The sequence below is a fragment of the Malania oleifera genome, chromosome 6, assembly GCF_029873635.1.
Source record: "Malania oleifera isolate guangnan ecotype guangnan chromosome 6, ASM2987363v1, whole genome shotgun sequence".
Classification (NCBI taxonomy): Eukaryota; Viridiplantae; Streptophyta; class Magnoliopsida; order Santalales; family Ximeniaceae; genus Malania; species Malania oleifera.
Genome location: NC_080422.1, coordinates 52,723,760 through 52,795,848, shown reverse-complemented (window position 1 = coordinate 52,795,848; position 72,089 = coordinate 52,723,760). Strand labels below are relative to the sequence as shown.

Sequence of the window (72,089 nt, the reverse complement as noted above, 5' to 3'; positions counted from 1 at the left end):
AAGATTATGATAAACATGGATGTCAAAGAGGACTTACTAAAAGCTTAAAGTATATTAAAGCTTGAAGACAAGATGGAGCCAAAGGAAGACAAAGCAAAAGAGCTCAAAGAAAGACAAGCTTGAAGACTTAAGTCATAAGAAGTCTTTATGTAAGTACTTTGTATTTAAATATCTTATGGAAATATGACTGAAGCTCTTCTAGGGTTAATTATGGACTTAGAGACCTTATTTAAAACCCTGGAAAAAGTTTTATAAGAAATCAAAGCAAGAGAGGAACAAGGATTTTTGAAAACAAAAATGAAAATTCAGAAGTTGGTCTCCCCAGATGACTGAGGTGTACCCTCAGAAGTCCGAAGATGCACCCTCAGACGACTGAAGTTTTACTTCAGACGTCTGAAGAATTTCTTTAGAAGACAGAAGAATTAGTTCAGCCAACTGAAAATTTATTCGTTAAAACACAGAACAAGCAAAACACCCTCTAAAGACTGAACCCTCAATTTAGTCATCTGACCCTGTGTCCAATTCATATTTTTTAGTGCTTTTAGGAACATCAGAAGACTGAACCCGATAGTTCAGTTGTCTGAACACTATTAACGATTAGAAATTTTAAATATTTTATATTTTAAATAAAGATTTCTTGAGCCCCAAAATTAATCAAAACTTGGAAAACACTCCAAGTAACCTTAACACGAAATCACTTTCAGTAGCTTATACATACGTTGTTTTGCAAATCAAATTACACACCAAAAATACCAAGAAAGAAAGAATTGAAAAATCTGCTGAAAGCTATCTTGCAAACAAAACTCTCTCTTACTCACTCATTGCAAAATCTAAATTGCTGAATTTCTGAGTTACTAATTCTCATCTAGAAGGAACTCAGTGATAAATTCTCTTGAGCTTCATTGTATTTTACATTGATATTTAATTATTGAAGTACATAGTGATTAAATTTGTACTAATCTGCTCTTTGTGAGAGTGTCATTGTACACAGCTACTTTTTCTTATTTCTTGACGATTCTAGGTTGTTGGATCATTGACCGAATGTGGGGTATCACTTGGAGAGGCATTGCTCTAGCCTATTGAAGGAGTGACCGAGTGTGGGGTATCACTTGGAGAGGTCTTGCTTTAGCCTATTGAAGGAGTGACTGAGTGTGGGGTATCACTTGGAGAGGCATTGCTCTAGCCTACTTAAGGAGTGTTTGAGCATAGAGTTTCACTAGTAAAAGGTTTGTTCCACTCGGAAAGGAACGGTATAGTGGAATCCATTGGTCGTATTGGCCAAAGGCGAGGACGTAAGCTGGGGATAAGCCAAACCTCGTAAAAAACATGGTGTCACTCTCTTTCCCTATTCTTTTTAATTTCTAGCATATTAACTGCGTGGATGATTTAAATTTCCTAATCATAAAAACTACGTGGATTGGATTTTAAATAAATTAAAGATTTTTTTTTTTTTTTTTGGACTTGCGGAAACTGAAAGGAAGTATGTTGGTTGATCAATATTAATTGTGGAAACCATAAGGGAGTACGTTGATTGGTTAACACCCAAAACCTATTAACTGAAGGTTTATTTGAAATCTGAATTTTAGAAAGAGTGTGGATGTTGTATTGCTTATCATCTTGAATGACAAATTTCATTCTCTATAGGGCTTGAATCAAAATCATATACACAGGGCTACAAAAGCTGAAACTTGTATAAGAGCTGAATTTCATATCTTGATTGAATATTTTGTGATTGATTACTTTGAGTTATTAAAGTGTTGAATCTTGAAAGCATTGCTAGAATCAATCTAACTTGTATATCTTGTTTTGATCATTTTGGTTGAATTGAATTGTTGGTAGAATTTTTGAAAATCTACAAAAGTATTCAAGTTACCATACTTACACTTATGGAGGTTTATAACTTAATTAATATTCTGTTGAACTTGTGATTATAAACCAATTTTGTTTGTGTTGTGTTAATGTATTAGTTTGTGGATTGATTGTCCAAATAAGGTTTGGTTATGTGATTGCTAGATAAACAAGAGGTTAAGAGTTCATAGAAAGGAATTAAAAGAAATTTTAATAATCCAATTCACACCCCCCCCCCCCTCTTGGTATAACTCCTTAACTTTCAATTTGTATCAGAGAGGGGTTATAACAAATCCTAATAAGTAGTTATATAAAGATATAATGGCACACATAGGAGTAGCTCCCTTTGGAGAGGGTCAATCCTCAACTAGGCCTCCTATCTTTTGTGGTTTAAATTATACATTTTGGAAACAAAGGATGAGAATTTATATTCAACCCAAGGATTGGAAAGCTTGGAAGGTTGTCACACATGGTGACTTAATTCCTATAAAAATCATAGATGGCTAAAGAAGAAAAGGACAAGATCGACAATGACCATAAGATGTTACAAGTAAACTCAAGTTCTATGAATGCATTATATTGTGCTCTTGATATAAATGAGTTTAATATAGTCATGTCATGTAAATCAACCAAAGAAATATGGCATAAACTAGAAGTAACTTACGAAGGTACTATAGATATTAGAGATAGTAGAATTGACATGCTCACAAGCGAGTATGAGGCTTTCAAGATGAACCTAGATGAAACCATCACTAATATGTACATTAGGTTCACACACATAATAAACTCTCTAAATGCCTTAGGAAAAAAATACTCCACTTTTGAGATGATCCGGAAAATCCTTAGAGGACTTCCTCCAATATGGGAACCAAAATCCACAACTATAATGGAAGGAAGAAATCTTAAAAATACATCCTTAGATGAACTCATAGGATCTCTTCTCATCTATGAGATGGACATGAATGAAAGAAGTGGTAAATCTAAAGCTCAAGAATCTATAGCATTTAAAGCATCAAAAGAAAACTCTAGTAGTGAAGATAAAGAAGATGAACTAGCGTTCATATCCAAGAAACTTACAAGAATACTAAGAAGAAAAAATAAGTTCAAAAGAAAAATCCACAACTCAAGTTCATATAAGGAAGAAACTAAGAAAGAACTACCTACATGCTATAATTGCAAGAAAGTTGGACACCTAAAATCGGATTGTCCAAAACTTAAGAAAGATTCTAAAAAGAAAAAGAAAAAGGCAATGAATGCTACTACATGGGATAATCTAAGTTCTAATAGTACAGAAAGTGAATCAAGTGACCATGAGGTTGCTTTCTATATGCCATGGGATGATGAGGAAAGCTCCTTATCCAAATCAATTAACGATTCCTGCAGTGAATCATCTAATGAATCTGATGATGAAAGTATGTCTTCTTATGAAAAACTTCAAAATGATCTATTCAAGGTGCATAAAATTCAAGTTAATGTGATGAAATGATACACATCATTGAAAAACAAGAATGAAGGTGTTATGAAAGAGCTATAATCTCTAAAACTTGCTGAAAGAGAAAAAGAGTTAAAAATCAATAAACTAGAAAGTAAGAATGAGAAGATTATAAAGGAACTAGAAGACCCAAGATCTCAAAATCATAAGAAAGACATATATATTTCTGAATTAGAAAGTAAAATCAGTAAGGTATCTCAAAACCAAGAAAAGATGCAAGAAAAGGGTAAAAATATACAAGACTTAGAAATTAGTGATCTTAAGAAGAAAAATGAGGATCAAGCCAAAATAATTTACAATTTCACAAGAGGAAAAGAAAACTTTGATAGAATGATAGGTGCACAAAGAATGTCTTTGAATAAAGAAGGCATAGGGTTCAATGGAATTGAAAATACAAAGAAAAAGAACCACTATATGGGATACTTTACAAAAGCATCCAAAAACTATGCTAGCACCTCTTCTAGTGCCTATACTCACACTATATGCTTCCTATGTGAAAAGAAGGGACATATAAAGTTTGAATGTCCATTAAAGAGGAAAGATGTGAAAGTTAAACAAGTTTGGAAAGTAAAAGAAGCATCTACTGTTAAACTATCCGGACCCAAGAAAGTATGGGTACCAAGATAAAAGACTAGTTCATAAACCATAGATTTTAAGTATTCCCTCTTAGAAATTAAGAAAGTCACTTAATCCAAATCAAGGATATTAATTTAGTTGAAATTAAAAATCTCAAAGAAGAGTTTAAGAGCTCATTGACAATTATATCATTGAAACAAATACAAACAAAATAGCATTATTGGCCAAAATAATAGGATGATTTGTACAAGGCTTAACTTTCTAAGGTTTGGAAAGCAATATTCTTATGAAATCAAAAGAAAGAAAATCTGAAGTATTTTGATTAAGAAAAGATATTTAAGAATAAGAAATACTTAAGAAATATGAGAACAATTTGAAAAATTGTAGCACAACGCACAATGCAATAAATATATGTTGATATGCTACATGCTAAATGCTGATATTCATATATGATGAGATACTAATATGAACTATATGCTAATATGCTATGATAAAATGCTGAGATGAATGATTTTTATATTACCAAAGAAATGATATTGATTTGACGTATATGAATGATCTTAAGGCTCACTATACATTGCAAAGTTGAGCATGAAATTATTGAGCATGGTTATAAAGCATGTATCTTGGCATGATAAGATATTAGTATTGGTATCTATAAAATATATTGGTATCTATGAGCATGATAATTGATACTTGAGCATGACAACATATTTGTATCCATGAGCATGTGATGATATTGATATATGAGTATGAGATTAATTCTTGATCATATCAGTTTACATGCTAAATGATGAATCACTTTATATATCTCTTGCATGATTGACTAATGGATAAACATAAGCATGTTATGGCATAGATGATATTGAAATAATATTGGTAATATTCTTGATATTGGTATCCATGAACACTTAACATGAAAATAATTTTTTTTTTGGAGTATGGCATGATAAATTTAAAAACACAATTGGTATCTATATGAATACAAAGTTTTCAATTGGTATTACAAATGAAAATCTGAATTTATTGAATATGAGATACATTTCATTCAGGGGGAGTTAGACGTGTTAAATAATATTATTATGATGGCAATCATTGAAAATTATGATGTACAATATGTTGTATTTTCTCATGCTACTTTGGATCTTGTTGTCTATCTTTTCATGCATAATGAATGCAAACTTTTGATTATGGTTGCCCAATGTCTTAATATTTATATTTTTCTTGATATCTTACTCTTTTTGATTGATGTCAAAAGAAGGAGAAATTTTGGGCAAAAATTGAGCATGATACTGCGTACTTAAGATGATATATTGGTATCTTGATCTTGAATGATGTGATTTTGACATATAAGCATTAATATTGAAATTGATCTTAATATTGCAAATATTATTAAGTTGATGCTCATTGTAAGGGGGAGCCTTTTTAAGGCTTACTCAATTTTTTGCTCCTTATTTGTCATCATCATAAAGGGGGAGATTATTGGCCTTATAAGGCTTAAAATCTTGTTTGATGATAACAAATAAGATTAACTTAACATATTTGGTTAAGTGATGATATTTCAGGATTCAAGTATGTGAATACAAAGTCAAATGCTCATAAGGATTATTCAAAGCTTATACTTCAAAGAAAGATGATCAAATCAAGCTTAAAAAGTTAAGGCATGGATTTAAAGATGATCTAATAAAGCTTAAAGATTATAAGAACATGCATGTTAAAGAGGACTTACTAAAAGCTTAAAGTATATTAAAGCTTGAAGACAAGATGGAGCCAAAGGAAGACAAAGCAAAAGAGCTCAAAGAAAGACAAGCCTGAAGACTTAAGTCATAAGAAGTCTTTACATAAGTACTTCGTATTTAAATATCTTATGAAAATATGATTGAAGCTCTTCTACGGTTAATTATGGACTTACAGACCTTATTTAAAACCCTAGAAAATGTTTTATAAGATATCAAAGCAAGAAAGCAAAAAGGATTTTTGAAAACAAAAATGAAATTTAGAAGTTGGACTCCCCAAACAACTGAGGTGTACCCTCAGAAGTTAGAAGATGCACCCTCAGACGACTGAAGTTTTACTTCAGGAGTCTGAAGAATTTATTCAGAAGACTAAAGAATTAGTTCAGTTAAATAAAGATTTATTTGTTAAAACACAGAACAGGAAAAACATCCTCAGAAGACTAAACCCTCAATTTAGCCATTTGAGCTAGGACTTTAGAAGACTAAACGTGAAGTTCAGTCGTCTGACCCTGTGTCCAGTTCATATTTTTCATTGCTTTAAGGAACATCAAAAGACTGAACCTGATAATTCAGTCATCTAAACACTGTTAACGGTTAGAAATGTTAAATGTTTTAAATTTCAAATAAAGGTTTCTTGAGCCCCAAAATTAATCAAAAGTTGGAAGACACTCCAAGTAACCTTAGGCAACACAAAATTTCTTTTAGTAGCTTATAAATACATGGTTTTTCAAATAAAATTACACACCAAAAATACCAAGAAAGAAAGAATTGAAAAATCAATTGAAAGCTATCTTGCAAACAAAGCTCTCTCTTGCTCACTCATTGCAAAATCTGAATTGCTGAATTTATGAGTTGCTAATTCACATCTAGAAGGAACTCGGTAATAAATTCTATTGAGCTTCATTGCATTTCATATTGATATTTAATCATTGAAGTACATAGTGATTAAATTTGTACTAATCTGCTCTTTGTGAGAATGTCATTGTACGCAACTATTTTTTCTTATTTCTTGATGATTCCAGGTTGTTGGATCGTTAACTGAGTGTGGGGTATCACTTGGAGAGGCGTTGCTCTAGCCTATTGAAGGAGTTACCAAGTGTGGGATATCACTTGGAAAGGCATTGTTCTAGCCTACTTAAGGAGTGTTTGAGCCTGGGGTATCTCTTGTAAAAGGTTTGTTTCAACCGGAAAGATACAGTATAGTGGAATCCTTTTGTGGTATTGGCCAAAGGCCAGGACGTAGGCTGGGGATAAGCCGAACCTCGTAAAAAACATGGTGTCGCTCTCTTTCCATATTATTTTTAATTTCTATCAAATATTAACTGCATGGATGATTTAAATTTCCTAATCATAAAAACTACATGGGTTGGATTTTAAATAAATTAAAGTATACGCCTTATAAGGCTTAAAATCTTGTTTTGATGATAACAAATCAAAGTAACTTAACATACTTGGTTAAGTGATGATATTTTAGGATTCAAGTATGAGAATACAAGGTCATGTGCTCACAAGGATCTTTGAAAGCTTATATTCCAAAGAAAGATGATCAAATGAAGCATGGATTAAAAAATGATCTAATAAAGCTTGAAGATTTGAGAGCATGAATATTAAAGAAAAGTTACTAAAAGCTTAAAGTATGTTGAAGCTTGAAGACAAGATGGAGCCAAAGAAATAGAAAGCAAGAGAGCTTAAAGAAAGACAAGCATGAAGACTTAAGTGTTTAGAATGTCAAAAAGTCATAAGAAGTCTTTATGTAAGTACTTCTTGTTTAAATATCTTATAGAAATATGATGAAAGCTCTTCTAGGGTTAATTATGGACATAGAGACCTTATTTCAAAACCTGAAAAATGTTTTTATAAGGACAAAATTATTTCAAAAGGTTAAAATTATTTTTGGAATGAAAAGCACCACAAACAGGATTTTCCAAATGTTGTTATTTCTTTTATATCCTCATTGATGTGCATTTTTCTCTATCAAACACTTCTTATTTTAAAAAGTGTTCAACACGAAAGTTGTGGGATTTTTTCTTAACTTTCTATTGATACCAAGAACGTATAATTTGGAGTTACATAGGAAAATTGATGGCTAAAACAACTGAAGGGGATTTGAAGCTGTCAGCAAATGAAAGTTTGCTAAGTTCATTCTACTTACCAGGACTGAAGAATTTCTTTAGAAGACTGAAGAATAAGTTTATTCTACTAAAATATTTGTTGGAGAAATCCTAAAGAGGCAGTAGCGTTAGCTTTGATGTATTCCCAAGAGGGGGTGAATTGGAATTTTAAAACTTATTCCTAAGTTTAAACTGGATGTTTGCAGTATTTCACAACCTAGGGTCTTTCTATGCAATTCCAAATGCGTAGATAAATATAATATGCGGAAATTTAAATCATGCGCAGCATTCACTAACAATTGAAGAATAACATACACATGCAGTAAATAAATTGCTGTAAAAAAAAAGTGCACACATGATATGTTATCGGAGTTCAGCCAACTATGCCTATGTCCCCGCCTCAGCTCGCAAACTAGAAGATTACCACTAATGCTCACTTAATGGGTGGAGCGGCACCGGTTACAATTAGGTCAATTAACGAGGTTGACCTCAACCAATACACACCTTATCAGGATGGTGCACCTAACTTTCTTAAACGGGTCTAAGCTAATCCTGGACTATTCCACAGGGCTAATCTTCATCTTCAGACCTGCACCTGGAATACAACAGATATAAAAAAATATGCGTACAAACAAATGCTTCTTACACAAGCTAATATGTACCACAACGCACAATATAATCAATGCACCTCAATGATGAATGAACTATAGCTCGGATGTGCAATCAACACTCAAAGTTATATCTATAAACAATCAAGCACAAGAGTGTTCTAACAAACTATTTCTTTGAAACTAGATATAACAAATCTCAATACTTGATTAGGGTTTCAAAGATGCTGATCAAATATTCAAACTAACTCAAAATATTTTTATTCAATGAAATAAGCACAAGAGTAGTTTGAAGTATATAGCTTGTAAAAAATATTTTGCACACAAAAGATTATTGCTATAGGAATCTTTGTAATGACAATGCAAAGATCCTTAAGCTAATGAGTTTTTCCCAACACTAGATTTATCAAATAAAAATATGTGGAAAAACTCTTGCTTGACTCCCCAAAAACAATAACAATCAATCCAGAGAAATAATGGGAGTATAAGAAATTTATAACAAGCAATAGCATAATAAGAAACTCTCACAGCTAGGATTAATCAAGGAAATGGATGTATAAAAGTATTTGAAGTAAAATAGGCAAGATAAGCTTTTAGAAATTGAGAGGATTTTTGACTAATTATCTTGCTAATCTCTTCTTAATTTGCACAAATGAGGCCATATATATAGACAAAGACCAAATTATAACCATTAGGGACATATGGGTCATTATGAGGAATGTTTTAAAACTAATCAGGAAAATTAACCCCATTTAATTCAATTTAACCTCAGTAAAAAATAAGCAACCCGAGAGGTTTTGGGTGGCTAAACCTTAGTTCGGTCGCTCGAATAGACTCAACTCAAAAAGCAATTTTTAAACATTCAGGTGCCTGAGTCTAGGTTCAGTTGGTTGAACCAAGGCGAATTTCCTACTGCCCGCGGTTTGAGTGCTCGGTCTAATATTCAGTTAACCAAACTGACAAGTTCGGTCGCTCAAGACCATTTTAAACGTAAAGGTTCGGTTACCCGAGTTGGTGAAAAGTACCCTGACACAGGTTCGGTCGCCCGAGGGCAATACATTCATTAAATGTTCAGTCAGCCGAAACCTGGTCAACCGTTGACTTCTAAGCGATTCAGGTGCCCAAGGTGTTTTGAACACCAAGGGTTCGGTTGCCCGACCTCTCACAATGTTTTTCATTTTAAGTCCAATTTTGCCTTAGTTAATTCCCCTAATATGATAAGTGATGCTGGGGACTATGTGCACTAAGTGTTGGGACCTAGGGCCTTTTCTAAGGTCTTTTTACCCTATGAGAAAAATCTGGCATCGATCGACCGAAGGGTGTTCCCTAAGGTCATTCGGTCTTGCTGAGCTTATAGATCCTACATGCATGCCATGCATTAATTATTATAAATCGTTCCTATATTACTATTACAAACCCAATATTAAACTTATAAAATTACAAAAATGAATCTTATGGGTCTTCTTTTGCTTCAAGCCACCGTGTGCCGCATGCCATCAATATGATCCAGTTAGTATGATCCCGCACACAAACTTGAAAGCCATCAAATACAAAGAGTATTTGTCATTATCAAAACCGAGTATGACCAATAGGGTCAACAAGTAGCACCTCAGAAGATTAAACTCCACTTCAGTCTTCTAACCCTATTTCCAAACTTAATTTTTTAATTTTTTAAGGAAGATCAGAAGACTGAACTCAATAGTTCAGTCATGTAAACATAGTTAACGGACATATTTTTTAAAAGTTTTTAAATTCAAATTTGTATTTCTTGTGTTCCAAACTTTCTATAAACTTGGAAAACACTCCAAGTCACTTGGGGAATACGAAATAGACTTGATTTTTCATCTATAAATAACCCCCCCAAGGCTAAGGATTAAACACACCAAGAAAATACAGCAATCAAGCCTTCTTGCTCTAAAATCTCCCAATTCTCTCAAAGCTCTCTAGTACAATCAATTTCTAAAATTAATTGCTAAGATTTTGCTGATTTAAAGGCCATGATTCTTATGTTCTTAACTGAGTTTTACAACTAAGAAAGAACTCCGGTAATATCTTCTTGAACTTTATCTTTCCATATTGATATTTACTTTGAAGTATATTAGTGTTTGAAATTATGACCAATAGGGTCAACAAGTAGCACCTCAGAAGACTGAACTCCACTTCAATCTTCTAACCCTATTTCCAAACTGAATTTTTCAATGTTTTAAGGAAGATCAGAAGACTGAACCCAATAGTTCAGTCATCTAAACATAGTTAACGGATATTTTTTTTAAAAGTTTTTAAATTCAAATTTGAATTTCTTATGCTCCAAACTTTCTATAAACTTGGAAAACACTCCAAGTCACTTGGGGAACACGAAATAGACTTGATTTTCATCTATAAATAACCCCCCAAGGCTAAGGATTAAACACACCAAGAAAATACAGAAATCAAGCCTTCTTGCTCTAAAGTCTCCCAATTCTCTCAAAGCTCTCTAGTGCAATCAATTTCTAAAATTAATTTCTGAGATTTTTCTGATTTAAAGGCCACAGTTCTTATGTTCTTAAATGAGTTTTACAGCTAAGAAAGAACTCCGGTAATATCTTCTTGAGCTTTATCTTTCCATATTGATATTTACTTTGAAGTATATTAGTGTTTGAAATTGTTCTAATCTGCTCTATGTGAGAGTGTTATTGTACGCAGTGATCATTACTTGTTTCTTGTAGTTCTTAGACGATTTCAGGTTATTGGATCATTAACCAAGCGTAGGGTATCGCTTGGAGAGGCGTTTGCTTTAGCCTATTGAAGGAGTGACCGAGCGTGGGGTATCGCTTGGAGAGGCATTGCTCTAGCTTATTGAAGGAGAGTGTAAGGTTTACTCGGCCCATGAAGGAGTGGTATAGTGGAATCCTTAGGTGGTTTGCCTAAGGCGAGTTCTTAGGCTGGGGATAAGCCGAACCTCGTAAAAACTCTTGTCTCTCTCTCTTTCCCTTACTCTTTAAATTCCAGCATACTTTTAAATTGCGTGGATGTTTTAAAATTTCATGATCATAAATACTACATAGTTTAAAAATTAAACAAACTGAAGTTTAATTTATTTTTGGGATTGCGAAAACCGAAAGGGAGTACATTGGTTGATCAATAATTTGCAAAAACCATAAGAGAGTACGTTGATTGGTTAACACCCAAAGACTCTTTAACTAAAAGTTTATTTAAAGTCTAAACTTTTGGAAAGAGTGTTGGATTTTAAATTGTGCATCAAATTGAGAAAGCAAATTCATTAATACAAGGATTGAATCAAATTCATATACACAAGGCTGCAAACAAACAAATACTTTGAATTCTTGTAAAAGCTGAGAATTGTTATAGAGTTGCATAGTACATCTTGATTGAATGTATTTTGGTTGATTGGTTTGTGAATAGATTATTCATTTAAGTTTTGTGTGATTGTTAAATCAACAAGAAGTTAAAGATTCTTAAAAAGAATTAAAAGATAATTTTTAATAACCCAATTCACCCCCCCCCCCTCTTGGGACTACACTTTAATTTTTCATAAAGATTTTTTTTTTTTTTTTAGGACTTGCGGAAACCAAAAGGAAGTACGTTGGTTGATCAATATTAATTACAAAAACCATAAGGGAGTACGTTGATTGGTCAACACCCAAAACCTATTAATTGAAGGTTTATTTGAAATATGAATTTTGGAAAGAGTGTGGATGTTATTTTACTTATCATCTTGAAAGACAAATTTCATTCTCTACAGGGCTTGAATCAAAATCATATACACGGAGCTACAAAAGTTGATACTTGTATAAGAGCTGAATTTCATATCTTGATTGAATATTTTGTGATTGATTACTTTGAGTTATTAAAGTGCCGAATCTTGAAAGTATTGCTGGAATCAATCTAACTTGTATATCTTGTTTTGATCATTTTGGTTGAATTGAATTGTTGGTAGAATTTTTGAAAATCTACAGAAGCATTCAAATTACCATACTTACACTTATTAAGGTTTATAACTTAATTAATATTCCGCTGAACTTGTGATTATAAACCAATTTTGTTTGTGTTATGTTGAAGTATTGGTTTGTGGATTAATTGTCCAAATAAGGTTTGGTTGTGTGATTGCTAGATAAACAAGAGGTTAAGAGTTCATAGAAAGAAATTAAAAGAAATTTTAATAATCCAATTCACCCTCCCTCTTGGGATAACTCCTTAACTTTCACCTTAATGTCAAAGCAAAGAGTCATCTTTGAATCTAATCATGGTAATCAATCAAAATCTTTTTCATTATTTCTTCTTTGATTTCAAAATTTAGGGTTATGTTGATTTTTTGAGTTCGATCTCTATTTTGATGCTGACAAAGCACTCGTATCTTATGTGTATTTTTAAGTACGTGAACAAATATATAATTCAGGTCACACGTAAGATCAAGAGGACATGGAAACAAAGACAGGACTTAAAGCTCAATTTGGTATATTCCATGAAGACAAAAGAGTAAAGGAGAAGACGAAGACATTGATTTTAATTTGTATTGCATTTTATTTTTATCTTCATCTATAATAATACATGCATTTGCATGATATGAATACCAACACTCCGAATGACCATAGAATGACCTTAGGGGACCTAAAGCTTTCATACAAAACCTTTTTCAAATGTGCCTATAACTTACAAAGGTTTTAAAATAACTTTAGGGTCAAAAATAAGGCCAAACCTAGGATCCTTACTGACCTCGGTCAACCAACCCATGCACATTCAAAATGTCTCAATCAACCGACCATCCAAAAGTCAAATGTTTGACTAGGCTCGATCGACCGACCATTTTTGAACACTGCTTCCATGGTCAACCGACTTTAAAACTTGACCTTTCTACACGCCCCGGCCGACCGATCTTTTAAGTCAAAATGCCATTAGCCAACTAAACCTCAAGAACTGACAAAACAAACTTAAGCTCGGCCAACCAAACCTACGAAGGTTTGTCAAATTGCCTTGGCCAGCCGAATGGTCATCTCCCACGGCCAACCGAACCCAAAAACAATTTCAAAATTATGTGTGTGTTCAGTCAACCAGCCTTAACACCAAACGACCGAACCTCTCGGGTTGAAAATTTTTTAAGCGCTAAAACGTCATTAATTTTTTAATTAAACAATTTCAAAATACCGAGTATGTCCCTCGATGGTCAAAATTTCCAGAACTCTATATATACCCCTTCCATAAGCCTGATTAGACACTTTGATTAGCCAAATTTTTCTCTCAAATTTATTTAGGCTATTTTCAATCAAAGTTCCCCCAAACCTATTTTTATTGCAAAAATCTTTCCTCAGGGGAAAAATTTCTACTCTCTTACTCTCTTTCCTTTTGATCATTTAAAATTTTTTTGAAAGAGAGCATTTTTAGTTTAGGGCATTTATTTTTGCGTCCATGTTTTCAAAAGATAAAATTTTATATTGCAAAAATCATTTGAAAAAACCAAAACCTTAGGTTCTCCTATTATTCCTTGAAAGATATTCTTCTTGAGAGAAATTTTTATTAGGGTCAAAACCTTTGAGCATTCATCATATACATTATTTTTCAAAGGTTGAAAAATCGTTTTGAGAAAAACACTCTTATTCAACTGAGCATAAATTCATATCATATTTGAGAGTGCATTGAACTTAAATGTGTACATCTCTACTTATATTTTCAGAAGCATTTTATATGTACAAAAATATATTTATGTATTGGTTTGGTTCAGCCCGTAAATTGAACTGGGGAGTCTCTGCCCCGTAAGGGAGACCAGCTGGGCTCAGCTTGGAAATTGAGCTAGGTTTTGGCACCACCCGTAAAGTGTTGCTGAGGTATCTCTGCCTCGCAAGGAGTGTTCGTTGTGGCTCAGTCCATGAATTGAGCTAGGGTCTCTCCGCCCGTAAGGGAGACCAGTTGGGCTCAACGTGATAATTGAGCTGGGATATTCCTCGCCCCGTAAGGAGAGGATTGTAAGTGGCGTTGCTCTACCCAATTAAAGTGAGCATTTAGTGGAATCCTTGGGAGGTATGCCAAAGGCAGGGACGTAGGCTGGTTTGACCAATTCTCAATAACAAATATCATGTGTGTCTCTCTCTCTCTATCTCATTTAAATTTCCACACTTTAATTTTTGCATGTGTATGCCTATTTATTTCTTGTTATAATTATTAGCATGCACACATTTGAATTAAATAAGATATGTTGCGCCCTTGTATGTTTGCATTAATTGATAAATATTTTTACATACACACCTTAATACTTAAATGGGATGATGAGGTATATGTACGTTAATATTTAATTTACTATGAATGCTTTATTGGTTTTAAAAATTATCGTACCCGATTAATAGGGGGAATTAAGACTGCTTAGAAAGACCCTTGGTTGCGAAATATTGTTGTTATCTTATTTAACCTAGGAAAAAATTTTAAAATATCCAATTCAACCCCCTCCCCCTTTTTTTTGGGATCAAACCAATTACATCACGTTATCTAATGCCAAATTTCCCTTTTCAGACAAGATCATGTCAGGGCTTTCTGCTATGTTGTTACCCAAAAGTGGAAATTTCTTCTATTTTTTTCCTTCTTTAATTCTTAGTTAGAGCACACATATACACACACATAGCAATAACCATTCTTGGAATGAGTATTAGTAGGATGCTTGCAAACTAATCCCCTTTAGAATGGTCAATCTACCACCTTCCCTACACACAAATATACTCCCGAACCTATTTTCTCTGTATCATAGACCATTTTAAGGTTTTTTCCTTTGTTTTCTATAAAAATAATAAGAATAAATGTGGTGACTCTACATTTTTAATTTTTTTATATTCTTGAGTCTTATCCACACTTGTTTAACTATGGTTTTAGGGGGATCTCCATGCATAACACAAACCCATCCATCGACACACTCCTCGAACCAGAATCTAGTGTTCACAGCTTAGCGACTCAGCTAGCGACCCTTAGAGAGTCAAGCCACTTCTTGTGTATGTTGTTTCCTTTTTTTTTAGTTTAGTTTTTTTTATTGGAGTTTTTTGGTGAATGCTAGTATATTCTATTATTTTCTATGACATCATATGGTTACATGATGAATGGTTTTCAACTATTTATTTATGTTTTGTTACTACGATTGCTCCAGCACACCTTATCCACTAACACTACACAATCTCTATATCCGGGTTTGAACCTAATAAAGCTATGGAGGGTTAGTAGTGTAGACCTTCATAAGGCACCACCCTCCGCATAGGTTTCAAAAAATATCTCACTCAATCTAAGCCTTGTCCGCTCAAAAAATCTCTCACTCAATCTAAGCCTTGTCCACTCAAAGTCCTTAATGACTTAAGGATCGGGGGCCTTGCTAGCTATTCACGGCATCAACAAGGACAATCTGGGAGCCTATATACTTATGAATTAGAGTCGAAGCCCTACAATAGCACCTTAAATACCTACCTTAGTATAGAGCCAATAACGAAGAATCTGAAAACTTGGCTTGTATGTGTAGGACATTGGAGTTTCACCTTATCATGCATGCAACTAACCTTATTTTCCTTTTCCTTGTTTATTTGATTATGATTTGTGTACAGGTATAGTTTTTCTATTTGCCACCATGTCTCATGAATTTAAGAATCCTATAGAAGAGACTCTAGAGCCAGAGAGGAACTAGACTCTTGAAGGTGATACTTTACCATAAGACCACCAAAGTACTTTACCCAATTATGTTATGCTCTGTTAGAGAAACGATAACAATGGTGAGCTTTTGGCCTATTGGAGGAAGTTGTCCACCAATAATTAGAAACAATTTAGGAGACCGTATGGTAGAAGCATAGATGTCCTAAAGATAGAGGTCTAATGGGAAGCCCTAAAGGTTCACATCCACCACTAGAACCTTACTTCCAGGTGTTTTACCTTTAGAGTTATTGATTTGGTACCCCTTCTAGAAAAATATGATGAATTTCTAGGAATTCTTTCACTTAATCAAAATCGTGTACATATTCGCATCATGAAGAAAACAAGGGTAAGAGCAATATCTCATATACTAGAATGGAGAGCTTGAATGGTAGCCAACTCCACCATTAGAAAGGGGAGTACAAAGGGATGGATATGGAATGATTTGAAGGCAGACTTCGAAGCTCACTTGAAGGATGAGGATCCCCAACTCAAGTTGAATTTTTTGGCATTGGCAGTTTATAGTCTGGTGCTCTTATCATCGATAACCCAAATGGTTGATGGACATTAAGGCTGCTAAGGGAGGTGGTAGCTCGATTCCAACCATCTAAGCTGTGACCTTTATAACTCTTAATTTCTATTGGACTAACGGGAATGGAGTCCTCCAATAATGCACCTAGATGTTGTACGTACATTTGGTCATTCACGCTTTGGTGAAGCTAAAGATCTTCAAGGAGGTATAGTTTTATGGGCAGCCATTTGGATACCTCTGAGGTCCTTATTGGTCAAATATGGATAGTTTCCATAGCTTCTGCTATATGGAGCAGGGTTGCATCAGTTACGCTCCGTCTTGAGCGCTCCGACAAGTGAGGCCCCACCTATTCATCCCTTGCACCATAAGGCAGATGTAGTTTTATTTCTGCTATGGAGATTAAGATAACTATGGGAGCTTTGCAAAGGCTAGGACTACCTAGTATCATTAGAAATCCTTAGAGAAACTAAGTAGATCGGCATTAATCACTACGGGATATCCTACATGGAATTGTGACAAGGGCAAGGACTACAAAGCCCCTTAAGCATATGGGCCAAACAAGCCTCTCTCGAGGCCCGACAACCTAGAGGATTACTATGATGAGTTTTGGGCTTGGCAAGAGGTCTACTACTAAGAGTAGGAAAGGAAGTAAAGGAGAATGAGAATTATGGGATCCTAGAGGTAGAGAATGAGAAACTGTATGAGCAAGTAAAGGAGAAGGTCCAAGCCCAGTCAAAACTTCAACAGAGGGTCAATGAGTTGATGAAGTAGGAGGGAGAACTAGAAGAAGAAAATAAGGGGCTTGTTAAAATTTTGTGGGGTGACCAAGAAATAGAGGAGTGGATGATGGCTCTAAAGTGTATCAACCAATTCTTGAGGGAAGAGTTAAGGAAGCAAGACTAGAAAACTATCTATTAGAAGAACATGGACTATGAGTAGGACACATGCATCAACATCTCGGACCTTAGACTGCAATGACAAGGTAAGCAGTTAGCCCAGCACCACACATTCTTACGAGATGTCAGATCGAATGTAGCTGATGTGACGAAGATACACCATGCTACGTGAGAGAAATTGAGTTCATTGGAATCCTTATTACGAGAAATAGGGAAGATGGCCAAGTCCTATACCGAGATCTAGGGGACTATTGAGTAGCATGTACCAGACCATAGTTAACACCTGAATTCGAAGGTTCTTATCAATTGTCCTACAATTCTTCAAGGAAGCCGCCATAGTATACCGTTTCCAAGAAGCAAGCAAGTTGCCAAGTGGTGAAGGCTAAGAAGATGACTCTAGGCCATTTACTATGGGACATGTAATTCCTTAGGGATTCATATTGATAAAGTAGCATGACCCCTATGAGATTATATCTTTACATGGGCTACGAAATTGTAATATGGATTATAAGACATGGTTGATTTTTTTAATGTTATTTGTTTTTCCTTTATAATGTTGTGTGATTATGTTGTTTTCTATGGCGTTTTTTCATTTGTTGTGTTGTTTTATTTCTTTTAATAAGATCTAGGCCAAATTCCTCCTAAGAAGAAAACTTTACCCATCACTCGAGGTCTCGTAATTACCAGATCCCGACCAAGAGAGATGGATCCTCAAAACACGTAGAATGCAGAAGGAACAATCGAAACAAGGTTTGAAGCCCTCAAAAATTCATTCTCAAATATAACAGCCTTGCTCAAGGGAAAAGTCGTTATGGACCACACTTTTCCAACCCCGTCGGAACTCCAATCGTGGGATTCCTCTTTCTAATTTCCTATGCCACATGCACCAGCACCAAAGGCTCGTACAGTCAAGGAATTATTGGTCAATGACCGTATGGCATATCTTAAAAAACAACAACAAACCTTACAAGGGACGTAGGATTACGAAAGTAGTGAGTTTGAAGAACAATGCTTATTCAAGACCCCTATGTTTGAAAAGTATAATGGGATAGGATGCCCAAAGATTCACCTCTAAATGTACATATGTAATATGATGATGCATTCGAAGAATCATAGACTTTTGATTCACATGTTTCATAAGAGTATGGCTAGACCTACATTGTGCTAGTATGCCATACTGGATAAGAGCAGGACTCAGATATTGAAAGACATGATCGATGCTTTCATGTTCCGCTATCGATTTAATATAGATATAGTTCCCACTACATCGCAGCTGTAAAGGATGGAGAAAAAGAAGACTGAGACATTCCAAGAGTATTCCCAAAGGTGCAGAGAGAAGGCAGCCCAAGTACAACCACCCCTGGAAAACAAAGATATGGTGGAGTTATTTATTGGAACATTCTAAAACATCTACTACGACAAGCTATTGAGCTTGAGCTTTACAGTCACCGAAGTAGTCGTAATAGATGAGAAAGTGGAGGTAGACCTGAAGTAAAGGAGGCTGGTAGATTATGTCACCCCTTATTTAGGGGACTCGCATGGAAAGAGGGCCTTGTACCCAAATAAAGATAGGAAGGAAGAAGAATTAGGCATGGTCAACACGGGGTGTAGAAGGGAATCCTATTATACTACTCAAACCCCAACCATATACTCATCTTTCACTTATTAGCCATCTCAGATCTATCATGTCCAGACCAGTATGCCTAATCCAAGACAAAAGAGGTCCACACTTAAACCTTGGAAGGGGTTTTACATCGTTGTCACTGCCAATCCACATTTTTTTACCCATTTTCAGTGGCTATTATTCGCTTCCTTATATGAAAAGCCATTGTTGGATTAACTAGGTTTTTCATCTTATTTTGATGATAACAAATGTAGATGGTTTAACATGTGTTGTTGAGTGATTTTGTTTCAGGAATACATGTCTCAACACAAGAAAAAGAAGCTATAAATCAAGGTCACATCAAGAGAAAGCTTCTCAAATAAATCAAGTATCAAAAAACTAAAGCTTGAAGATAAAGAGAAACTCAATGAAAATCTCAGTATCTCAAAGCTTGAAGAACAAAAGCATGAAGACTTGAAGTGTTCAAGAATGACAAAAAGCTTAGAAGTCTTTATGTAAGTGCTTTAATATTTAAATATCCTTTGGAATATTGTTAAAGCTCTTTAAGGGACAAATATGAACTTAAGAAACTCATTTTTAAATCCCTAAAATATTTTATGAAAAATCAAATCATAAGTGTAAAGCTGAAATGGAAAAATCAAAAAGAAAAACCAGTCTTTTGTCTATCCAGCCAACTGACTAAACCAAGGCAAAATTACTCAGCTGGCTGACAGTCAGCCGACTGACTCAAAATGAACTATGTCTCACCAGCCAACTGACAATTTCTTGAAATAATTTTTGGGAGACAGAATGGTGTCATCCGCCTGTCCAGCCGACTGACCCTGTGATTTTTGAACTACCCAGTCGCTTATCCAACCGACTGACTCTACAAGTTTTTTTTTTTTTTTAAACTCCAATGGGCAAATTTCAAAAATTGGTTTTTCAAAATATAAACGTTGTAAAAACTTTGGAAACACTCAAAGTGATTTGGGGAACAAGGAAACTAATCCTAGAATGCCTATAAACACCTCTTTGAACCCAAGAATTATACAACAAGAAATCACAAAAGCATACTTGCATCATATCTCTCAACCTATTTCAAAGTTCTGAATTGCTTAAACTTTTGCTCGAAAGAGAACATCTAAATTGCTGCTGAAATATCTACCAAAAGTTCTCATACTGAATTTTTCAAAGCATAAAGGAAACCTTGGTGAATTCTACTCTTGAGTTTCAATTCTATTTCTTAGTGGTATTTAAAATTATTGAAGTACAAAGAGTTGAAATTGTACTAATCTACTCTGTTTTGAGAGTGCTTTGTATGCAGTATTTTCTTCATATTTTTGTGTAGTTTTTGGACGGTTCAAGGTGTTCGGATCGTTGGCTAAGCAAGGGGGTATTGCTTAGAGAGGCAGGTTTTAGTCTAGTTAAGGAATGACCAAAGTGAGGGTATATCCCTTGGAGAGGCGAGCTCTAGCCTATTTGAAGGAGTGACCGAGTGAGGGGATATCGCTTGGAGAAGGCGGGCTCTAGCCTTAACTAAGGAGTGCGTAAAAATTTGTTCCACCCGTTAACGGGACAGGTTTAGTGAATCCTTTGGTGGTTTTGCCAAAGGTGAGGATGTTGGCTATGTTGAAGCCGAACCTCGTAAAAATCCTGGTATCACTCTCTCTTTCTCTTACTTTTTATTTTTAGTACATATTTCAATTGCGTGGATGGTTTAAATTTGAAATCATATATACTACGTAAACTTGGAAATCAAACAAACTCAAATTTTAATTTTGATTTGGGATTGCGGAAACCGAAAGGGAGTACGTTGGTTAAACCATTTTTTGCGGAAACCTTACGGGAGTACGTTACTTGGTTAAACACCCAAAGATAAATTTATCAAGAGTTTATTAGAGTTCTGAAGTTTGGAAAGAGTGTGAATATTGTGTGGATTGAGAAAGCTAAATTATTATCAAAAGTGATTGCATTTACAATAGGGCTGCACACAAGTTGAAAAAGCTAAGAATTTCAATGTATATCTTGATTGAATGTGTTTGATTGGTTTGGATAGTGTAGTTGATTGAAAAATTGATTGTATTGGTTACTTGGTTGTTTTATTAATTGTGTTGTTGATTATACAAAGAGATTAAGTTGTTGTGTGATTAACAAACTAAACAAACAAGTTAAATAATTGGTTAAAGAATTAAAAGAAGTTAAGAATTCTTAAAAGGAATTAAAAGAAAATTTTAAAATTCAATTCACCCCCCCCCCCCCCCTCTTGGGTTGCTATCCTAAATTTCAGCCCTTACAAAAACAACTGACTCATAAACAGGACAACAATAATTGCAATAATCCCCCACATTGATTCATGCCAAGGAGGGTATGGAAGAAGTTAGTTTGTCAATTGAGCTTATGAGGTAAATTGAACAGTAGAATTTAGAGGAAATCACTAAGACTGAACCCAAGAGCACCTCATGAAAAAAGGAATAAACAGTTGAGGCAGAGGTAATCTCCTTGCTCAAAGAAGTTAAGGAGGTGTCTGCTTGGTCACTCTAGTTTCAGATGTAAAGGTCCACTGGATAAGAAGAAATGTAAAATTGTGTTATTGAGGTTGCAACTAGAATGATCCCAAGGGGCAAGTTCGTGCCCAATTAGGAAGACATGTAGGTCAAAAAAATTAATTAATTAAAAAAAAAGGCATTTCCCGAATGAGCAGTCATCTTGGCAGACTTAGACTGGGAGACGTTTCATCTGATCAATTGAATCATCACCAAGAAGTTCTATGTGTAATGGACTTGATTTTTATGATTAGAATAGAACTTTCTACGTAAAATAACAGTCAATGAAAGATGGCCATGTTTGATTAGCCACTTTCCTTTATATTTGACCCTAATGAAAAAAAGTTTCTCCTTTATTAAGCATTTGAGCTTCCATATATATTTTATTTCAGTGGTCCTTGATTACTATTATTTTTTGTTTTGGTTCTATTTTTATGCTCTCAATAGAAGAAGATGAAATCCTGATGATAATAGGTCTTCATTTGAGCTACCCTATCATCAAAATATCTAATTGCTTAACCCTATTTGAGCTTGTAACTTCTTTCATGAACCTTGGGTCAAGGATCATCAAACATTAGACCATCTTGTGCCAATGAACTCCTCCACAATAGGGCAGTGTTCTTTCAAAAGAGAAAAAGGAAAAAGAAAAAGATAAAAAGAAAAGAGAGGTGACTAAGAATGGAGAATAACTCAAAAGTTGAAAAAAAAAAAAAAAAGGGCAAACAAACTAAATGTCCCGAGGGAGTGGAAGCAAAAGTGATCATTGACCATTTAAACCACCTCAAACATTCATTTTGACTCACCATATCCTTTCTTGTTTCATCCCAAAACCTTAGCCCATTACAACCAAAATTAAAGCCCCCTTGGACGAGATTAGTTATCTTTTTCTAGTCAAACTATAAACAAACTACGTCAAGACTTGATCCCACAATAGGTACATAGACAACCTTTTACTCAACAATAGGTTCAATCCAAACTATTACAATCTAAGAGTATTGGAGCACACATGAGCATTCATTTATGAGAGTTTTGTAGCCCTTGGCCATGTTTTATCCAATTGAACGTCCATCCATCCAGAGATTCACATTTTGCTGCAATAAATTTTGCATGCTTGTTACACAATCAAAAATCTCAAACAAACCACTTCAAAAGACGTCATTAAGATGTCTTTAAGCAGATAAAGTGGAGGGATGGACTCATTATTTCAATAGAATAGTCAAGTAATCAAAAGATCTCTTATACTATCTTTAAAATTAAATAAATAAATAACGTCATTACCATGTCCTTCGTGAAAACTTTTCATGCAAAGTGCAAAGGAGAGAAGTAGCCATTGGTGGCTGCCAGATCAATATGAGATTTGGGCTTCAAACCAATTTCAAAATTTACAATTTCTCCTAAAGCTGCAAATGAGAGGATTCCTCTAGCCTCCAAGCCAAGATCAGAACATAAGATAACATAACAATAGCATAACAATAGCCACCACTTTAGCCTCCCTAGGATTTTTGTTGGGAGTTATCCTAAGCCAAACCCCAACCCCCACTTTTTCCTTTTTCCTTTTTCCTTTTATTTTTTAATGTTTTAAAAGAACTCCTTAATTCTATTGGGCGCGAATCTTCCACACATCAAATTTAAAAAAGACATAGACATGACTAATGCTTGATTTTATTGTTGTCATTGTATATGACTAACCCCTAAAACAATCTCTTCGTACCTCAATCTTCATGTGAAAAATCAACACCCCCCCCCCCCCCCCCCCTCTTCTTCTATTGCATTAAATGCTATATTTCCTTTTTACTTCCTGTCAACTATGTAACTTAGTAGAGTAAAAAAGAAAATTTAAAAAAAAAATCATTTTTCATTGAATTCTCTCGACATCAAATATTACTAAAGATAAAACTTATTATAATATATTTAAAATTTAAAAGAAATTAAATATTAATGATGTGAAAAATTAAATTTTATTTATTAATTTAATGCATATTTTCTTTTCTTTCTTGTTTTTTAAATGATTTCAACATTCAATATTATCAATTTCTATTAACACAAAAACCTTGCCTACCATCTTGCTTGGTTGGGAGAAACATTCATTCGAATCCTATACAACACGAGCCATGTTGTCAAGCATTTTCCATGTACGTATTACTCAGCCAAGAGTGGACTAGCAGTCGTACCCACTAGATATCATGATCTACCCGCACCTTTGTTTATTTCTTTATTAACTAATTTAATTTTTTAAGGGTCCTTATCGAGACCTATCTCGAAAGACGATCACCCAATCAAATTGATGATTCAATTTTATCAGAACCAATTTAACACCACTTGTTCTCGAAGAAGGTTAATAGTAAGGGCTGAAACATTTCGAACCTATCAATCTTGACCTCTTTGTTGGCCACATAAAAGTTATGTTCCAAATCAGAGAACAGTTCTGGGCATCCTTGCCTGAAACATTCCATAATAAAATCCCAAGATACATATATTGAATCAAGCTAAAATTTAAAAAAGAAAATAACAATAATATAAAAAGAATGATGAATGAATTAGGCTACCCAGTTAAACTTGGTGTAAAAGGAGTGGAGAAAAATGAATGAGAAACTGATTTTCCGCAGCAACAAATACTAGCTCAGCTTGTAGAAACCAGATACCCCAAAAAGAACAGATGAAAAACAAGATACCCATTTCTCCATGAGGGCAGTTCCAGGGATAGCCATCCATAAGAATGAATAAGAATATACACTCTGGAATGCCTTCCTATACTCTCCGTGAAGAAAGTAAGAGAGGTTTGTCAACTGTCAACACCAGGTTAAAGGTGGAATCCACTGGATACCTCGAGGGATTTCCTGTACAACAGAAGGGAAAGAATGACAGAATGAAAAGTGGAAGAAAATTAAGATGGTGTTAGCTGCAAACCAGATGATATAGTCATGTAAACAACCAAAACACCAGTCCACAACCCATATGCAGCCTCCCTGCATTTGCTGCATACTTCTATTTAATGAGCTTAGTGGGAGAAAAAATCTAGAGTTTGAAACAGTCATAACATAGTCAAGTTAACAATCAAAACAGCAATCATCACCGCATATGCAGCTTCCCTGAATTTGCTGCATATTTCTATTTAATAAATGTACTGAAAAAAAAAAAAAAAAATTAGAGTTCAAAATATAGTCACTAGAACAAAGAGGCAATAAAATATAAGATTTTCCTTGACGAAATCCCCAGGAATTCAGGCAATGCAGGTGCAGAAGTTATTTCCTTCTCCCCACTGTCATCAAAGAGCTAAACTATGGAATCATTTTACATATATAAGAAAATATTCACACCAGAACAGCTTCACTAAAAGTGGAGGTAAGACCGCACACATCATGCCCTCCCCAAAATTACATTTCTTTGTTTACTTAATGTGCTCTATTTGTTCAACACACACTTCACTCTGGGATTTTCCGACTACTTGCAACTGTTTTTCTAAAATAACATCTTTCTTTCAGAAAGAGCAAAAATTAAACCAAGTAGAATCTAATGGATTTCCTAACCAACTTTCAAAGAACTAGGATATGTGAATAATTTATTTAATGGTTTCTAAATAAAGTTATGTAAGTAATTTCTTTGCTTATTTTCATTTTTAAAAATAATTTATGTCAACTGAGAGAAAAAAACTCATTTGCTAGATTCTACAAAGATAAAGTCAATTCAAATGGAGCCAAAGTTAGAAGTTTAGAGGATTCATTGGAAAGCAATAAATATAAATCATTAATTTCTTTGATAATATTTTTTTAATAGAAAAAAAATTTTATTATAACAGCGAGGAGAATTAAAAAACAATCAGCCACATGACTGACAGAGACATACGAAAAGAAAAGAACAAAAAACAATCAGCTCAATGCCACCCAATTTTGATTGACATCCTCAAATCAACATCCCTTCAAACAAGCTGGCATTAAAATCCCAAAGAGATGCCAGATACTGCGTAAGCAGCCACATGACTAGACTAAATTGGGTACAAAATTTAAGCACCAATGCACCATTTAAGAATTTATACATCAGCCATATATTTGGTAGGCAATTCCACCATATTTCCTGTGTGGTACAACCAAAAATATAAGTAAAACAACAGCTATGGAATACTTTTGCCCTTGAATGATAAAAGAGTCATCTTAAAAAGCAAAATGGTTTTTGAAAAACCCAACCATGCCCTTCTGAGCCCTCTCCTCTACTCCAACCTTTTGTTAGTCAACAGGCAGGAGTGTTATTCAGAATTATGTGTTGTTGCAAATATGCCCTCAAAATGAATATTTGATCTCTAAATTTGTCCAAGGTCTAGAACCAAACATGGGGAAAATGCAGTTTGGAGTTCCACTAATGCATTGGTTACTCATGAAAAAAACTATAAAAATAAAAAAATGATATAATCATGTCTTAAAAAAGCATCTATTCTTTGAGAACATTTTTTCAATATAATTCAAAAAAGTAAAAGATATACAATTTTCAATTCTCAAACAAAACTTAAATCTGACACATTACTTAATACTTCAACTAGATAGTCATCATTTGCTAAAGTTTAAAAAACCCTTACAGAGTATGAAAGTAAGGGGTATTTTCTACTTCTGTTACTGGAGTGAAAGAAACGGGTGATGACAATGCTTTTACTTATATTGTTAGTTTTCTGTTTCTGTTTTCAGTTTATAAATACGGAATTTAAATTGTTATGACATCTTGCTATGCTATAAGACCAACTATGCTATATGGATTAGAATGTTGGGTGACTAAGAAGAACATATCCAAAAAGTAGAAATTACTAAAATCAAAATGCTAAGGTGGATGTGTGGTATAATGTTAAAAGTTAAATTAAAGAAGGAACATATTCACAGTAAATTAGCATAGCATGTGTAGAAGATAACATAAGTGAGCTAGTTATTTTTAGTGACAGTAGGAGCAAGGATAAACCTAAATTAATTGGAATGAGATATTAAGGATTTTATAGCCCTCTAATTGTCAAAGGAAATTGCCCACAATCATGTAAATTGGTGAAAAATGGTTCATGTAGCCGAACCAACTAGTGGTACTTAGGCTTGCTTTCTTGTTGTTTGTTGTTGCGGCATCAAGTTCCTTTATTACTGAAATTGCCCACAATCATGTAAATTGGTGAAAAATGATTCATGTAGCAGAACCAACTAGTGGTACTTAGGCTTGCTTTCTTGTTGTTTGTTGTTGCGGCATCAAGTTCCTTTATTACTTTAATATCCACAATTGGCTTTTTTTTATACTAAGTCATTTTTCCTACACAAAAAAATTTAATTAAAATAAAAATAAAATGATCATGTGAATTTAAATTGTTTTGATTTTGAAAATATTAACTAAATAGGTGGGTAGTTGTTACTTTTTAGTTCTTGTTTCTGTTTCCAGTCTTTCTTTATGTTTTTGTTTCTATAATTTTAGACAGTGATACCAAAGAGACACTACAAATAATCAATGAGGCCATAAAAACAAACCCATAAAGAAATGTACATATATCATCAGACACTTCTCCTTTATGAATGAACATATCTACGTTCTTTAGTATTTACCTCTTCACGGTTTTGACTTTCATTAATTTTATAGATAAATTAGATAAAGTTCATCATGAAATATTTTTTTGTAAAAAATTAAAATAAAATTTCATTTGGTCTAATTTTTTATTAGTTTTTCATTAGTTTTTTTTCTAATGTGTCTGAAGTTCAAAATTTACCACAACCAACATATTTTTTTAATGAGCTAGGTAGCTTACTAGACGAGTTATAGAACCAACCCACAAGGTTGTCTACAAGGTCAATTCTAGAACGGGTGGTCGGTTATAGGGTTGATTCTAGCCTCTAGGTGGACTGACCCCCTAAAACCTAGAACTGAACCTGTAAAGATTAATTCCCAAAATTTTGTACTTGAACCAACTTGGGTAAGCCATAAAAATTTCATCAAAATCAACTATTCAAGGCCCATTTACACTAGCTCATATTCAAAATTAATGCTCACTATGATTGAATTAGGCAGTCAATTTGCTAGATATCTATGATATGAATCCTTGGAGATTATTCATCCTTTCATCCCCTAGGACAACATATTGCACACTCACAAATTGGATGTAGTGAAAACTAAGCAAAGGTGTACTAAGTTGTCGACCCCACACAATGAGCCATGTTAGCACTTTGATATAATATAAAATATTTGAAGGTTCCCATTCCATTTTGGACATGGATGCCTACACCATTCTAGATATGGGTGCTTAAAGAAGATAGTTTAAGAGATTAGGGTTAGGTTAGAAGCTTGGAACGTAGGGGCCTTGGAAGCATATAAATAATTGACTCAACAACTAGAAGAGAAATCTAAAAGGATAAGACAAAAATCTAAAGAAGGTGAAAAGGCAAGATTTGAACTTTGGTGAACGGTAGGCATCATTGTAGACAAAAAACCTAAAATATAGTATTGTAGATGTTTAAAGAGGGGATAGAATAAAAAAAAAAAATTTTAAAAAGTTAAATAGTCTAAGGACAAGAGATAATAAAAGTCATTAGTGTTTATGCTCCTCAAATTGTTTTGGGGAAAACCATAAAATGGCAATTTGGGGTAGATATGGATAATATTATACCAGAGATATCAAGGAAGAGAAAAGTGTTATAGAAGCATATTTAAATTGTCACAAATTTAATAAAAATTATGAGAAGATACAAAGATACATGGATATTGAGGCAAAAATGAGGTTGGTAATATAATCTTATAGTTCACCATCTCCTATGATCTTTAGACCGATGAATACGTGCTTTAAAAAGAAAAAAGACACAATAACCTTAGAGGGGATAAGATAAAAGTCCAAAAGATCTTTTCTTAACTTGAAAGGTAGACCATATATCATAGAAGGATTGTAAGGTTATCCTAGTTGTAAGTTTATCAACAAAACATAAAAGTGTTGGGAGATATACATTAGAAAATGGAAGAGTAAGTGTGAGACGAAGCAATGTAAGAACTAGGTCATGGAACCTAAAAGGAGAAAATATGATATAATTTAAAGAGAAAATGAGAAAAGAAGGCTACTGGACAATAAGGGATAACGTACACAAACAAACTTTGGAATAGGATGTCTGGTTCTATTAGAAATATAACAAAACAAGTTTCAGCTGAATCCAATGGAAAATGCAAGATTAGTAAAGAGACTAGGCTAAAAAGCAGTTCAAACAAAATGAATGTAGTCTAGGCCGCAAAAACAATGTAGAAATATGAGAAACTTCAAAAAGTTTCAAGAGGCAATAAAAGATACAAAAAAAAGGTTGTTAATGAAGAAAATTGTAAAGCATGTAATAATTGGTACAGTACACTAGGTACTAAACATGGGAAGAAAGACATTCAAACTTGCCAGGACAAGAGAATGAAAGACTAAAGATTGGCAATATAAAGAGCAGAAAAAATGAAGATGATACTATGATAGTGCAAGTAGAAAAATATAAAAGAACTATAGCAAACTTGTATTGATAAGCTATCTAAATAAAAGTGACAAAAGGATAAAATTTGAAATTTATCAACAAAATCTAAATCAAGGATGTTAAGTGAGAAGATGAAATGGAACACACTGTAAAATGAGATGACATCCGAATTGAAGTTTAGAAATGCTTACAAGATAATACAGTAAGTAATATATGACTAAATAGTTTATTTTGCAAATGGCGGAAGCGTGCTTTATCACTGCTGTACAAAAAAGAAACAAACAAACAAACAAGAACAAAATATAAAAAGGGAGATTCGAAATTGTGATCACTACCATGAATTACGCAAATAGTGAAACTACGGTAACTTAAAAAGGGCTAAGATAAGAAATTAGGGCTTCAAAAATTCAATTTCATTTTTATGCATGGGAGATCAATTGCAGAGCTATATATATATATATCTACTATGAAGCTTAATAGAAACTTCTAGGGTAAAAGAACAGGGATTTGCACATAATTTTTTGTTGACATAGAGAAAGCATGTGACATGATATCTAGAGAAGTCCTATAGTGGCATTCTAGGGGGAAAAAATAGAAAAGGATACAATATGTCTATAGATGGGACAATGGGCTAACAGGGGTAATTGAAAAAAATATAGGTGGAGAGTCTAAATTGAAATTGAGAGAAACTACTGGAAATAGAAATTTCCAAATAAGTAAAAGCAAGAGAAAATAATTACACAATTTTCCTCATTAAATGAGGAATAGTGGGAAAAATATTAAAGGAGGTCAGGAAATTCTTTGAACCAGTAGATTTTTGCACCTTGAATCAATTATGCAACTTGAACAAGAAATTGAAGATATATACATAGAGTTAACAGTAGTCTAGGTAAAATGGAGAAGTGCTCTAGGTGTCTTATGCGATTGCAAAATGCCTTTAGAATTAAAAGGAGATTCTATAGAATGATAGTAAGACGAGCAATGGATCATGTTGGACTACTAAGAAACAGCATATCCAAAAGGTAAAAGTTACATAAATGAGTGCTAAAAAGATGGATGATTGTACAACTTATAAGGTAATTAAAGAAATAAACAAATTCGCCGTAAGCTAGGTGTTGCACCTGTAGAAAGATAATGGAAGGACAATTAAAGACATTTAGATACTTGCAATGTAGACCAAAAAATACTCCAAACGAGGATAAGGGTGATGTTAGATAACCACTTTACCTATGAGCTTAGAGTTGTTATGTTATTGGCCGATAACTTATATCAAGCTTTAACATTCCCCCACGTCTAACCAGATTGCAAGTGGAGAGATTAACATGAAAAACATAACACGTTAGAGGGAATAAGGATGATGTAGATTACCATTTTACCTATGAGCTTAGACTTGTTAGGTTGTCTGCTCACAATTTATATCAAGCTTTAACATTCCCCCACATGTGCAGCCGGATTGCATGTGGAGAGATAAACATGCAATAAGTAACACCCATTAGGGAATAAGACAATTTTTTTAACAACCACACATTAAACATGGACAACAAGACTAAAACTATGGACCTCATGGCACCCATAGCTTTGATACCATGTTAGATGACCACTTCACCTACAAGCTTAAGCTGTTAGGTTGTGGTCCAACAATATCAAGCTTTGAGACGTTATTTAATTTGAGGCAGTGCAAGTGGGATGGGTAGACCTAGAATAACATGGAGAGAGATGATAAGGATTTAATATATTATCTTCCTAAATCCTAAGGATATTGTAGTAGATCATGCACAATGACAAAACAAGATTCATGTGGCCAATCCCACCTACTGGGATTTAAGGCTTCGTTGTTCTTTTTTTTCATTCTTTACTGCCGCGCGCTCAGTATCATAAAGCATGGCTGGCCTCAACTTGCAATATAATTCTTTTCCCATAGATTGGGCTCACCATACAATGCGGAGGCTTGAAGCTAATGACCCAAGATCTATTCCCCTAATATTGAATCAAGAATAAATTGTCAAATACCTGAGTTTTACTTCATAACTAAAATAATTAATGTATAAATTCCAAATCTGAACATTTGCAATGCAATCATCAAAGTAAAATGGCTTACCTTGTCAATGAGATTCACATGCAGTGGGTCATCAATTCTGCACACTCGTTATTCTGATAGAATTGCTTCTGTAACCACAAATTTGGGTTTGTAATGGATCATATGGAACCACTCATAGAAAAGTACTTTTTTGAAAAAGTACTTCTGAAAAAGTACTATCTGAAAGTAGTCTAGGCTTACTTATTATAAGTACTTTTTAAGAACTTTTTTCAGAAAAATATTTTGTAGAAAATATTTATTTTCTTAAAAATAAAAATGTAGTTTGGAAAAATACTATTTGAAATAAGTATTATTCAAGTGTAAACCAAACACAACTTGTTGACACAAGTACTTATAAAAAGTACTTTTCTGAAAAAAGAAAAAAAAAGTACTTATAATTTGAGATGTTCCAAATGGGGGCTAAGTCCAAGATTTCAATCTATAAAGTAATGGCTTGCTCCAATTAGAAATTCAGATCAGTGTAATGCTAGGCTGCTGAGAGGGGAGTTGCTCACATCATCTAGGAGTCAAATGATGTCAAGCACACAATTTTGAAAACTCGCATGTGCGGCCATGGGTGGGTGAGAGTGGGGGTGGGTGCATGCTAACTAAAATCAAAATCCTCATTCTGTTTGGGACAGAACCCAATTAGAGCTTAGAAGTGATCTTTTAGTATGAAAGTAGTTCCTTCAATAATTTGGTTGGTAAACTGATTTTGAAATTAAAATTCACTTTAGAAGGAAGTTAGTTCTGGAAGTTTCCTCCCAGTCTGATTTTAAACTAATAATCAGCATAGAAGTAATTTCATATTGAGAAACTACTTTTTCTCCAAATCTGTCTCAAATGAGCCCTTAGTCTCGCCTAATGAAACTGAATTGAACTCAGCAAATCAGTATACAAATGGCAGTAACAATTTTCTTTTTATTAAAAAAATTAATGCTGCAAGTTAGCAGTTACTTGCCAGTGGCATTCATTGTTCTACAATTATTCTGTACCCAATGAATAATTCACAGGAAATGTTTAATGAAAACACTGTATTCTTACATTCAAAAGTTGCCCAATGTGCAGGAGACACAGCTGCATGATCCTGTTTTGCATCCTGAGAATAGAGCAAGGTAAAGAGATCTGTTACACCATTTTCCTTCTTTGTGGAAGCATCACACTCTGAGATCCGAACAGGTGCACTAACTGTGTTCTTCATATCCAAAGAAACCTGATTATTATCAAAGAACCATTACTCAAAAATAATAAAAATAATAATAAAAAAAAAATTTCTTGAGATTAATGCCAAATGAAAATACCACAGCACATTGCCCCAAGTCAAAATGTCAAGGGAAGAAAAATATAAAAATAGGGGGGGAGGGAGAAAAACAGAAACCATAATTCCAAGTCTCACTTCCAAATCCCTTCACAAAGTCTTTTGCATTGTTTTCCTTTTGGCTAGTTATTCAACCATAATAATCAAATTGAAATTAAACAAAAAAAAAAAGGATGACAATACAAGAAGGAATTTTGAAATCAGATCTATACTCGCTAAGAGCACTACTTTACTTTAAAGCTTAAGCTGTTTAGATTGTGAGAAAACAATTTATATCAAGTCTTAAAACTCCCCTGCACAAGCAGTGTAATTGCACATGGAGTGATTAACAAAATTAATAACATCCACTATTGGGAAACACAATAATCTTTTAACAAAATCAAAATAAAAGCAGGAAATAAATCTAGAATTGAGGACATCCTTAGAAACCACAGCTCTGATATCATGTTAAGCAACCACCCTACCTAAAAGATTAAGCTGTTAGATTGTGGGTCAACAATTTATATCAAGCCTTAATACCACCAATTGTTCCAAGTGTGTGATAGATTAAGATATAAGTAGCTCCATATAGCTCACTAAAAATTCACTAAAACTTGGTCATAAGCATGAAAAATCACTGCCATGCTGGCAGTGCAGGTCTTTATGATGATACATCAGATTATAATCCAATAGATGAGGCAATTTTTTTGATAGAACATTTTTTAAAATACATATGTAATGGACCAAAAGGAAGCATTGTATGCCAATATCACATAACTTCTTCTAGTGGCATGGCCACTGATACTGCCTCCACAACCACCACAGCATCACTATCAGCAACCCTCTCCACAGATCAGCCCTAATTATTATTAGAAGTCTCACCAAGCTACACTGTCATCAGGACCAATTTCAGATTGGGACAACACTTTCATTTGACCTCTATAAACCTGATGCAGCCAATCCTCATCACCACCATCTCTCCACACCTTTAGTATCCCATCATCATCATATTGATGGTGAGTTGTGGCATGGGACATTGGTCAGACGCAGCAAAGGGTGGCAGAAGAAACAAAAGTAGAGATGGTCAGAGCTTCCATGGTGATCCTATGGTGGTCTGATGCAAGTTGCATCTGAAATGAAGATTGAAGAGGTTGAGCATGAAAATGATGACTAAACAAGGGGTCAAAGACAGTGGAAAGTGGCCTAGGTCATTGGACATGGAGATCTAGCTCCTAGTTGCCATGATCTGGCTCTCTCCTTGGTATCTCACATCTCTCTCTCTCTCGACTGCCATGCTAATGTATGCTTAAATGATATCTCCTAAAAATTTTTGAATGCATGTAAGTAAAATCAGAAACAAAGAGAAGACAGAGATAGATAATGGGAGGAGGACATGTTTAGCTATCTAACCATGAAGTGTTCCATCTATTGTGGTTACATCCCCCAATACCCTCTGAAATAATTTGAATTGTGAAAAATGGTTATGTGATATATCAAGTTACAAACATCCGGAGCTTCTATTCCCAGAACAGTGATGCATGTCCTACATTGCAACCCTCAAATAAGTTTAGGAATCCACTGCAACATTTTAAACATTGGGATAATATTCAATACTTGATCAAATTTAAAATTTTTTGGCTTATTAAGTCTTATATAAATGCAACTTATAAATCGCCTAAATATCACTTCATACTTGTTAGATGACCACTCCATCAAAAAGCTCAAGTTGTTAGGTTGTGGACCAACAACATAGATCAAGCCTTAGCACCCCCTTGCACCTGCAGCCCGATTATACATGGATGTAATCAAATGATAAATAACACTCATTACAGGGATTTAGGGATTAAGGTACTTCTTAACAACCATACAGTAAATGCCGGCAACAACACTGGAACCCAGGACCTCTGATACAATATTAGATCACCACATTACCTAAAAGCTGTTAGGTTGTGCGCGAACAATGTATATCAAGCCTTAATAATATTCAAATATATATAGAAGGTTCAATAAAGTTGTAATTAGTCTGCAAGTCGATAATGCATGTTGAAAGATGCTTAAAGTTACTATCCCTATCCTTTTCCTGTATCAAAATTTAATAAATAATGGCTGATAGCTTGATACATTGCAAAGCCCAAATCCTAACAGCTTAAGCTTTTAGGTCAACTGGCCATGGTATTAAAGCTTTGGTTCAGGGGGTCCTAATTTCAAGTCTTGTGACATGAGTATTTCCCCCAGTTAATAGTGTTATGGTACACACCCTCTTTTGGTCATGGTATTAAAGTTTTAGTTCAAGAGGTACTAGTTTCAAGTCTTGTGATGTATATGGCCCCCAGTTATGATTGTTGTAGTGCCACTCTTTTGTTGATTTTGTCCCCAATTGAAGTCCAATTTTTCACCTCCAGGTGCAAGACTACTCATGAGAGCATGAGTGGTTTGATATACATTGCTGGGCATTCCAACAACTTATCCCTTGGTTCAAACGGTCACTTAATAATATTGCAATCTCCAGAAAATAAGATACGAATTAAAATTTTATAAAATTAAATGTTTGAAATGAAAATAAACATTTATAATTATGTCACAATTTTATCAAAAAAATTAAAAGGCTAAAATATCTCCCAATCCAATCTGTTTTTTAGCTACTACCTTCGCAAAATATTTTATACGAATAATCAAAAGAATAAATCACTAAAATATTTTCACTCTAGCTGATTTTATTTTATATTCCTTTATCCTTTTCCTTCTGTTTCTTGTTTTTCAATTGCTCTTACATTAAAAACACAACCAAACCTTTATCCCAACTTTTTGTTGTCGGCTTAATGAATCTTCTGATAATAATTCGGCTCAATTTAGTGCTTCCCCTCTGTCATACTAAATTAAGAAAAAAAAATTTTAGGAAAAGAAGATTCATTCTAAGTGTGGGAAAAAAAAAATACAAAGGGGAGGAAAAGGCACGCTCTAAAGAGAAACAAAGTAAAAAGGAGGAATAAACACCCTCATTAGATCAGAAAAGCACAGCAGTCACACTGCAAACTCCCAAAAATATATGCCCCCATAAGCATTTTAAAAAAATGTCTAAAAGGAGACTGGCAACACTGCTCTATCCAGAAAAAAATAAAAATAAAATAATTAAAAAAAAAAACGTAAAAGCAGCAAATCTGGGGTTAAATACCAATGAGAAAAAAAAATAAATAAATTCAATGATCATGAAAAGGAAACATTTTTGCTTTGGCCAAAAAAATAATTAATTAGCATCTGTAGTTAGACCCTACGCCCTTATTATACATAACAAGAAAGAATATTAATATCACAGGTTTACTAAAATAGTGAGGTTCAAGAATAGATCATATAACATAATCTTGTACAAGTACAATTTTGTATATATTCACCAATATCGATAGTTAAGCATAATGAACAACCAACATTACCCCACGGGGTCGAACTGCATGAGGAGCAACTTCAGCCAAGTTCTCAGTAAGCTTTGCCTCATCAAGAGAAAATTTCCTCATGTTTTTTACATTGCTACTTTTAGTTCCACCTTCGAGAAGCAGATTGAGCTCAATGCTCTTTTCACTTGGCTGCCTTGTACTCTTAGGAACCCATCTTTTCTCCTCATACCTAGATACCCATGTTCATTTCTAAGAACAAGAAAAGCGAGAAAAAAAAAAATTTGAAAAACAAATCTTTAAATTATGCATAATCCATGACAAACTTCAGTGGAAAAATTACTTGGCGCGGATAAATCTCTCAATGCCATGTCTGTCAAAAGTTGTTGGTTGTTCTGCTTCCCAATAACTATTGGATCTCTCATTACCCATGGCTATGTGAATGATGCAAACATAAAAGTGGATTAGCATTTTAATGATGTAGAGAATGCATATAAGTAGTAATTAAACATAACAACTTCAACCACAATTGGGAATGATGAACAAAATGAAAATAATCAGAATATAGATGATGAATGGAAATGACCATTCATGGGGTTAAATTTCAGAGTATCTTAGAAGTCATTTATGCACAGGTAGCATAAAGTTATGGCCAATTAGGGAAATGATTGTATGTGATTTCATTTCTCCTACTCCCAAATCAAATAACATCATATACTTACGCAACATTGCAAGCAGCCTTCTCTGGTCGACTAAATAGATAACAACTTTCACTACATAATGAATGAAATGCAACATGTTCTTACATTGCATGAAAGAAACTTGCTCTGGTAGCCATGTGTCCAAACTAGTTGACCGTACCTATTGCCCAAAACACGAAATGTACAGATACCATTAGAAAAAACAAAAAGCAAAACAAACGTATGCCCATCATTAGAGGGGCGAAACACAGAACAGTATCAACAGCTATACCAGTAAAGCCATTTAAAGTAATTTCCAGTGGAATTTGTACCTCTTCAATTGCAATGCAGATTTTTGTCAAACTATGAGAGAAAAGCATATATGCAGTTAAAATTCCTTTTCGATGGTGACACTAACAGCCATGAATTAAAAAGTTAGGGGAAATGCATATAAATTAATGTTCCTCATCTTCCATTTCTGAAGCTGCAAACTTCAATGTATTAAAATGAAATCCATTAAAAACAAAAATTGACAAGGTAAGTGATGGCTGTTTTAAAAATTAAGAACCAAGCCCAGAAGGTAAAATAATCAAATCACCTGGTACAATTTCAATCAAGATTATATTACAAGTATGCAACCAAATGGAACCAAATCTACTTTTTGAGGTTAGGTGATCCTTTAGATTAGAACATTATGAACCATAAATGAGAATATGCTGAACACGCTCATACTAAATATCTCTGCAACCATTAATATGTCCAACTCTTTGAACTTTGTATATGCCCAAAATTATTCATTTTCCCTAGATTATAAATTGGCCTGCACCGAACTTGCACGTAGGAAAGCTAGCAGTTCATCCTGTCAATCCTCCAGGGCTCCAAAAAAAAAAAGCTTGCATGTGCACAGTTATGAATTAAGTTAACAATCTTATGTCCACACCCTTGCATGGGTCAAACTTGCAGTAAGTGTGTGCATGATTGGTCATGGTGACATGGAGTGACTTCCCCAATTCTTAGATGTTCTAGAGAGTCTTGGGATTGTGAACTTGAATTCAGGTTCATTAACGGGAGTCTGCCCCTTTAGCCTTTCCTTAGGCTATGGCGCTATCCTCAAGTGTCTACACATGCCACTTGTAACACGTGTCCCCTTTTCTTCTTTCCTACATTGACCATGTGTCATCACTCCATTGGGCCAACAATTTGTCCCTTTCGAATTTATTGTGGCTTGACATGCCAGTTAACCATGCGACATTACTCCATCGGGCCAAAAATTTATCTCTCTCACTGGTTGCGGCTTCACGTGCCAGATGTGACATTATTATTCAGAAGATGGCAATCCACACGTGTTTGCCTCGCCTATAAGTACCCCTAACCATGCTTCACCTGCTATCTATCATGTTTGAGCTTCCTAGAGATTGCCTCATTTTTTTCTCTTTGGACCCAACTTAGAATATCCATTTATTTGTGTGCAATGCAGACTCTCAACCCCTTTCAAGAACCCTCACTACATTGGACACTGTAATTGTTCAAAGTAATGGATAACAGAAGGTCGATTACCAACAAGAAGCTCCTAATACCTAACCTACCCTGTTGTCCAAAAAAAAGCAACCTACCCAACAGAGAATTGAGCAGACTCACATGATCATCATACTGAGCGCCAAGAATCATGAAATTTTACCATCAACATGGCCCATATGATGCAAATTTTCCAATCCTCCCAAGATAATTTGCTTGAAGTTCTTTAAAAGAACATTAAAATACTTTATCAGCCAGTAATCACCATTAATCAGATGATTACTGCATCCACTTTGATTTCACAGCCTCAAGGGACTACCCCAGCCTCTCCAGCCAACCTATGCCTAAGTGCGAACAATGCCCAACACTCCTTGTTTTAGGGGGTATAATAACAGCGCACTGCCAGCACAAAGAGATCTTTCCACCTTTAACCCTGTAGCAGTCTCTCACCCACCACCTTCTATGGCAACAATTTCAGTCATGCCTCTTATATCTACTGCACCCCTCCCATAAGCTCAACATGGGGATCTACTTTGCATGCTCCATTGAGCTTCACTCTATTTTTACTATCTACAGAAGGTACTACAAGATAGTCCCTACAAACTAGCTAAATCCTCAAATAAATTGAATGACATTGTTAGTGACAGAGATAATGGAGGATAACATGACCTCTAGACCGTTATTAGTGCTACTGTTTCTCCCAATCCCAAAGTGGGAAAGGGAAAACATGTTCAACACCAAGTAAGAAGTGCAAGGAAAGCATAGGCAGGTATTGCAGGGAGTGAACCTACACCATTGTAGGCCTGAAACAGCAGCAGCAATGGGTTGAGAACAGAGCAGTTGATGAAAATATTCTAGACAACACTATTGTTTTACAACCATAAGAACCTCTAATGAATTTAAAAAGAAGCATCATCGTTGCCCACAGACATTGCCAATCTGTAGCCCCTCAAATCCCACTGCCAAAATCCCACGCACACAGCCTTATGCGTTGGCCAAAGATCGACAACCCTGACCTGCCAACACATTAATTCATTAGCATTATTTTCTATCTTATTTGTTCCCACATATCTTGAATCCCTTTATAAACCATGATATCAAGTTGTGGGTCATGAATTTTGGTCCAAAGATCCAACTTCTTTAATTATTCAGTTGCAGTCCTCAATGCTGTTAAAGGCTATTCGTCACTGGTAACTGGGGCAGTGGCAGTGCTGTATTAGTGTGTGATTTGTTTTGGACCTTGTTGTTGGTTGACTGGTTTTTTTCTCTTTTTTTTTTTCTCTTTTTTTATTTTTATTTTTATGGGCATGGGGATGGAGACCATGAATCTCATGAGTATGTTTCTCTCATCAATCACCACAGATTGCGCCCCTACTTCTTCAACCATTGGACAACATACTATATCTATGTCAGGAGTATTCCTGCATTATCAGGCATCCCGAGAAGTGTCTAGTGTCTACCTCGAGTTGCCCTTACTAATAAGTCTCCCTCAATCTCTCTTCCTTTTGTTTCGTATATTCCTGATTACATAATCACTGGATTGTTTTATAACCTTCTTTTCTTAATTCTGCTGTTATTTAGGATTTGAAGACAGGGAAGAAAATTGGTGGAAAACTTTTGGCTGGTAGACTTTACTACTTTAAGACAATGCCAGAACCACTACAGCCACACCTTTTCAAATCCCATTGGCGCATTGGTATCCTTTGTTAGACAAGTTAAAGTAGTTGGTTCCTACTTTGAGCTCTATGTCTAGTCTTTAAGTCTTGTCATTTGGTAAAGCATCACCATGTTCCATTTGCTTCCCAAGTCAATGTACAGGCAGTAAGCCTTTTGAGGTTAGTTTATTCCAATGTTTGGGGTCCTAGTCCTATTCCGTCAAAGTAGGTTCAGATATTCCCTACTCTTTTATTTACTTTTTTCAACCATGACCCAGGAGGACTTGGATTTATTTAGTGAAAGTTCATTTCGAGTTTTTTACCATCTTTTGCACATCTGCTTACAGTTCGATTCACAGGTCATGATACTTCATAGTGATAGTGCCAAGCAGTACTTCATTACCAATGCACTACACATATCAATCTGCACACTAGAAACTGGCACATCAATCATATTTTTATTAAATTTCCCATTAACAAAAAACTATGGATTTATTTATTGACTCTCTAACCATTAGCCTAGCATGTATGGACAGGCAACAGCAGAATTCACCAACAAAAGCATGAGTTCAAAGCAGAAAAAGTAGTTGCGGGCCCTTCAATTTCCACCACCAAATAACAGTGCTAAATTCATGCTTGTGCGTAAACCTTTTTTACACTATAAAAGAAAGGGTAATTTTTTAACGTAACAATTAACTTGATCAATGAAAAAGATAACAGGAGGAAAATAAGCATAGATAAAGTAAACCTTTGAGATATGTACACCAAGACTCCGATGAATTCCTGAACATTGCAAGCATATAAATATTCCAAGGTTCACACTTGCCCATCGTGGAGCCCTAAAATAGTACATCACAAAACAACATGAATGCATTAAATATAAATATTTCAAACTTTCAGCTTGAAACCCCATTAATACTATGCTTCCAGTGACTTCAACTTAAAAATAAAATTTAAAACCTTAAAGTTGGGAGTTCTAACTGAGGTTAAATTGCTATGGACAAAATTAGTTGAAAAGCATCATTCTAGACAAAGAAAGAAGTGCATAACCTGCTGCATCTAGCAGTTCCTAGTGTTATGACTTTATGACAAGACTATTATGTAGGCCACAGTTTAAGGTATAAAACTTAAACCCAGTTAGACCCATAGCAGATTCTCAAATTCAAGATTGCATTAACAGAAAATGTGTGATACATATTGGTCAAGAAAGCATATATACAAATTCGGAGAAAATTAACAAGAAGTGTCTGCAATGAATGAACTGCCAATTTCTGTTGAAGACGACACAAAGACGTCCCAATAAATAGTCCAGGCAAAAGGATTCAATTTATCATGACAGAAGATGAACTCAGCTACCATGCAAATGGCAGAAAATTGAATCTTTTTGTTAAAGCTTGATATACGTTGTTGGCCCACAACCAAATAGCTAAATCTTTTAGGTAAAGTAGTAATCTAACATGGTACTAGAGCTGGTTACCAGGAGATCCTGGGTTCTAGCCTTATAGCCCATGCTTGTTGTGTGGTGTTTAAAACTATAGGTAATGGGTGTTATTTGTCATGTGTTTATCTCTCCACGTGCTATCGGGCTGCATGTGCAGGTGAGCGTTAACGCTTGATATACATTGTTGGCTAGAACCTAACAGCTTAAGCTTTTATATAAGGTAGTAATCTAACACTATTGAATCTCCGTTTTTCTGATGACCTTTTAATTTTGGCCAAAGAAAATATTCAGTCTGCAGAGTGTATTGAGCATGTTTTGCACATATTCCATAAAATTACAGGCCTCAAATGTAATCTTACAAAGTATGAGATATTCTATTTTGGCTTGCCTCTAGATAAAGCCAATCAGATTGCCAAATACTTGTTTTTTCTATTGGAAAACTTCCTGTCAGATATCTTGGTTTGCCACTAATGTCAATGAGACAGGAAAGTGGACTGAAAGGTTGTGTTTCAGCAAGAATTAATTAGTGAACTCATAAATTGCTCTCTTATGCTGGAATATTTCAATTAATCAAACCAATACTTCCTAGTATTCAAGCTTATTGGGCATCATCTAGCTTTTTTCCTTAAGCTGTCATATATGAGCTTGAAAGAAAATTCAAAGCTTTCCTATGGAAAAGCAATGAATGGAATACCAGTTGTTGTATGCTGAACTGGCAGGAGGTGTGTAAGCCAATTAAGGAAGGAGGTCTTGTGATTAAATTACTCTCAGAATGGAATAAAACTGCAATGGTCAAACTATATGGCAGTTATGCCCTTCCAAGGAGCTCCTATGGGTAATATGGATTCATACATACAAGATAAAGGAGAAGAATTTCTGGGCATTAAGTGAAATATCCACTGAATCTTGGATTTGGAGGACATTATTGAAAATTAGACCTTTGGTGTGTCCACACATTAAATATATTGCTGGAAACGGAAAGAACATCTGCATTCTACATGATAATTGGCATCCGCATAGTCCATTACTTGAATATTACAGACCTCATATACAGCTTGAGCTTGGAATTAAAAAATTCGCAAAATTGGCAGAATCAATCAATAATCAAGACTGGAATTGGCCAAGGAAGGCATCTCAGAATGTTTTAACACTGAAGAATTCTACTTATTTTTCCCCTGATAAAAGAAATGAAGATAGGATGAGCTGGGCTTAAATTCAAATTGATAAATTCTCCATCTCCTTAGCCTGGGAATCAATAAGAGTTTAAATTTCAGTCAATTCTTGGGCTAATCTCATCTGGACTAAGCATGCTAAACTTAAACCAATCTTTCATTAGCTGGCTTTCTATTCTAGGTAGACTTCCTACTTTGGGCAAGGGTAAAATCGGGAAAATTAAATGATGCTAAATGCAAATTATTCGACTCCACTGGTAAAACAAGGAGTCTCATTTTTTCAATTGCCATATTGCCCAGGCAGCTTACAGAAGGATCCGTACAGAATTCAGATTACAGTAGTAAAGATAACTTGGTCTGCAGCACTTTATCACATCTGGAAACTGAGAAATTCAGTTCTCTATGCTGATGCAAAGGCACATATACAGTATAATATTCAGCAAGTCATAAAAGATGTCAAATTCAGATTCCTTAGAAAGGAATTGAATTTCTAGATTAAAGCCAAGATGCTGACTTTCTGTCAGCTTCAGATGTAACGTTTGTACTCATTCCAAATTTGGTAATATATGCATCTTATCTTTTACCAATATATTAATATACACAACAACAACAACAAAACCAAGCCTTAAATCCCACTAGGTGGGGTTGGCTATATGAATCCTTTTCCGCCAATTTATGCGATCATAGACCATTTCTTTTGACAGATTCAAGGATATTAAATCCTTACTATCTCCTCCCAAGTTATTTTAGGTCTACCCCTACCCCTTCTACTACCTCACACAGTAACTAACTCACTCTTCCTCACCAGCACACTATGTGGCCTATGTTGCAAGTCTCCATACCATCTGAGTTGTCCCTCCCTTATCTTATCTTCTATAAGAGCTACACCTAACCTACCGCGAATATGTTCATTCCTTAATTTATCTTTCAAAGTTAAATCACTCATCCATCTAAACATTCTCATTTCAGCAACTTTTACTTTTTCGATATTTTGTTTCTTCGTCGCCCAATATTCTTATCCATATAGCATAGTTGGTCTTAGAGCTGTCCTACAAAATTTCCCTTTTAATTTTAAGGGTATTCTACAATCACGGAGCACACTTGAAGCACTTCTCCTTTTTACCCAACCTGCTTTAACTCTATGCGTTACATCATCTTCAATTTCTCCTTCAGCTTACATAATAGATCCAAAGTATCGAAATCTACAAGTACTATTTATTTCTTCATTATCAAGTTTAACTTTGTCTCCAATATTCCTCCTACCATTACTAAAATTACATTTCATATATTTTGTCTTATTTCTACTTATCCTAAAGTCTCTAGATTCCAAAGTTTCTCTCCATAATTCTAACTCAGCCTCTACTCCGTCCCTAGTTTCATCAATTAATACAATATCATCTGCAAACAACATACACCATGGAACCTCCTTTTGAATACTCTTAGTCAATTGGTCCATCACTAAAGCAAAAAGATAAGGGCTCAAAGCAGATCCTTGAGTACACCTATGGTGATTGGAAATTCTCTAGTTTCTCCATCTATAGTCCTTACACTAGTCAAAACTCCATCATACATATCCTTAATGACATCAGTATACCTACTACATACACCCTTTTTTTTCTAAAACCCACCATAGAACTTCCCTAGGTATCCTATCATATGCTTTCTCTAGGTCAATAAATATCATATGCAAGTCCCTCTTCTTTTCCCTAAACTTTTCCATTAATCTTCTTAAAAGATATATAGCTTCTATGGTAGATCTTCCAAGCATAAAACCAAATTGATTTTCTGAGACCTTTGTTTCTAACCTCAATCTTTGTTCAACTATCCTTTCCCATAGTTTCATCGTATGACTAATAAGTTTAATTCCACGATAGTTATTACAATTTTGAATATCTCTTTTATTTTTGTATAAATATATATATGAGCATTCTATATTTTATTTATTAAAGACTAAAAATTCCATTAAAGACTAAAAAAGTACAAAAGATGGAATTCTATATGCTATATTTTTCTCTATATTTATGAGTTCTTGGTTGAAACTTCACTTATAATCAATGAAATAGTGAGAAGTAGCAAAAACATGCTTCTTCTCAGCAGTAGGGACTAATGCAACCAAGACGACATCCAACATTTGTAGTATTTGTTATATTTAAATTGATTAAAATTTACTAAAAATCATTTAAAGCATTAGTATATAGGATTTTGGTATCAAAACATCTGAGTCTATATGTTTTTAACAAGTTTACTAATGCAAACAAAAAAAAGGAAAATTCACGGGTGCAGTGTCTGTTATATGTTACATAATGGCCGTAATGGCAGCAACCGTTACACAGCGATCAGTGACTGTCACCGTTACCATTAAATAAAACCATGTTCAGCATACTTATTTTCAGTGTAGATTTAGGAAACTATGCATGTATTAGATTTTTGTCCGGGCCATGTAATTTCATGTTATGTTAGGGTTATTAGCTAATTATGTGCTTAGTTAGATGTAGGTTTAAGTACTTAATGTGTTGTATGATACAGCTACCATTTGAACTTAGAACTCCAGACTGGTTTTCCATCTCTCTCTCTTGTGCAGCCTCTCCCTCTCATCTCCTTCTTTGTTCTTCCTTCTTCCTTCTTCCTCCTTCCCTTCTTTTTCCTCTTGCCCTGTTCTGTTTCCGTATTGTCCTGCTGTTTCTCTCTTCTGCTCCCATCTTCTCTTCTTCTCTTTTTATTTCTCTCAATTCTCTTTTTCTCTGTTTCTTTTACTGTCCTCAAGATGCCAGAACCATCAAAGTCCACAATCTACTGCCCGTCCTAGAAGAAGGCTGAAAAGAATCTAATAAGTTACTAACAAAGTATACTCCTCAGCATCCCTGACATTACAGCCTTTATGCAAATAAAGTTCCAAGAAACAAAATTCCCAACAGGAATACAAAGTCTAGAAGTACAACCAATATGCAAACTATAAAAGTGGCAAAAACAAAGGGAGGCCATAGAAAAAGAAACATCACTTTCCAGAACAATCCCAAAAAGAACATGAGAACAATCACCAACTTTATACTTCAAAAGGGAAGAAAAGAGAAAAAATTTAATAAATGAACTTTGAAGTACTCTCATGGTTAACACAAGCACGACTATTAGCATGCATCTATACTTTTGGTTTTGGAAGACTAAACTTACTTTGATCACCTTATAACAAAGAGAATTAATATCCATATAATTCATCACATTGACTTCTGCACAAGATTAATGTTCTTGGACACTGAAATATCAAGACCCAAACCAACTTTCAGATTTTAGGCCTACACAACCTCCCTAATCTCCATTAACTGAATGATACATTCTCTCCTACATGCCAGACTACTGAAACTCCCTTATCGCTCTCCCCAACTTAGCTACAGCTCCAATAGGAATTTTAAATAAAGTTAGAAAATAAAAAGGAACAGATGAGAAAAAAGCCTAAATAAAAATGACAACCATCCAAGCAAAAAGAGCACCCTGCAAAAACCAACATGCTTAGAAACCAAAATGGCTACTGAGTCCCAAAAAGATCACTACCCAAAAGAACCCAAGATAGGTTAACAACCAATTCAAAACCGCACAACTAGTTAAAGAATCAAAATAAGACAAGAAAACTCGAATTAAAAGGAGCTAAACCACTCTTTGGAATGTCAATTTGCAAACCCAAAATCTTCTCAAAAAACTATAGCCAAGCAAGCACATTTAAACACAAATTCACACCGCCATCTTCCCAAACCTATAGAAAGCTCATAAAAGTCTTATTAAAGCCTGCAATACTCAGTTAGTGACTGAAAACCAAGATTTAGTCTGCTTATTAACACTAAAAAAAATATATAGCATACAACAAACCCCTAATTCAACTCCTTGACCTAAGATCAAAAATTTTCTTGTTTCAAATCTTACCAGGAAAAACCCAATCAATTAATTATAAGTTCTCTCAAAGTCCAATTTAGACACAACGCCTTTCTTATTCCACCTCCTGGCAATTTCAACCACCTCATTACATAATTTCCTATCTCCAACAAAAGTAATACACATTATAGAATTAAAACAATTAAAATTTTTTAAGATCTATCAACAGGGACTTGAAGCTATAATCTTACACATCCTTGTAACAAATTAATAGGCCTAAAATCCTTCATTAAGCCATACTCCAGTAATGAAAACAGATTTGACACTTTTACCAATCACCCCAACACTTCCACCAAAAGACTATAGTAAAACCATTAGATCCTATAGAGCATTTTCTCTATCCATCACAGAAACAACATTTCTCACCTTTTCATCCTCAAAAGTAAAAGATTTCTCTAAACACATCTTATCATTCAAAAATAGGCTCCAACCCAAACTTTTAACCGAAGGTGTAAAGCTATCTTCCTCCAAATAAAGATTCCTATAAAAATAAAACATCTCCTAAACAATCAAATTAGAATCGCTAACAACCTACCAATCACTAGTCTTCAACTCCTTGGATTAAATAATTTAACCTTTTGCCAATTGGAAAAAAAAAAAATTTAAGAGTTACAATTCCCCACCCTCTTGACCCATTTAAATTCAATCTTCTGTCTCGAACACATTTAATCATTGAAAAGCAACTCATATCACTCATTGAGGGATGCTTTTCTCCTAAGATGATCATTAGGCAACACATCAAACTCCTTCATCCTAAGCCTACGAACCAAGCTCACCATGAGTTTCTAGTGGACAAACTAATGTCACCGCATCAGTTGAGTAGGTGTAGACCAAGAGATAAGAACATGTAATTCGTATGTGTGTAATATTCTTTATGCTTTTTGTGTAAGGCTATTTTTGTGATTATTTTTTTGTAATTGTATACCGCTAGGTGCTTTTGGGTGATGGGTGTCTATGTTGATTCACCCTTCCCTATTCGTTCTCTCTCTGTTCCTGCAGTCAACGGCTCCATAGAATATTCTGGTTGTCCTCAGCTAACAATACCAACATCAAAACAAACAATTTTGTGCTCAAGTTTTTTGGAACAGGGATCATCATTTACAGTTGGATCTTCACAGATATTGCCATAAAAAAGAGCCAAGGTATCCAGCATTGCCCAGGCAAAAATTTGACAACTAAGGCTACTCACAGGGACAGCCCAATTCTTCATACTACATAAATGAATTAATCAACTCAAGAACTGCTCTAGATCATTCCTCCTATTCCCAATCCTGGAATACTCGGGACATCGTCCTTTGTCAACTACTCATTTATTACCTATTCCATCTAAATAGTTTCCTACGCATACCAATAAAAGGGCAGCAATTATGTCTGACCATTGTCCACTAGAAAAATATTGAATATAATGAAATCACTGGTGTCAAATTTGGCAAATGTGCACACTCTTAACCCTGAATCTTCATTGCATTAACGTTAGTTCTCACCTTTGAATTCTAAAACCTTAATATGGTCAACCACACATAAGTTAGACAACTCCCTTCATGCCAACTCTAAAATCTTAGAAATCCATGCCAACCCATAGAAACAAAACTTGTACTTACCCCTTCCTTAAGATTCCATGACTTGCCTCTCTGGCTCTCATGGAATCAATTTTTTTCCTAAAATATTACAGATACTTCAAGTAGTAAATCCAAGAAACATCTTACATGCAACAGCATCTCATAGGCATGTTCACCAAAACAGGATTAAAATTAATAAAAATAATCTCAAAATGAAGATTACAGTAAGAAAAGAACAAACATATAACTTCGGCTCTTTATCACAGGAACATTTTCAAAATATGAGAAATGCCCATATCAGATATAACATGGCATGGTTATGTGTGTGGCGGCTGGTGGCCTTACGAAGTATAAATCCACATACTTCAAAAGCATGTTCACTTTCTCTCTGGTGCTTTTTTTTTCCCCCCCTGTAAATGGGCAAGACAAGACATCCCATGCATGTGTAAGCAGATTTACTTTACTCATAATATGATTTAGTTAAAAATGAATTCAGTGCTTGAAACATAAACCTGCACCAAACATTTGTACCTAGGTTCACATGACACGGACTGGAAGTTGATCTTAATTAGCAAACCCCCCATAAACTGAATATTACACTGCTCCATAATGTTAAGTAGCAATTGAAAATAAGAAACCAACAGGTAGATCATAAACAGCCATCACCAGAAAGTGTAAGGCATGTTAAATTCACTTCAAAATTTTTAGTTAACTGCATCTATCCATGATTTCTTGACAGTAAATTCTCAATAATCATTCATCCAATGACAACATCAAGAAATATCATAAATAGATCCTTAAATGCATACTTGCTTCGACAATCTGCACATTCCCTATTTGCTGGTTGCTTAAGAAGGTCCTCCAATATCTGCAGAGAAGTAGCAAGAAAATTAAATATGATTGGTGTATCATAAAAATAAAATGGACCAGCTAAATAATGAAATACATATGAAACTTTTAACAACTGAAGAAAATAAAATCCAGATGAACTAACATACAGATTGTAACAAATGAAATTTTTTATGAAAAACATTTAGTGTGTACACGACATTGCACTGACTCAGCTTCCAATCACAGCCTAATTAACCATAGCTTGAGCATATAGACACACCAGACATATAACTACTAACATCAGAGCCTATTTCAATGGGGACTGGAAAGCAACTCAAGAAATTGAGATACAAAGACTTCAGTATGACAAATAGGTGAAGCAGTTCTATATCAGCTTTTCTTTAACAGAATTTTCTTAACACTCCCACCAACACGACAATTATGCTTTAATTGTGCGCAAGCACGTGTATAAGGGGGTTAAAGTTAGGATTCAAATAGTTACCAAATAAGGAAACAAAGAATTTACTGAAAATTCAACAAAAAAAAAGGTGGGGAGAATAGAATCTACCATCAAAGCTAGCCCAATAGCCATCTTATGTTGCCACTCATCCATCTCAACCTCCTCCCCAATTCAACTATGCATAGTGTCAGGTGCTACATTCTTGTATCCATAACACACATAAAGGGCTTATTGGGCAACCTTGCATGGTTATATTGTTCATGTCAGATGGGTTGTGAAGGAACTTCAGTGAATTTGGAAGTGAATATAACATGCCCTACACTTCCATTCATAGGAATCATTTTAAATGTCGTTATGATGTTGTTGTGGATCCAGAAAGTTGCTTTGATAGCATTCTTGGGCTATGATCCATGATCATTACACCCATGATTGGTTATTTTTATGCAAACAAGAATGCAATAGAGAGATTACTTTTGAGGGAACACCAAGCGAGCGATCTAGCTCTCCTAGAATCCTTTTGGGTACTAAATTAGCACCCTAAGGAGAGCTCAAGGGCGAACTCTTGACATCCTCGAGGAGGGTCTTTAGCTTTCGTGTGGGATTGAGAACCCAATGGATGACTCATTGGAGAATGTAGTCACACATCACTCTTGGCACAAAGGTTGAGACTTACACTCATGTTGAATGTGTGATGCCCGGATTTTTTTTCATACCATTTTTTTTTTCACAATAAACAATAATAAACAAGCATCTGCCACATCACAAACTCTGATACCATATTAACATAACCCGACCCGAAGTGGGGTACCTGGTATTCAGTCTATTTCATACAACCATACCTAACAGCGGAAGTCAATATTAACATAACATTCCGAATACAAATTCTAGAGTACTATATATCTATCATACACATATACATCCCTACAACTCCACAAAATACCCCAGTAGATTTCACAAAACTCATTTCCCAACTCAAACACTAACCCTGTCTATCAAGGTACTAGCTCCCCTTCTATCTCGGAGCTCTATTTACTGATCTGTCACGATTCCCTGAAAACTTTAGATATCTGGGTGAGACACCTCTCAGTAAGTCGGAATAAATTATTTACAGTGTGTGGCACATGAGTTCAATTACATCATATTACATTCCATTTTAATAAATATACTAGCTAGGAAAATATATACAGATATGTACGCATAATCATATACATATGTTAAACATAGTTTCATAAGCTTTCATATCATTTTCATAATCATATACGTATACTTTCATTTCTCATTTCTTATTCGTATACTTTCACATCTCATGTCATATACATACTCTTTCTCTCTCATATCATATACGTACTTATTCATTCTCATACTATTTACGTACTTTCTCATTCCTCATAATCATATTCATATTTATATTCTTTCATTTCCCATATTCATTTTCACATTTCCTAGCCTGTGGGTGTCCACCAGCATATAGCACGTCATGTCTGTAACCCACAGTTGTACATTTCTCATATCAATTCACATTCTCCCATTTCTTATATTCATATTCACATTTCCAGCCCATGGGTGTCCACCAACATATAGCACGTCATGTCTGTAACCCATGGCTGTTCATTCCACTTTTCACTTTCATAACATTCCCTAACTCATGAGCATCCACCAATATATTTTACACGTCATGTCTGTAGCTCATGGCTGCCCAGAGGATATTCACATCATCATGTATTCACCCCAAATGAAAATGCTGTGCAACCCAAAGGTTGGATCTAATCGCGGTTGGCCTAACCGGTTAGATCAAAATAGTGCACATGTATGTAGTATGATTGGTCTGCCCACACCTGGTCCGAACTCTAGGGGACAACACAACCCTTCACATTGGCCCAATTGACTGCCACACCACACGCTATACAAGCCATGTGATTGCACTAACACAATGCTAGCAACGGTACCGTGCTTTCAGAATTACTCTGGTCCATCAGGGTTCTCATACCACATTTCAGTATTCACAATCCATTATATCAATATATCTCAACATGTCAGTATGGTTCACATCATTTCTATATCATTCTATCATTCCTGTGTAATTTTCATATCTATATAACACATCTCTCATCATTTCATTTAAACATATCTATATATATATCTCATTTTATCATTTCTCAATGAAAACATATCTTTATAACACATGTATCATTACCCAGTAAAATACACCTTTGTTTCACAATTCGTCATTTCTCATAAAATACTCATCAGTATATCACTTTCATCATTTCTCAGTAAAATACACATGTATATATATAACAATACTGGGTTTCTAATATTTTCACATCTGAGTAAAACATTTCCATACTATAACATAGTATCATTTCTCAGTACAAAAACACATTTCTCAATTTCTAACACTTTCCCAGTATAAATTTATTATATCAAAATTCCTCATGCCACACAATTTTTCACCTGATATTCATATTATAATTACCACGGTGAATATATCATAATCTCATTTTCACATATTTACTCAACCAATAGTTTTCAAAAATAACTGATATAATTTATTCCCCTTACCTGCTTACTGAGAGGCTTTCTAAAATCCCTAAATTCACCCCCGCGGCGTTCGGAACTCAAAACCCTGAAATCACATTTTCCCCAATTCAATTAACTCAACCCCAGAATTACAATTATTTTAACATTTCATAGGCCCACACACTTCCAATACTAATTAAACTTTAAAAATTATTAATGGATATAATTTCACTATCCTTACGCTAGTCTTGGAGTGGTGCCTAGGAAACCCAAATTAAAAATATGGTCAGATCAAAATGATGAGGATTGGAGCTAGGACCCCGTGGTGGTGTCCAATTGTTGATTTGGTTAGAGATTTAAGGAAAAATTGAGGAGAGAGAGAGAGATTACCTTATCCCAAGAGTGGTGCCTACGACGCTCCTACAACAAATCCACTCTGGTTAAAATGTCGGTGGCGGAGAATGGAACCCAAGAGTATTTTCCGTTCTCCGATCAGCGCACGTTTGGCCGAGGAAATTGAGGAGAGAGAGAGACGAGAGACGGAGACGTGAGGAGAGAGAGAGAGATGGCACATCACAGGAGGGGGGGCTCTGCCTCTGATTTCATTTCCTAACTAATTCATTCCTGATTCTTCAGGAAGGAATAATATATATATATTATATTATATTATAATATTATTATATTATATTATATTATTTAATTAATAATAATAATTTAATTAATTATTTTATTTTTTTACTTTTCCGGGTCTTCACATCCTCCCCTCCTTATAAAATTTCGTCCTCGAAATTTGCTAACTTTCACTTATCACACCCTCCTCTGAGAATCACTGAAATATTTATCCGACTCTAAGAAGAGCCGGCAGCCACCCACATAGCGGCCCCATCCCAAATTTATTAATAACTTTCACTTGTAACGGAGGAATACCGTGGTTAAAATAGAGATTACAATCAATCACATAAAAGAAAACTCTCTCAAAACCATTCATAATCAAAACTAAAAACACCAACTACTCTACCTTGTACAAAACAATAAACAGACATTGTCATTTACTTTTACTCTTACTACCTAAACTCTAAGCTCCACTGAACAGGTGTGGATATTGCTAGTGCGTCTTATCTTCCAATTCCCATGAAACTTCTTCAATTGCGTGGTTGCGTCACAACACTTTTACCAATGGAATCCTTTTGTGCGTAACTCATGTTCCTTCCAATCTAGAATCTGCACTGGCACCTCTTCATATGTCAGAGTATCCTTAAGCTCTAATGCCACATAGCTGATTACATGTGAGGGATCAGGGACGTATTTCCTCAACATCGATACATGGAATACATCATGAACTCTGGACAGCACCGGTGGTAATGCTAACCTATAGGCAACTGGACCCACTCTTTCCAATATCTCAAATGGTCCAATAAACCTAGAGCTCAGCTTACCCTTTTTTTCCAAATCTTATAATTCCTTTCATCGGTGCAACTTTCAATAATACATGATCCCCCACATCAAACTCTAACTCTCGCCGGCGAGTATCTACATAAATTTTCTACCGACTCTGAGCTGCTTTGATTTTGTCTCTAATGAATCTAACTTTATCATGAGTCTGTTGTACCAGTTCTGGCAACAAAATCTATCTTTCCCCAATCTCATCCCAGTATAATAGAGATCGGCATCTCCTACCATATAACACCTCATATGGTGTCATCCCAATGCTAGCCTGATAGCTGTTATTATAAGCAAACTCGACCAATGGCACAAACTATATCCAATTGCCCCCGAAGTCCAGCACACATGCTCGTAGTATATCCTCCAGAACCTGAATTGTCCTCTCCATCTGGCCATCTGTCTGAGGATGAAATATTGTGTCGAACGTCAATTGAGAACCCATGGCCCTCTGCAAACTCCTCCAAAACTGAGGTGTAAACCGTGGGTCTCGGTCTGAAACTATGGACACTGGCACGCCATGGAGACTAACTATCTCCTGTACATATAACTCTGCCAGTCTGCTCATAGAGTAGTTAACTCTAATAGGAAGGAAATGGGCAGTCTTCGTCAAACGATCTACGACTACCTAGATGGCATCCTATCCACACAATGCCGGCAGTAATCCTGTAACAAAATCCATCGATATATGCTCTCACTTCCACTCGGGGATGTGGAGTGGCTGCAATGATCCCGCCGGTCTCTAATGCTCAGCTTTCACCTTCAGACATGTCAAACACTGCTCTACATACTCAGCTATCTCTTTCTTCATGTTGCTCCACCAAAATGACTGCCGAAAATCTCTATACATTTTAGTGCTTCCCGGGTGCACTATATAAAGGGATCGGTGCGTTTCCTCCAAGATAATCCTTTTAATCTCAAGGTCGGCAAGTACACACAGCCTGGTTCGAAACCTCAAGGCTCCATCATCTGAGATACTGAACTCTGCTCCTTGTCCATTTTGCACTTTATCCATAATCTCTACTAACTCTGCATCACTCCTCTGAGCAGCTTTAATTCTTTCTTACAAGGTGGCTTGTAATACTAGATTAGCGATGAACGCCTAGTGATTACCCTCTAGAAGCTCCACCCCAAGTCTTTCCAGATCCATTCTAATCTGATGCTGCACCACCATTGCTGATACTGTTGATCCCACTGATTTTCGGCTCAAAGCATCAGTTACCACTTTAGCTTTTCCAGAGTGGTAACTGATGGTGCAGTCGTAATCTTTTATTAGTTCCAATCATCCCCTCTGCCTCATGTTTAATTCTTTCTGTATGAAGTATTACAGACTCTTATGATCGGCGAAAATCTCACACCTACCCCCATATAGATAGTGTCTCCAAATTTTCAGCACGCAAACCACCACTGCTAACTCTAGATCATGGGTAAGGTAATTTTTCTCATATTCTTTCGGCTGTCAGGAAGCATATGCTATAACTCTCCCCAACTACATTAGAACACATCCGAGCCCTTTGTGTGACGCATCACTGTAAATTACGAAACCCTTTTTTCCTGAAGAAATCGTCAAAACCGGTGCAGTGATGAGCCGCTGCTTTAACTCCTGAAAGCTCCGTTCACATTCGTCGGTCCATTCAAATTTCACACCTTTCCTGGTCAATCTCATCAAAGGACCCAACAATTTAGAGAAGCCCTCAACGAATTTGCAGTAGTACCCAGCCAATCCCAAGAAACTTCTAATTTCCTACACACTTTCCGGTCTTTTCCAATCCACTACTGCCTCAATCTTGCTTGGATCAACCGTAATGCCACCCCTGGACACCACGTGTCCAAGGAAAGTAACTTGTTCCAACCAGAATTCACACTTTCTGAACTTTGCATACAACTTCTTTTCCCTCAGCACCTAAAGCACTATTCTCAAATGTTCCTCGTGCTCACAGGGCTCTTTGAATACACCAAAATATCATCTATAAAAACTACTACAAACTGATCTAGGTACTGATGAAAGACCTGTTCATTAGGTCCATAAACACAGCAGGAGCGTTTGTCAGACCAAATGGTATAACTAGAAACTCATAGTGGTCATACCTGGTTCTAAACGCTGTCTTCGAAACATCTTATGCTCTAACCCTTACCTGATGGTACCCAAATCGCAAATCTATCTTCAAGAATGTCTGTCCCCTGTAACTGATCAAACAGATCATCGATACGGGGAAGCAAGTACTTATTCTTGATAGTCACTTTATTAATTTCTCTGTAATCGATACACATTCTCATCGACCCATTCTTCTTCCTCGCAAACAATACCGGCGCTCCGCAGGGCAACACGCTAGGCTGAATAAACCCCTTATCCAACTGTTCCTTCAACTCATTTAGTTCTGCCGCTGCCATTCTGTACGGAGCTTTAGAAATCGACGCTATCCCCGGAACTAGATTAATAACAAATTCTACCTTATGATCAGGAGGTAATCTCGGAAAATCCTCGGGAAATATATTAGGAAAATCCCTCACTACCGGGATATCCTCTATTCTCAACTCCCCTTCTGATACTTCCTTCACACAAGCCAAATATCCCTAACAATCCTCTAACAACAACTTCCTCGCCTGAATGGCGGATAACAACTGTGGTGGGGTGCGCACACATGACCCCACAAATCTGTACTCCTGTCCTCCTGGAGGTCTGAATACTACCTCTCTCTGATAACAATTTATACTGGCGTAGTTAGCAGCTAGCCAGTCCATTCCCAAAATTACCTCAAACTCATGCATATCTAAAATTACCAAGTCAGCTGGTAAAGATACTACCTCTCTCTGCTATACCGTCATATGTCCCCAAGTCAAATGCAAAAACTTCGCTGCCTTCGCATTTCTAACAGTAGCGGGGAAGTACCGCTCGGAAAAGATCTCCCTGAAGCAGTTTCACGTCATCGCTACAGGGTCAGGTCTCTGCTCCTCTAACAGTCTCACTGATCTCCACCAGCTTTTTACTTCCCCAATCAACTTGAATGCAGCAAAGGATACTTTCTGCTCCTCAGTACAAGGGAGCACTACCAATATGTCCTCTATATCCTAGACTCAATTTTCAACTAAAAATGGGTCAGCTCCTCCAGAGAACGACGGGGGTCTCATGCGCGTGAACTGCTCAATCGTGCCGCTTTGCTCCCCTAAACCCTTGGCCATCTCTGCCATCACCTACTGGGTGACGCTACGTAACACTGCATCGGGGTCTCTGCTGCCCATATTGGAAGGTCCTACCCCATCACCTCCAACATTCGTGTTATTGTTCTCAGGGTCCATCCTGCAAAGGGAACAACCAGTCTCAGAACTCAGTTACTATCACGCAATCAGTACCCTCATCGGACTATAACTCATAAAATATCATTTTATAACCATTCATCTTATCATCCTCAATCCCAATTTAGGATTCAGTTCTACCATCCAAAAACAAAACCCAACGATAGTTTACTATGATTTTCCTAAAGTTGTCACCCCAAGAAAGTCACAGAAACAACCACGGAACTCCTGCCTCCAGGCCGCAAGATAGAACCCTAAATTCCCAATCTCCTCCTCTAATAATCACTAACCCATATCTCAATCTACCCATCTCTTATCCTCCTCACAATCCATTCCTATACTCTGATATTGTATTTCGCTGTTTACTAAAGTCTGCAGAACCTAGCAACCAAGGCTCTGATACAAAACTGTGACGCCCTGATTTTTTTTCATACCAATTTTTTTTTCACAATAAACAAGCATCTACCACATCACAAACTCTGATGCCATATTAACATAACTCGACCCAAAGTGGGGTACCGGGTATTCAGTCTATTACATACAACCATACCTAACAGCGGAAGTCAATATTACCATACCATTCCGAATACAAATTCCAAAGTACTATATATCTATCATACACATATACATCCCTACGACTCCACAAAATATCCCAGTAGATTTCACAAAACTCATTTCCCAACTCAAACACTTACCCTATCTATCAGGGTACCAGCTCCCCTTCTATCTCGGAGCTTTGTCTACTGGTCTGTCACGATTCCCTGAAAAGTTTAGATATCTGGGTGAGACACCTCTCAGTAAGTCGGAATAAATTATTTACAGTGTGTGGCACATGAATTCAACTACATCATATTACATTCCATTTTAATAAATATACTAGCTAGGAAAATATATACAAATATGTACTCATAATCATATACATATGTAAAACATAGTTTCATAAGCTTTCATATCATTTTCATAATCATATACGTATACTTTCATTTCTCATTTCTTATTCGTATACTTTCACATCTCATGTCATATACATACTCTTTCTCTTTCATATCATATACGTACTTATTCATTCTCATACTATTTACGTACTTTCTCTTTCCTCATAATCATATTCATATCTATATTCTTTCATTTCCCATATTCATTTTCACATTTCCTAGCCTGTGGGTGTCCACTAGCATATAGCACATCATGTTTGTAACCCACAGCTGTACATTTTGATTACGCGTCTAAATCGCATAATAAGGTGTTTAAAATCATGCATTAAAGATTATATTTTTTATTAAACATCTAATTATGTTCAATCTTTTAACATTGCGCTCAATTTATAATAATTATTTTTTATTCAATAATTTACAGACTTTTTTGTATTTTACTATTGTAGGATAATTTTTTGACGTTAAAACTAAAATTAAAGCATACGTGAGTGTTAAATGAGATTACGCGTCAAAGATAATTTTCGGAAGCCGAGCCGTGTTCGTGGAGAGCCGGGGTATTTATTTTTTGATGATAAAAAAAAAATCGAGCAACCAATGAGAGGAACTTTGGGAGATGGATACACAGCATAGGGCTCGGCCAAGGAAGCAAAATAAAGTGTAGTAGGCACGTGAGCAACAGCACATGGGAGCAGTGTATTCGGCCAGCAGCAAAGGAGTAATTGCATTGGGCCATAAAGTAGGCTGGGCCAGCAAAATATTCGAGGAAGTAAGGAAGCAAAATATTAGAATGAAGGTTCTGGAAGTTGGTGCAGCCCGTGGGAAATTGAAGAGGTGGCCGTGTGTGCGCCGGGTTCATGGGGCAGCCAAATACACTACAAAAGACCAGCGGGGCTTCAAAATGCAAATAAAGTTGGGCTGTGATGTGACCCACGCATGCAGCCCATGCGTGAGGCGGCTAGGGTTCTTTTAGGTTTTGGAGGAATTATTTTCTTTTGGGGGGGGCTTTGGCCTGGGAGGCCATGTGCACAGAGGGCAGCAGCAGCAGCTTGCTGCCTGTGGGAACCCGAGAGCAGCTCCATTCTTCAACTTCACGGCACCTTCTCTTTCCTTCTCTTTTCTTCTCTTCTCTTTTTCTCCTCTTGTTATCTCTTCTCTCATCTCTTTACCTCTCTCTCTTCTCTCATCTTTCTCTCTTTTTACTGCTGTGTGTGCACCGACCACAAGAAGAAAAAACAAAACACAGCAGCTTAAAGCAGCTGTGTGCAGAGGACTTTCGGCTACTCTCTCTCTCTCTCTCACGGCTACTCTCCCATTCTCTCTCTCTTTGTCCCATCTTCTCACTGTCTCTCAGATCTCTCTTTTCTCTTTCTCTCTCTCATCTCTCCTACTTTACACTTAGTTTTCTTACTTTATTTTTCTAGTTTAAAGTTCTTTTTTTTTTTTTTTGGTCATAAACAATATCTCTTAATTAAATTTTCTTTATTGAAGTCTTTTAATGTTAAATTTATTTTCTTTAATAGTATTAATCTTCAGTTTGTTTTTTTATTTCTTGCTTGAATTAATTATTGCCTTTAGTTCGTTTGGGATTATTTACTTTAATTTGTTTTTTATTTAAACAATTTTTCTTTGATTCAAATAATTTCTTTGGTATGTTATTGATGAAGTTAGTATTTGCGTGCGTTAATTCTGTTAGAACTTAATTTTTTCTGATCTCCGTATTAAAACTGGTATCTTTATTTAGTTGAATTTCCATTATTGTTTAGCTTAGTTGGCTTTTATTTAGTTGAATGGTTGTAGGTTTATTTCTTTCGTTATCCAGGACTTGAGTCTGGTTTTTATTCAGTTATTTTATGAGTGTTAAATTTTTAGTTAGAGTTTAATCTCGTCACAAAATCTCAAACATCCCAGGAAACCGAATTTGAACCGTGTTCAGTAAAAATTTCTTTTCTAATTTTCTTTGGGATTACATGAAGTCTAGAATTAAACTACATTCCCTGAGGAGGCGATCTGGCCCTTGGGCTAATTATAACACGACTGAACTCCTATACTTGGGATAGCTTTCGCACTACTTATTTTTCGAGTGAGTCACATTTCCCATATCAATTCACATTCTCCCATTTCTTATATTCATATTCACATTTTCCAGCCCATGGGTGTCCACCAGCATATAGCACATCATGTCTATAACCCATGACTGTTCATTCCACTTTTCACTTTTATAACATTCCCTAGCTCATGAGCATCCACCAATATATTTTACACGTCATGTCTGTAGCTCATGACTGCCCTGAGGATATTCACATCGTCATGTATTCACCCCACATGACCGGGTTGTGCGGCCCGAAGGCTGGATCTAACCGCGGTTGACCTACCCGGTTAGATCAAAACAGTGAACATGTCTGTAGTACGATTGGCCTGCCCACACCTGGTCCGGACTCCATGGGACAACACAACCCTTCACACTAGCCCAATCGACTGCCACGCCACGCGCTATACAAGACGTGTGGTTGCACTAACACAATGCTAGCAATGGTACCATGCTCTTAGAATTATTCTGGTCCATCGGGGTTCTCATTTCCAAATTCAGCATTCACAGTCCATTATATCAATATATCTCAACATGTTAGTATAGTTCACATCATTTCTGTATCATTCTATCATTCCTGTGTAATTTTCATCATTTCTACACAATTCTCATCTCATACCAGTATATTTCATTTCGCATATCTGTATAACACGTCTCTCATCATTTCATTTAAACATATCAATATATATCCCATTTTATCATTTCTCAATGAAAACATATTTGTATAACACATTTATCATTACCCAATAAAATACACCTCTATTTCACAATTCGTTGATGTCAATAATGTAAAATACTCCTCTATTTCATAATAAATTTATACTGAAAAATTGTTGGTCACTCTCTCCCCTTTTGTCATGTTAGTCACTCTAATAGGCCTTAATGTTCTTTATCTTGCACTTTGTAGGTTCATGGAATTGCCACTAACCTTTTTTACCTAGGTGTGATTAAGTTTACTAATTATTATAGATTAATTGTTCTCTAGCTAATTCTAGGGTACAAGGGACCAATGGTCTCTAGTATATGTTTTAGAGTTGTGTTCGGGAGTTCGGTTATGTGAGGGGAAGGTACTAGCAGCCCCTACACACCCATCCTTTCGAATGGTACGATGATATGTTTGAGATGTTCTAACATTAATCAAGACCGGTCTTTGAATCTTTGTTAAGTTAGGTTCTTTTTCCTTTACATATTGTTCCACCTCACAACCATCGGACAACCTATTAGTGTTGTGAGGCTTCCTCACCTCAAGAACCACTCAAAGATCAATAACATGTTCTTTGGGGATCCATTGTTAGATTTATTAATATTTTACGGGGTTTCAAACATTCAATCCCTTCTCATATAAGATAATAAACCAAGCGCCAATCCACGCAAGTTAAACCTCAGCATAAGGCCCATATACATCATTGAATCTATGCACACATTCTAAATCAACACATGCTTCAAAGTGAACAATCAATGCGATAATTCCCACTGCATTTTGACCTAAATCACTTTATAATTCATATATTGATAATAGCGCGCAAAATATGGGATCAGGGGACACCAAGGTTTGGGATTTTGCATTTTTTTGACTCGTGTGTTCAAACAAAGATGAAAACCCACTCAAAACACTTGGAAAACCCTAGGATTGAAATAAAAACCTCTTCTGATAATTTTCAATGTTTTTCAAGATTTGTCTGCAATTTTTATGAATTTTTATTAATTTATAACGGTGAAGAACACAAGAAAATATGAGAAAAATTATAAAAATATATTTGAAAGGAATAAAAAATACCTAACTATTTTAAAAGAGATTCCTAAAATTATTGAATAGAAAATTAGAAAAAAAATCAAAAGAAAATGTTTTTTACAATTAGGGACAACCCAATTAAAAGAAATATATATATATATATAACATTTTAAAAATAAAGTAGAAATTTTTCTAGGCTGCCCCCTATTTTTTCATATTTTGTTTGGCAATTGAAAAGTATTTGTTATCAATTTTTAAAAATTTAAAAATATTATTAAATGAAATGAATAAGCAAATTAAAATAAAAAAATAAAAAAACAGCCGGACTGGCATGCACAGCGCATGCAAGGGGGGTGCCGGCTAGAGATCTTCTTTAGTCTTCTCCTTTGATGAGACACCAGAGAAGATGTTGGAACCCTATCAACTTAAAATCATCATACCTCCTTCAATTTGAACTCCAAATTGGGCGCTGTTTTTTTTTTTTTTTTTTCTCCATTTAACTTCTCTTGACCCCAAGAATCTTTTCCAACCAAAAAATTGTCCAAAAACTCACAAAAATCAACCTATATTAAGCGTGGCTGGCCTTTGCCAGTGACCATGACGACGATCGGATTTTGGGCGTTTTGTGGGTTTTCTGACCTGTCTTCCACCTATTTAGACCATAGGACTCGTTTTTAACCTATTCTCTACCCTTAGGACATGCCATGCACGTAAAAACACATTCTTTCCAAACTCTACTCTCCTCTCCCTTTTTTCAACCAAGGAAGTTCTGATAAGCTCTCTCTGTTGTCTCTCTCCTTAAAACCCCTAAAAATCAATTATTTTACATAACCAAGACTTCATGGTAGAGAAAATTAGAGCTTTAAGACATAAAAATTCGAGCTTTCAATAAAACCAAGCCAAGCCCTAACTTTAAGCAATCTTACCTTCTCCCTTGTTGGATCATCATCTTCGGCCACAATACCGATTTTAGACATACAAAATGTTGGATTTTAATTAGAAAACAAGATTAGTGGACCTACCTTGTATCTCGGTGCTTTGAATCTTTTGGAAATCCCACATTTTTGCGCATCAGTTTCTCCGATTCCAATAGTCTCCTTCTTCCTTTCTTCCTTTCTCTCTTCCCTCTCCCTAGCTGGGGTGTGCAACCCTCCTTTGTGCTCAACGCATTTCCTTTGCCTCCAATCACCCCCTTTCCTTGAACCTTAAGTTCATTTAAATAGGGCAAGGCTAGGGCTTTCTTCTTTCTCCTCTTCCAAAAATGCTCCTCAACTTAAAAGAAGCTTACTTTGGCATCCAACAGGGATGTTTGGGCCCTCTTTTTCCCTATACTTGTCCAATTTTGAAGGTGCACCCTGTGTTTATGTTAGTTGCCTCACCCCATTCAATGTTAATAATGAAGAACACCATTGTACACTTCATAATCTAACACGTGAAGTTGGAAAGATCGTCTAGAGAGCTCACATCATCAAGGTGACAATGGAATGAGCTCTTAATGAAGTAGAAGGGCTTTAATGATAGAAGTCAGCTAGATGTTAGTGGCAGACATGCATCCTTCCATGCATAAAGTTGAAGGGTGCTTAGCATCAAAGGCTACAAGGACGTCAACCGCATAAGTAGGGGAGAATGTCACAAGCCAAGCTTGATTATGGCCTAATGCTTGTTTGTGACTGCTTGTCTTGTGCACATTGGGTGGGTAGCATCATGTTAAAACTAGTGTAAGGTTTATTCTTTACTAAAGTAATGGCCTTAGAGAAAAAAGGGAGTATGATCGCTTGGTCATATTGATGTTTCGAAAGGTTTGTAGAATTCATTAGCAATTGTAAATGTATTTAGCCTACTTGCCTATGGAAGTGTAATAAGATTAATTGCATTGCTTTTTAATGCTTATTCCTTGACTTTTGTGTTCACTTTATGTTTGGTTACCGCTTATGGTATATATTGTATTCAATGCTTGTAAACATGTTCTTTTGGTGAGTTTGTAGTTTAACTAGCTAGTTGGCCAAGCTTGTGTGCTACAACTAGTGCAATATGGCCCTTCATGATGTGAAGTTTTAGCATGTGTGAACCAAACTTGATGGTAAAGGTTTTAGGCATTGAAAGACATTAGGTGCTGTGAGTCACGGGGCATTAAAGCCAGAAGGAACCACCCTTGCCTTAATTTGCCTAAAACACAATGGAGTCATACCCGTGCGAGAATAAAACCACACAAAGTCTAGTCTAGCCGCACGCATCCTCATTTATGAAAACACTCTAATATCCACTTTAGTAGTCAAGTCTCATGTCACGATAACCCATCGTCCCAAATGAGATGGACACGAAGGAACCATGATTTGAATACTAAGCGTGTTAAAATCACATTCTACTAGCACTAGGGCTAACTATCATCCTCACAGAACAATCCTCATGTAAGTATACTTGCCACCTACCACCTACTAGTTGGACCTGAGGGTAGTGACAACATACACTACTCAAGTCATATATACAAAGTATCAACACCCCTAAATAGTCCAAGTGGTTTTGAGATGATGCCAAGAGAATACCTAAGGGCCAACTTGAGTGTGAGTCTCAACGTTTGGGTCGGGAGTGATGCACAACTTCATTCTCTAATGAGTCGTCCATGGAGCTTTCAATCCCACATAGAAGCCCAAGAGACCCCTTAAGGATGTCAAAAGCCCACCCTTGATCTCTCCATAGGGTGCTCACTTAGTAACTAAAAGGGATATTGGGGTCGGTAGGCCGCTCACTTGGTGTTCTCCCAAAAGTAATCTCTCTTTCGCACTATCATTCATGTGCAAGTAACCGTGGATCTAATGATCATGCATCACAGCTCAAGAATGCCACCAAGGCAATTGTCTAGAATCTAGATCCACAACACGTCACAACGATATTGAAAAAACATCCAATGATTTCTCTATAATTGAATTCATGTTAACCGAAGTTCCTTCCCCAACCCATCCGACATGAACACCGTAACCATTCAAGGTTGCCTAACAAGCCCTTTGACATGTGTCGTAGATACAAGAATTAGCACCATGACATCTTACCACTCTCCACCTTATCAACATCCTCATTGATTAGCACGCACATTTTTCTTTTGCTGAACTTCTGTAACCCCAAGTAAGAACTCTTAGACCAACTGAGCTCTTGTAACCCATTATTACACGACACACTAATTTGTATCTTCCAAAAGTAGCACAAAGCACAAATTCTATTCTTATGAGCCTCGTGGAACACATTCTTGAACACAAAGTGCTCTAGCAAACTCTGACCATACTGACATTCAACTTCCTTTGAAAACCACTCTTTGATCTTTGATTTCTCAATGAGATCACCATGTCCAAGAACATTGCTCAACCTTTCTAGTCATCACCCATCCTTATTACAACATGTTCCACAGATAGAAAACATACCTCCTAGAACTCTACCTCAATAATCCTTGATATAGATTCGCATTTCTTCTTGTCCTTTGAAACCCAAACTCCCTTACCAGAAGGAGAAGATTCATCTTTTGATTTATTGATGCAAAACCCTTCCCAAAGCTGATCCAACTCTTGAAATTAATTGAGACCCACACCACTTAAGCACCAAGGAATATCTCAATTTGTGGTCGAGAATCCATCTCAATTTGCTTTTGATACACTAATCTAATACCATAACCTGGAGGTTGATGCACAACTTCCTTTTAGGTGCAAGGAGTTCCATTCTAAAATCGTTATTCTACCAATATTATATCGATGGCCTCATTGTTTTCCTTCCACTTTTCCATCACTGGTAGATAAGGTTCCCACACCAACTACACCGTTAAGGCTCATTCCCAAAATTATACTTCAAGAATAATTTCACATCCCAAAGGCTTTCTAAATCTAACAATCTCACAATTTTAGGGCTACCATGCCAAGTACAATGCCAAAGCTTGTTTTTGGCATTCCATCCCAAGGATTTCCAAGGAGAGACCTAGGTGTGTTAGATTTCAACTGTTACGGGGCGACAGATTTTCAAGGCCACATGGAACATCCCTTGCCTTGGTCTACCTAAAATGTGATAGAGTCATGCCTATGCAGCGGCTAGACCACACCAAGTTTATTCTAGTTGGAGCTAAGGGAAGTGATACCATTCACCTCTCAATCATACAAAGGATCAATGATCATTTTAGTGTATCCATTGTCCTCATGAACCACATAGTCTAGAAGTCGATTATTCATTCTAGACAAGAGCCAAATAAATGCTCAAATTCACTTTTCAAATCCTCAGGGCTTAATAGTTTAGCTCCCACCTCAAGTGCCAACACTCATTATTGGTTTCAATCTTCTGCATCCTCTGACATTCAATTATCAAACCAAGAAGGCACTCAACATTTCAAATTTCAATTGCCATCTGACACTAGTCTTAATCATAGCCCTCCATGGCTAATTTCTAATAACACTACCCTTTGGCTTTCCAATGCTCCAACTCAAATCTTTCCATATAAACGGATTAACTTTTAGCCAAGTTGTGTTAGAAGTCACCTGCACAACAACAACAAACACAAAAGGACCTCTAGCCACAACAACTTATGTGCCCCTTGGCGACATGGATCAAATGCCCCCTAGCCACAATGGCTCATGTGCCCCTTGGCGACATGGCTCAAATGCCCTTTGGCAAACCGCACCATGTTGCTTTTTGACACAAGTAAAGATAAGGCTCACATGCTAACAACGTATAAGCGCTTAATCGTTAATTCCATAAATGTAGTTTTCAATTGTGTTTCCATTGGAATTCGAATCACAAGGACCTTATAGGATTCCAATAAAGTCCTCCAAGCAACATGCATGGTTCCCTTCAAATCCACAACCCACTAGGTTATTTTGTCATTGTCACCACTATGACCAACATAGAGCCACACATATGTGGCTTGAGGATTATCTATCCCTAGGCTTTCACAACTCTTTCTTTCTCATAAATCCAAGAATCTCACTGCTCTTTACAAGTTTAAACTTAACAAGTTCAATGAAAGACACCCTTGGTGATATCCCAACATCCATCCCCTTCCATTAGATCCAAGAATATCACCTCTGCCTATGGAACAAGGACACCACAAAGTCTCAATGGATCATCATTTTAGTTCCAAACTCAACCGCTAACCAAAATAGGAGAAATTCCATAATGTGGCCACAGTACTTGCCTCAAGTGCACAAGGTATTCTCATCATCTTAATTTTGACAAATCAACCCTTATCCCCCCATCAAGGGTATAGAGTACAATCAAGCATCCTGATTTTCACAAGATAGTCTTTTGTGTGGCCACAATACTTGCCTCAGATAGCCATGTTGCTGTCTTAGGATCATTACCCAGGTTGCTGTCTTTGTCTAGCCAATTTATTCCCAGTATAAATTTATTATTTCAAAATTCCTTATGCCACACAATTTTTCACCTGATATTCATATTATAATTATCACAATGAATATATCATAATCTCATTCTCGCATATTTACTCAACCAGTAGTTTTCAAAAATAACTGTCATGATTTATTCCCCTTACTTGCTTACTAAAAGGCTTGCTAAAATCCCTAAATCCACACCTGAGGCGTTCGGAACTCAAAACCATGAAATCACATTTTCCCCAATTCAATTAACTCAGCCCCAGAATTACAATTATTTTAACATTTCCTAGGCCCACACACTCCCAATACTAATTAAACTTTAAAAATTATTAATGGGTATAATTCCACTATCCTTACCCTAGTCTTGAAGTGGCGCCTAGGAAACCCAAATTAAAAATCTGCTCCGATCAAAATAACAAGGATCGAAGCTAGGACCCCGTGGTGGTGTCCGATTGTCGATTTGACTAAAGATTTAAGGAAAAATTGAGAAAGAGAGAGAGAGAGAGAGATTACCTTATCCCAGGAGTGGTGCCTACGACGCTCCTACGACAAATCCACTCTAGTTAAAATGTCGATGGTGGAGAATGGAACACAGAGGTATTTTCCGTTCTCCAATCGGCGCACGTTTGGCCGAGAAAATCGAGAAGAGAGAGAGAGACGGAGACGTGAGGAGAGAGAAAGAGATGGCGCAGCATAGGAGCGGGGGTTCTGCCTCTGATTTCATTTCCTAACTAATATCACGAAGGAATGATATATGCGTATATATAATATTATAATATTATTATATTATATTATTTAATTAATAATTATTATTTAATTAATAAATTAATAAATGAAATAATTTTTTTTTTTTTTTTACTTTTCCGAGTCTTCACAGATTGGGTATACTCTTAGGTGTTGCAGTCTCAATCTCATACCCAATTAGGCTATTGAGAGGCGTTGATCCTTTGTATATCTGAATCGAGTAGTGTATGGAATCACTTCCCTTAGCTCTGTTTGGATTGAACTTGGGGTGGTCATGGCACTGCATGGGCGTGACAACATCACATTTTATGCAAATCAAGGCAAGGGAGGTTCCTTGTGGCCTTGGAAATCTACCACCTTGTGACAATTAGTATCAAAGCAAGTCTCCCCTTTTAAAGCTAAAACGAGATTGACGCTGTGGGCATCAAGTCTATTTTGGGAATCCAATAAATGGCATTAAGTGGGGAAAGGATCAATCTACCTTTTAAATGTGTGTTGGTCCCTCTCTCCACTTTTGTCATGTGGCACATTGAGTTAATAAGGCCTATTAACTGTTCATAATAAATTTATACTGAAAAATCCACCAGACAAAGACAGCAACCTGGCTATCTCCGGGATTTCCATTGCTGACTTGTTACTTCTCTAGCAGTGCCACATGGTTCTCCTGTTGTACAGGAAATGGTTGAAGGTAAATCTCATTCCCTTTCCTATGTCCTCAATTATGATAACATGTCCCCGGCTTACCGTAGTTTCAGCTTAGCCATCACCATGGAACCCGAGCCCACCTCTTTTGCCACAGCCACCCAGCATCCTCATTGGCAAATGGCTATGCAGAATTAGCTAATAGGCCTTGAAGACAACAGCACTTGGGAGTTTACTGCATTACTCAAAGGCAAAAAGGTCGTGGGATGCAAATGGGTGTTCAAAACAAAATACAAAATGGATGGTACCATTAAAAGACACAAGGCATGCCTCATAGCAAAGGGATGTACACAGAAGGAAGGGGAAAATTACTTCGAGACTTTTTCCCCGGTTGCAAAAATGTCTACCATCCACTGCCTATTGGCCACTGCCGCCTCTAAAGGTTGGTCCCTCTACCATCTCGACGTCAATAATGCTTTCCTCTATGGTGATTTGGAAGAGGAAATCTACATGTCATTACCACCGGGATATGGTAGAGAGGGGGACAATCGTGTATGCAAGCTAAAAAAAGTCCCTTTATGGTTTGAAACAAGCTTCAAGCCAATGGAATCACAAGTTAACTTCGGTTATCACCAAAATTGGGTTCACACAATCCAAAGCCGACTACTCACCGTTTTTCAAAAGAAAAAATACTTCTTTCACTGTCATGATTGTTTATGTTGATGACATGGTGATAGGAAGAGATAATGAGATCGATATTCAACACTCGAAAGAGGATCTTGAAAAACACTTCAAATTGAAACACTTTGGGAAGTTGAAATTTTTTTCTAGGGATAGAGATAGCCCGCTGCTCAAAAGGGATTTCCATATGCTAAAGAAAATACGCATTAGAAATCTTACAAGAATGTGGGTTAATTGGAGCAAAATCCATTCAATTTCCAATGGAACAAAATTTGAAGCTTAACGAGGAAGAAGGACCTGAACTTGCTGATCTAAAAGAGTACAAAAGATTAATTGGCTAATTGTTATATTTAACGATCACAACCTGTTCAATTATTTTGCGATAATCAAGCTGCCATTTATATTGCATCCAATCCCATGTACATGAAAGAACGAAGCATATCGAGATTGACTGCCACATTGTTCAGGAAAGGATTCAAGAAGGTTTATTGAAACTATTTCACATTTCTACAAATTTACAAGTTGCTGATATTTTATCCAAGGCAGTCCGTTCTAGACAATTTCATCATTTACTGAACAAGATGGGAATCCACTCTATAGCTTCTCCATCTTGAGGGGGAGTATTAAGGAAACCAGAGGGAAATCAGGAGGAAAATCAGGATGCATTAAATGTGGGTCAGAGCTTGCTGATTTTATGGAGCTGATTTTCAGCAAAGCTGGAGGAGCAGCTTGCTGTTTTTCTGGAGCTGATTTTCGGCAAAGCTGGTTTCTGGATCTAACTGCTGATTTTATGTCTTAACCTTGCTGATTTTATGTCTTAGCTTTTGTATATATTAGGAGAAGACATCTTGTAATTTAAATTCAATCAATAAGAATTCATTGGTAACCAAATTGGTTGCCATCACCAAATATTCCTTTTTTCCCACAATAGAGCCCAAGACATTCAGCCACTAGGATGGATGTTTTACACAAACTTGTCAACACTGAACACACTATATGCTCTTTGTGCTCCCCCTTCCATCATTGATGACCTGATTATCGATTTTAGAAGTTGCTCCCCGGCTCTCAATGCCTAAAATGTTTTTCTCTCATAGCATAGTCTTAGCCTAGGGGTTTATGGTTGAATTCTAATTTTGTCAAACATTTTTTTCATCTCTATGATAATATATTTATTTCTGCTAAAATTTATTTTTAAAAAAAGTCCATGCTCATGTAAATTATTTGCTCAACACATAACATCAAAATGACCTCAATTCACTGTTCCATACCTATAACTTTTATTTACATGTTTTTTTTTTCTCTAGAATCCATCTGCATAACCATCTCCTTGCCAGCCATGTCAGCTACCCTCTTGCCAAAATAGCTTCTTTAATCGAACCCAAATTACAATATTAGTGTTGAATTCCCATGTAATGCAATAATTTTTATTTTTATTTTAAATGACATTGCGACACAGAAATAATTGGAACCCAGCCTCCTACTTATGCTGGCTAAGAATTAAACTAAAAATACCACGCTTTTGTAAAAATTATATGGTGAAGATTTTCCTCTTAAACTAAAAAGTTCATATATGGCACACTATCTTCAATCAAGATTTTTCTTGCAAATTCTAATGACATAGCTAACCAAGAGGCCTGAAATCAGGGATTTGCAAAGCCAACCAACCCCCCTCCGGCTGTGCATGATGACGGTGTGCTTCCCACCTCAACTCATTTTTTAACGAGGCTTGGGTCAGGAAGTGCAAAAAATGCTCCCATATAAAAGAGGCTAAACGAGCAATGTAAATGGGAAGACGAACAAGAAACTGAGGGTTTGGTAAAGTGAGGAGGATACCAATGATTTTGGGCTTTTGAAATATGAATCTGACAGCCAAAAACAAACAATTAATTCACAAAGGAAAATAGAAAAACATGGAAATCTGAAAGTGATAAATTTTAAACCACCTACATTCTTCAAAAGAATTTTTCATGAGTAATCGTAGCATCTCAGAAATAGTAGGATCTGTCCACACCTAAAGATTCTAACAAGCTATGGAATCCCATCTCACTTGCCATACATGTTTTTTCTTTTTTTTTTTGCGACGAATTAAGTTTCATTTAAAAAAAAAAAAGCAAATGTTAAATGGATGTTACGCCGTTCTTCTTGTTGTGTACACGTATACAGAAGATAAGAAAGCGAAGAATGAAAAACCTTGGCATGCTTAGCGTTAAGCTCCTTAGACACCGACGCCTTCTCGTTCATGCTTGCCTTCTCCGTCGCTCTGGACTCTTCACAACGGATTAGCTAATCGATTTCAGAAGGAAGCACCCAAAGCGAAGAAGGCCGCAGATTTTACAGAGAGAGGGAGGGTGAGAGAGAAGAGAGAAATGTTGAATTCAACCAAAACCAAGACGAGGTGCTCAAGGTGGAACACCTCTCTCTCTCTCTCTCTCTCTCTCCCCCTCTGCCTCTCCCAAAGAGAGTAGTCACAGAGTAGCGGAGCGAACGGCTCCGCAGATTCAAAGGTAATCCGTTGGGAAATGACCCCTCCTCCATCACGTCCACATTCCAATTTGGAGTGGAAGCCACGATCTAAATCAACTTTGGTACTTATAGGCATAACTAACATTTTTATCACTATAAGACTATCAACAAAAGATACTAACTTGTTGGATAAAAAAATAACGACTTCAATTTTCAAAATTTAAAAATTCTCTCCTAAAATTTTAAAAATTTCAAAAAACTCCCCTAAGAGTTGTCAAAAATAGTACAAGTATTTTTTTATATATTTTATAAAAAAAATAAATTTTTTAGGAGAGATTTATGTGATTTTAACAAAACTCATGAGAGATTATGACATTTTTAAAATCTCAAAAGAAATTTTTGACATTTTAAAAACATTAAAAGAAGTTTTTATCTTTTTGTCAACCTAGAGGAGGTGAGTCTCTTTTGCCCTGAAAATATCTACACTACATTAATAATATTTAATTTATATAAAAATTCATAATTCAATTATTCCATAAAATTTTGAATAGTTTTTTTAAAAAAAAAAAAAACTTAGTTAACAAATACTAATGACTATTTAAAAGACTTCAAATCGTATGAAATTATATTATGCTATTACTAGTCATGGGCACACACTATTTGTGAGTTTCGTGGCTCTTTATTTTTATAATTTTCAAAAAATTGTAAAAAAAATAAAGAATTAAAGGGTGTAAGGGCATTTTGGAATAATTGTGAGTGTCATGCATATCAAGCGTGTAATGGTCATCTTTTTTAAATACCTATTAAGATTCTCATATTCAATCAAACATTAATATGAGAATCTTGTGTACATTCCTAAGAATCTTATAAAACGAACCAAACAAAAACATTCTCATTAGGCAAGCATCTTGGTAGGCTCGACAAGACTTAAGTCCTTAACTACCAAAGATAAAATTTATAACCTAACTAATCTCAAGTTCAGTAGAACAATGAGTAAGTCGGGTGTCAATCCTCAAGGATTCTAGTGCAGTTGTTTATCACTTCTAGCCTAGTTTACTACGCTTTGTGTGAAAAGGGAAAAAGGTATGATTTTGAAGGTGTTTCTATCAACTAATAAAAGCAAGTAAAATTATATTCACACTACTCCCACAAAGTGGATAT

General features: G+C 35.7%; 1 protein-coding gene across 6 annotated transcripts; it reads right to left on the bottom strand.

Moving 5' to 3' along the window:
• Nucleotides 1-23,928: 23,928 nt before the first annotated feature.
• Nucleotides 23,929-71,026, bottom strand: LOC131157581 (probable ADP-ribosylation factor GTPase-activating protein AGD15). Of its 6 annotated transcripts, none has more exons than XR_009137286.1 (10): nucleotides 70,656-71,026; nucleotides 48,547-48,605; nucleotides 40,393-40,483; nucleotides 36,601-36,655; nucleotides 36,138-36,228; nucleotides 35,837-36,026; nucleotides 32,156-32,324; nucleotides 31,133-31,200; nucleotides 30,846-31,011; nucleotides 23,929-24,429 (listed from the first exon to the last, which is right to left on the bottom strand). XR_009137286.1 is itself a non-coding variant. In XM_058111850.1 (8 exons), coding segments are annotated over exons 1-8 (708 nt in total). In that variant the 5' UTR covers nucleotides 70,707-71,026; the 3' UTR covers nucleotides 23,929-24,427. The 6 variants fall into 6 exon arrangements, 3 of the variants coding, with proteins under 3 accessions (XP_057967833.1, XP_057967832.1, XP_057967834.1); XR_009137288.1 differs by having other exon boundaries at nucleotides 30,850-31,011; nucleotides 70,656-71,006; XR_009137287.1 differs by lacking the exon at nucleotides 30,846-31,011 and having other exon boundaries at nucleotides 70,656-71,006.
• Between the last annotated feature and the right edge of the window lie 1,063 nt (nucleotides 71,027-72,089).

Bases quoted from the DNA above. Each gene is read 5' to 3' on its own strand.
- LOC131157581 (XM_058111849.1), bottom strand. From the start codon at position 70,706: ATGAACGAGAAGGCGTCGGTGTCTAAGGAGCTTAACGCTAAGCATGCC. The intron at 48,606-70,655 runs GTTTTTCATTCT...ACTTCTCTGCAG, and splicing joins TTAACGCTAAGCATGCCAAG to ATATTGGAGGACCTTCTTAA. The intron at 36,027-36,137 runs GTAATTTTTCCA...ATGGGTATCTAG, and splicing joins GAGAGATTTATCCGCGCCAA to GTATGAGGAGAAAAGATGGG.